Source organism: Cyprinodon tularosa, unplaced genomic scaffold (assembly GCF_016077235.1).
Source record: "Cyprinodon tularosa strain WSP-4 unplaced genomic scaffold, ASM1607723v1 ctg37, whole genome shotgun sequence".
Lineage (NCBI taxonomy): Eukaryota > Metazoa > Chordata > Actinopteri > Cyprinodontiformes > Cyprinodontidae > Cyprinodon > Cyprinodon tularosa.
The window spans coordinates 1259135-1325955 of NW_024039085.1; the positions used below are offsets into that span (position 1 = coordinate 1259135).

General features: G+C 38.9%; 5 protein-coding genes and 1 non-coding gene across 10 annotated transcripts in view; 4 read left to right on the forward strand and 2 right to left on the reverse strand.

Moving 5' to 3' along the window:
• The window catches only part of pprc1 (PPARG related coactivator 1), a 12121-nt gene extending 6554 nt beyond the window's left edge, over positions 1 to 5567 (forward strand). Inside the window, exons 6-14 of the mRNA XM_038296408.1 lie at positions 530 to 583; positions 1218 to 1275; positions 1459 to 1526; positions 1635 to 2340; positions 2426 to 2629; positions 2707 to 2785; positions 2880 to 3001; positions 3272 to 3423; positions 5121 to 5567. Of these exons, the coding sequence (XP_038152336.1) occupies positions 530 to 583; positions 1218 to 1275; positions 1459 to 1526; positions 1635 to 2340; positions 2426 to 2629; positions 2707 to 2785; positions 2880 to 3001; positions 3272 to 3423; positions 5121 to 5221 (1544 nt within the window). The 3' untranslated portion in view covers positions 5222 to 5567. The remainder of the gene's footprint in view (positions 1 to 529; positions 584 to 1217; positions 1276 to 1458; positions 1527 to 1634; positions 2341 to 2425; positions 2630 to 2706; positions 2786 to 2879; positions 3002 to 3271; positions 3424 to 5120) is intronic.
• On the forward strand, positions 3057 to 3196 carry LOC119790769. The gene has a single exon (XR_005281772.1). It is a non-coding gene; the product is annotated as a small nucleolar RNA SNORA50 (small nucleolar RNA).
• Positions 5568 to 9744: 4177 nt separating the features above from the next.
• Positions 9745 to 21806, forward strand: oga (O-GlcNAcase). 4 transcript variants are annotated; one of them, XM_038296418.1, is made up of 19 exons: positions 9745 to 10250; positions 10939 to 10990; positions 11080 to 11177; positions 11284 to 11414; positions 11534 to 11705; positions 11791 to 11889; positions 11972 to 12256; positions 13218 to 13376; positions 13467 to 13645; positions 13796 to 14050; positions 14117 to 14341; positions 14882 to 15056; positions 16508 to 16561; positions 17795 to 17880; positions 18888 to 18992; positions 19516 to 19607; positions 19687 to 19879; positions 19977 to 20136; positions 20273 to 21806. In XM_038296418.1, exons 1-19 carry the CDS (start codon positions 10085 to 10087, stop codon positions 20407 to 20409), a joined length of 2823 nt encoding a protein of 940 aa, XP_038152346.1. In that variant the 5' UTR covers positions 9745 to 10084; the 3' UTR covers positions 20410 to 21806. The 4 variants fall into 4 exon arrangements, with proteins under 4 accessions (XP_038152346.1, XP_038152349.1, XP_038152347.1 ...); XM_038296419.1 differs by having other exon boundaries at positions 10085 to 10250; positions 14138 to 14341; positions 20273 to 20415; XM_038296421.1 differs by lacking the exon at positions 16508 to 16561.
• A 1313-nt stretch (positions 21807 to 23119) lies between these two features.
• npm3 (nucleophosmin/nucleoplasmin, 3) lies at positions 23120 to 24919 on the forward strand. Its single transcript, XM_038296444.1, has 5 exons — positions 23120 to 23294; positions 23422 to 23516; positions 23655 to 23774; positions 23861 to 23954; positions 24405 to 24919. The coding sequence occupies exons 1-5, from the start codon at positions 23222 to 23224 to the stop codon at positions 24515 to 24517; spliced, it is 495 nt and encodes a 164-aa protein (XP_038152372.1). The 5' UTR covers positions 23120 to 23221; the 3' UTR covers positions 24518 to 24919.
• Positions 24920 to 33399: 8480 nt separating this feature from the next.
• Positions 33400 to 49055, reverse strand: LOC119790748 (E3 ubiquitin-protein ligase TRIM8-like). The gene is made up of 7 exons (XM_038296455.1): positions 48721 to 49055; positions 46497 to 47100; positions 38477 to 38572; positions 36572 to 36805; positions 36425 to 36456; positions 34652 to 34767; positions 33400 to 34535 (listed from the first exon to the last, which is right to left on the reverse strand). Exons 2-7 carry the CDS (start codon positions 47064 to 47066, stop codon positions 33910 to 33912), a joined length of 1674 nt encoding a protein of 557 aa, XP_038152383.1. The 5' UTR covers positions 47067 to 47100; positions 48721 to 49055; the 3' UTR covers positions 33400 to 33909.
• A 2161-nt stretch (positions 49056 to 51216) lies between these two features.
• Positions 51217 to 60253, reverse strand: sufu (suppressor of fused homolog (Drosophila)). Of its 2 annotated transcripts, none has more exons than XM_038296471.1 (12): positions 59900 to 60253; positions 59441 to 59575; positions 59139 to 59275; positions 58165 to 58307; positions 57362 to 57447; positions 55733 to 55805; positions 54175 to 54328; positions 53956 to 54058; positions 53477 to 53611; positions 52574 to 52712; positions 52417 to 52485; positions 51217 to 52331 (listed from the first exon to the last, which is right to left on the reverse strand). In XM_038296471.1, exons 1-12 carry the CDS (start codon positions 60046 to 60048, stop codon positions 52242 to 52244), a joined length of 1413 nt encoding a protein of 470 aa, XP_038152399.1. In that variant the 5' UTR covers positions 60049 to 60253; the 3' UTR covers positions 51217 to 52241. The 2 variants fall into 2 exon arrangements, with proteins under 2 accessions (XP_038152399.1, XP_038152398.1); XM_038296470.1 differs by having other exon boundaries at positions 54175 to 54331.
• Positions 60254 to 66821: the final 6568 nt, after the last annotated feature.

The window sequence follows — 66821 nt, forward strand, 5'->3', positions numbered from 1 at the left end:
TTAGTTTGCCATTTAATCTTTATTTTGCATTGCATTTAATATAATAGCTACAATATTATCAATAAATAAAATTGAGATAACGGCAAGCAAGTTTTTAATACCAGCAATCCAGTTTCAGATTAAATGGATTGGAAATAATTTATTCTAAATCTTGAGAATCCAAATCAGTTCTTGACCTTTCAATCAATGCTCAGCCATATTTATTACAGATGCACCGCTCAGCATTTAGTAGCCAGTCATTGATTAGCTCCTAATGCAGTAAACACAAAATCAAAAGTCATCGTGTCTTCCTTTGGGGGGGAGCCAAAAGATGGCCAATATTTCCCAATCCAGAAATCCCTCATAACTGTCCATAAAGGGAGTTTGCTAATATCTTGCTAAAATTCAGCCAGTTTTATTCTACAGCTAGTCTGTTGTGCATCTCTAGGCTTTATTGGACTTTAGATCACGGGTATAATTGCAAACCATGCATGTGTTAGAGCTCCCCATCAGAGTACACTGTGCTTATGCGTTTCTTTTGTTTTTAAAGGTATTGAGGCTGCTGACATGACCAGTTTACTAGAGCGGTTTGAGGAGACACAAGGTAATCACTGATTTACTGCTGCCTGCTGTTTATTTCAGATCTTAAAGTGCTTCCTAAACATCAAGTCAGCTGTTCGGTATCACAGTGGTTCTCATTGGTAAACCGTAGCACTGAGCTAAAAGTAGCTGAAGGGTCCATTTTTCATGGCTTTACAGAAGGATTTCTATAATTGAGAGGTGGGCTGGGTTCTGCAGGGGGCTCCTGTATTCTGTACTGCTGCAATTCTGCCTTGTCTGCAGATTCATTTAGCAACCCCCCCACCCCCCTCCAGCTGTGTTTGTATGGACATTCAGAGGGGGTGGCCGATTAGAGGCTGTCCAGGCAGAGCTTACAAATGGTAGTTTTAACATCATGGATAGGTGGCATCATATATGCTCATTTTTAACAACGTAGATAACACATTTCGGTTTCTTTCACTCGTAACTTTTAAAATCCTTACTATGCTTTGATTTCCACCAAAACATGTTTGTCAGCCTCTTTTAAATATTGATAAAATGATCCTAGGCTGTAAGAATAGTGTATCTAAACCAATGGATTGTTTTGAATGCATAATATGGCTCTCATATTAAAAATAATTTTTGTGTGTCTTCTGTTGGTTCCCGGTGCTAAGACATTTATTTCCCTATTCCTTTAGCAAAAGAAAAATGTGTGCCGGAGGTCTCTGGTAGAGCAGCAGCTGTAGGAAACTCGAGGTGAGTTACCCTACAGCCTTTGACGCTGCTCCAGATTACTGACTGACTTTTAGTGTGTGGAGGTGACCCAAATTCACCTTTTGCCAAGACCTACCGCAAAATCTGCCATGTTTATCAGTCCTCCTGTTTATCAGTCACATCACTTTGTACGATGCTAACTGAGGCGCTCGGTCTGCTTTGCAGAGCTGCAGTGGTTCCAGAGAAGGCTGTAATGAAGTGTGCAGGCACTAATGACCTCCCATGCAATGCCGGTAATTCAGTTCAAATGTTATAGATGAAGAAATATTAACTTTAGTTCTTTTCCTATGCTATTCCATGTAAAGGTCCTCATCCTTTACCTTTTAATTTCTTTTCCTCAGCTCTGGTTTCAAAGACTACACCCCCCAACCAGATGTGGAAACCTCTGGCCCCCTTGACTCAGTTGGGAAAATCTAAAACCTCTGAAGCATCAAAGCCCAGCCCCTCAAAGGTGATCCAGATAGAGGCACAGCCTCTACCCCTATTTAGGTTGCGTAGTAAAGCCACCCCTGCTGCTGCCCCAATTTCCCCAGATCTAGCATGCATGGATCACGACTATTGCCTCTCCAACAAAAGCGTTTCCCCAGGCGAGCCAAGCAAGTGCTGGAATGTTAAACAGCCATCTGCCTTCCCCATTAAACCGGTTAACCAGAACCCTTCAGGCCCAACACCCACGCCACCTCCTGTCTCCGCTGCATCAACCCAGTCTACCACAAATTCTGAGATTTTATCTATAACACAAAATTGTCCACAAGCCTCTGTGAATGAAAACATGGAAACCGAGGCAGGGGAGTGCTCTGGTACAGAGACTCCTAATGCTTCTCCATCCCAGCAGGAATGTGTCACAAGCCCCAGAAGAAGACCATCAGCAAGGTCCTACCGCCGGTATGTTGATTCTCCGACCCCTAGTCCCAGTTGCAGTCCCAAAGAAAGAACTCGAGGGCGGTCAAGAAAAAGATTTTACCGCTCCCCTAGCCCAGCGTCTAGCTGCTCAGACAGCTATTCCTCTAGATCTCGATCTAGGTCCAGATCTCCACAGAGGAAAAGGTTTGTCTTTCATTTTGCTGCTACATATTCATTTTTTGGGGTGTTTTTGTGTCCTCATCCCCATCGTTGCATTTTTCTGCTGTAGGTATCGACGTCGGAATTCAGACAGCAGTCGAAGCCCCTCCTCCCAATCCTCTTCCCACTCGTCTCCCTCTTGGTCTCGGTCCCCTCCCAGGAGGAGGAAATACTCCTACTCCTCCTCACGCTCTGGATCTTGGAGCCGTTCTAGGTCGCGGTCTCTGTCTCCTCAAAGACGAGTTCAGTGGAGTGGAAGCATGGGGTTGCACAGGTACATGCACCTTGCTTTTCTGCATGTCAGCCATTACATGGAGCATTGCTGTAACTTTTGATTAACTCTTCTTACAGCCCCTCATACAGACCAAGAGGCCTTCATGGAACAAAGACAAATATTGATGAGACAAAAAGACGCAAGGAGAAAGCTATTGTAAGTTCAGCAAGTAATGGAGGCTTTCTTTCCTTTTTTTCCCAAATATGTTTTATTACTAATCTGATCGGGTAATTTTTTTGTTTTTTCCTAGGAAGAGAGGCGGGTCGTTTATGTTGGCAAAATTCGGGGAAGCATGACCCAAAGAGAGCTCAGGGAGCGCTTTTCTTTATTCGGTGAAATTGAGGAATGTACCCTGCACTTTAGAGAACACGGGTGAGTACATCCCAGCACAAAGAAGTGTTTGCTTCCATGATCATGTTTTGATATACGGCACTGTCTTTGAACCTGGTGGGTCTTTTCTGTGACCTTCTTGGCCAAGCTACAGTGCCAGATCGAATGTAAGCTTGTTCATAACTGGGGCTTCCTGGTAACATCCCCAGGTTGCCTTTTTAAATGCAGGCTACATTCAATAAACGCTTTCAACTTAATCTAAGCGCTGTTAAAACGTGAAATAGATTGCTGACGCGCTGTCATTTCTCACAGGGATAACTATGGGTTTGTGACTTATTACAACACCAAGGATGCGTTTACAGCCATTGAAAATGGCAGCAAGCTGCGCAAACCTGACGAGCTTCCCTTTGATCTCTGTTTTGGTGGAAGGAGACAGTTCTGTCAGTCCAGCTATGCTGACTTAGGTAAGCATGCTGTGAGGTTCCTGCTGTTCCCAGCATGGTTGCAAAGTAGTTCTGCCTTTTTTTTTTTTCTTTTTTTTTCTCCAGAAAACCATTTTGTTTTGAGAGTAGGTGCTTGTGGGTGAATTAAAATATGATAAAAAGAAAAATTCAGTAATTAAACTCAACGCCAAAAACCTACAGTGCAAAGTGTTATTTGGGAGGTGTTTAGTGTTTTATTGTAAATGTGGATAATTAGGACTTGCAGCTAATTAAATCATAAACTTAGTTTTTCAGAGAATTGAAACATTGCACAAGTCAAATAAAACAAAAATCATAGTATAGAAATATGCAGAGTACAAACTCTAGGGCTGAAGTTAGTTTTCCAGCCTGTTGGTCAGGCCGTTGGCTGGGAATATTTCATAGGGTGTAAACTTTGGTGTACTAAAATTTCCGGCTTTGCGTGGCGGCGTGAGCTTCCTAAAGTTAAATGACAATTGTCCTTCCTGGTAGGGAACAATAGGCATGGTTTGGTGAGTTTGGGTTATAATCCCTGCTGCTCTTGGAAATGTTAACTGTCAGAGTTTAACTGTCTTTCAAGCATATAAACAATAGTATCTTGTACATGCTTAAAGAACAATAAGAAAGAAAATAAAAGTTATAAATTGATACTTTACTTTGAATTATTATTGCTGGAGATTCCCTGTAATTTCAGGTTAAAACCAGTGATTACTAATTCAGTGTTGTTAATCTTTAACACAAAATTTTATGCCAGTCACATATCTTGCGGAACGGGGTGTACGATGCACATACTATTCACTTATTAAAGCAGACATTTTGCAAGTAGAGCCTAGAGCATGAAACCTGCTAGAGTTGAACTGTTAATCAGTCGCCAAGCTTCAAATTTAGCAATTTTTCCTTTTGCAATATTTTCCGTAAATGCATTTTGGTTTAGCGCCGAGTAAACTGCTACATCTACATCAGAAAAGAACTTTAAAGTCTTGAGGCCAATTTATGCTTCTGACGCATAGCCTCTGCAACCGTCAAATCTTTCTTTGTGCGCAACCCCGCCCCCCCGCGCAGAGGTTCTGTATCTGATACCAGCTGACTACGCATCGTTGGCCGCAGACCTCGAGCGGAAGTGCTCAGACAAAAAGTAGCTGTGATTGGTCCTTGCTATGCCTTTCCGGTTGTCTGAGGTCATCCTTCTCGATTCGGTGCCAGGGCGTGCAATTTTTAAAAACGGGAACAAAAACAATGGACGATTACGACAAAAGGTTGATTGAAGAGGTTCAGAAGTACAATCCGTCGAAGTTCTCGCGAGTTTTCGAATATGCTCCCCCTTGCGCTTTGGCGGGAAATTGCTGTGCGTCCCTAGAAATTCCAGACTGACGGTGCAGAAGCATACCAGCAAATCTGGTTCGCGACATTTGATGTTTGCGGTTGCAGAAGTATAATCTTCCCTTTACCCTGGACAAACAGAATATTTAGATTGATTACAAGTTTGCAGTAGATCTGAGCTTTAATGCTCTAAATAGAAACCCCTTTTCCCTCAGCTAAGTTATTTTTTTGATTGCTCCTATAGATACAGTAGCTTAAAACTTTATTGCGTTGAACTTAATACTTGCTCAGAACATGGTTTGGATCTTTAACTATTGGGCTAACTGTCTGCTGTTAAGTCTTGCTGCTATTTAATTCATTTCCCATTTTCCTCTTTTTAGATTCAAATAGAGAGTATGACCCCTTGCCTACAAAAGGCAAGTATCACGCACTAGACTTCGACACCTTACTGAAGCAGGCTCAGCAGAGCCTGAAGAGGTAACATGAGGTCTACGATGGGAAGCTGCTGACGCATACCTCAGGCGACTGGTGTCTGCAACTGCAAAAAATGTTTTATTACATTTTGGTTGCTACACTGTGCTTATTTTGTTTCTCAAGGCTAACACCTTCTATTGAAGTGAGAATTTATAATGAAACTTAAAAATGAGTTTAAAAAAAAATTAACAGATGGAGAAAAGATTTTTTTTTTAAGTTTATTTAAATGTACAATTAAATTTCAATTGTATGAGGGAATGTTTAAAGTCGAAAAGGAGAGGAACTACCTTATTTTCAGAAGAGCATGTAATGCAATAAATGTACTACAAGCTTGAATAAAAAAGTAAAATGGTTTTGGTTGTATTATTTTGGTTTTCAATTACTTGGATTTCAGTGATTTATTTTAAGTACCATCTTGTAAGAATAGACTTGTGGTGTTTTTACTACACACATGTGGTAGATCATCCAAGCACATGGTAGAAGCTAGAACCATTCCACCATCTACATATGGGGTGGGGAAGGACTTTAGGTGCAGCTATTTATCTGGTTACAATGGTGTAAAACTAAGGAATGTCCACTAGGGGGCAGTTGTGTGGTCAACATTTGTCAGAAGAACCTGGATACTGATTTAAGGTTATAAAGACAATATTGGCGTATATACAGTAGTCCTGTTTAAAGAAAAAAAAACATTTTAGTAGAACTGCAGTCAGTCCCTGTACTTTAAGCAGGGGGCTGATTTTTACGATTTTTCTAAGGGCCCCTCAACTCAAGTTCTGCTTATATAAGCATTAGTAGTATATTAGTAGTCCAATTTGTAAAAACTATACTGAAAAAGCTGGAAGTAAAACAAATACTTTTTTTTTCAGGGTGCTACAACCTGTCAACATCTTCCTGGGGCATGTGTAGAGAACAGTTTCAATGCATTGTAAGTTTGCAATGAGTTTATCCAAATAAAATCTAACAATTGACTCAGGTCTGTCAGATTAAATTAAGAATGCAACATATTGCTGAAACCAAAGGTGAACACATTCATTTCTCAAACGTAACCCTTAATATTTTGCTTCCTAGCCTTTAAACCTCTGGGTTATTGTATGGCCAGAGAGGTGTTGAGTCAGGGGAATGATTCTGCCGCCATATTGCCGTAAAACAATACTGCATTCTGGATCCCTGTGAAGGCTCAAAGTTCTAACTTGTAACTAAAACATCTCACATTGACCATAATGATTTATGGACAAAATGGCTTGAATTTCCTTCTCTTCCAATCTATTCTCTGCCCTCCTTATCAGCACTACCAGGACCTGTAGATGGCTTTTTGAGATGTTAATAAGATGGTCCTAGTTGGAACATCCCAACTTGGTATGGTTGCAATAACAAATGTAGAAAAATGAAAAGCTATTGTAAAAGTTATTTCATCTGCACAGCATCCAACATCAGAGGTGAAACACATTGGAAAAAAAGTTTAATTTACTAACTGGAAGTGCCCTCTTTGTGAAAATGGAATGGGGATATGCTTTGGAAGTACAGTGGTTAGCACTCAGGGCCTTAGTCCTCCACGTGGCCGCCCTGGGTTAAAATCTGACCTGTGTTCCTTTGCAGCATGTCTCTCCCCCTCTCTGTACCCATTTCCTGTCAGCCCACCATACAAAAAAAACAAGCCACTAGTGCCGTAATAACCTCCAATAAAAGAAATCTGAATTGCAGAGATTCGCCAACCTGAAGCCGTCTTGAGCTGTGCATTTCTAGATTTACACAGGTGTATTCTAGAAACCTCCACAAATAAACATTTGTTTGGACATGAAATATAGAATAAACCTCTACTATCCTGGGTCCACTAGGATCCCCAGCATTCTATTTTCTAAACACCAGAAGGACTGATCCAATTGTTAACCATTTTTTTTTTTCATTTTGTTAAAGTCTAGAGGTTTACATACACTTTTTAACATTTATTACTCTTGCCTTTAAACTGCATGACTTGGTTTGAATGTCTTTAATTCATCCATAGTTTCTTTGGCTTTTTGATGGCCAATCCACAGCACTGACTCCGTCCTTAAGCAACTTATTAATCAGAAAAGCTTTATGCTTCATGTAATTGTTTATTTTGAAGCCCCATCTACACCAAAGCTCTCATGTATTCTTAGTTAAAATCTTTTTTTTTATGCCTTCCAATTTTCTGAAGAGCATCAGATACTCCTGTAGCAAAAAAAGCCCTCTAACATGATGCCTCCCTTGTATTTAATATTTTGGATGATGTTCTAAGACTTAAAAATTTCCCCATAATTATTCCAAATATATTAATAATTAAATTTCAGCTCACCTCTTGGATGATTATTGCAAATTGTATTCTGGGATTTAAAGGAATAGTACACCCAAAACATGATTAGCCTTCATTTTCTACTCACCCCCATGCTGAACAACACCCTGGAGTACTTTTTTGATATCTCAAATGCATCTGGAGATCTGGGAGGCTTCTTGCTGTCTGCTGACATTCAAATAATGGAGGTCTATGGTGCCCGAGGCAGAAAGGTCCATAAAAGTCCACAAAAAACGTGTCAATATTCCTCCATACTGCTCGTCCAATGTATTCCAAGTGTCCTGAGTGGGTAGCGTCCATAATTTACTCGAAACGAAATCATTTAGAATGTTTTTAGAGCATAAACAGTAGTGTATAGGATTTCCTAAAAGCGCGCGCCTGCGCGTTCACGACGCTACGGAAGCTGGCACACCAAACCAAATGAACGTGCGCATTCAGCGTCTGCTCTGCCGATAATGCAAGCGTAGAAGAAGAAATGTGCTGTTTACCTGTGCAAAGAAGGAAACAACGAAAGAAAAATGTCTGAGGACTTCAGTGTTGAGGAAGAGCATGAGTTCTTTGCCGAGCTGAATGCGCACTTTCATCTGGTTTGGTGTGCCGCAGTTTCCGTAGCGTCGTGAACTTGCAGGCGCGCGCTTTCAGGAAATCCTATACACTACTGTTTATGCTCTAAAAACATTCTAAATGACTTCGTTTCAAGTAAATTCTGGATGCTACCCACTCAGGACACTTGGAATACATTGGACGAGCAGTATGGAGGAATATTGACATGTTTTTTGTGGACTTTTATGGACCTTTCTGTCTCGGGCGCCATAGACCTCCATTATTTGAATGTCAGCAGACAGCAAGAAGCCTCCCAGATCTCCAGATGCATTTGAGATATCAAAAAAGTACTCCAGAGTGTTGTTCAGCATGGGGGTGAGTAGAAAATGAAGGCTAATCATGTTTTGGGTGTACTATTCCTTTAAGTGTTTCTTTTGGAGTAATGGCTTCATGGCACCAAGCATTTCAAAATCACACACAAGAATGAACCAGAAGGTATATAGACTATAGTGCTGATGAAGATTCTCAGTCATCCAGGTCATAGTTAATCCATAAAGTTTTACGGTACTTTTACGGAATAGACTATAGTCTGAGCACAAAATGCATTTATTCTTCATTTACACCTGTCAACTCTCACCAAGAAAACTGAGGCTATAATTAATTCAGGATAAACCCAACTTTGAATTTAGGTTGTCTTGGAATCTCATTTCAGCAGTGCAATTCTGATTGTAGCATCAGCATTTGATATGAACCTCTTGGGAAAAGGAATCATCTAGTCAAGTATCAGCAGTTTAGACTGCTGCTGGTGGTTTAATGGTATGGAGAACATTTTCATAGCTAACCCCTTGACTATCTTGTTGAGGATGTTATTCCTTTTTAACTAATGGCTACTTACAGTATGATAAAGCACTCTCAAAAACCTCAAATATTCAGGCAGCATTTGGATAAGTAATACTATCTTACTTTATGTCATGCTTTGTTATAATAATAATTCAACTTTATTGATCTAACCTATGAGAAATTTAACCCATCTGGTTGGGGAGCAGAGGGCTGCCATTGTGGGGTGCCCAGGGAGCAATCAGGGGTTAAGGGTCTTGCTCAAATGTTAGTTGCACTAGATCCAAATGCAAAACAGTAAATCTTCAGAACTCTTCATTCAAATGAACAGGAAACGATGTTTATAATAAACTCTAGTACCTAGGTTTGGTGGCATTTGTCTCAGAATAGTCATAAAGATTGTTCGTACGAAAGTATAAAAAAATAGGATTACATCTGTGAAAAGATTAGGCTTTTTTTGCAGAAGAGTATCAACCTGCAGTAATTCCATCCTCATATCATCATGTATAAAATATATATATATATACATATAAAAATGGGTAGCTAAACAAATGTGTAAAACTTTCAATTAGTGAAGATGGATAAAGTCTAGCATGTATTTCAATATTAATTTTATATATTTTATATATTTATTTTATTATAAATAAGACTGTTGCTTTATAAATATAGACAGTTAAATACAGATGTGTAAAAAGCAAAGTTAGTGTTGAGTAACAATGGCTTCTGCAGTAGTGATGATGTTATCCATCTCTTGCTTGCCTACAAGCTTTGCTGTTTTGTCATCCAGATCCGGTTCTGACCGGTTTGAGCCAGTCTCCTGAGCATGCGCACTCGGTGTAAACAGGAAGAAGCGAAGAAAAGTAGGTTAAATTTTTCATAAACCGAAGAGGATGGTCGAACCCAGACGGACGAGCACTTTTCTCGATTTATAAAATTTATTCACGACTACAGCGTCGTTTGCGGTCTGAATACAATTCTTAAGAAATATTTAGCAAAAGTAGGTTGTGATATTTTTTTTAAGGAGGAACGTATTTGCTCACATTGTGAGCTTTAACGACGGAGGGCGACGCGGATCATTTCCTTTGAGGGGACCCTGCTGGTCCTTTAAACGTAAAATCCGTGTTTTTTGTGTCAATTTTCGTTTTGATTTCTTGATTGAATCGTATAAGCATTTCTACGATGGTTCAGAAAGACAAGATTTTAGACACTCCTCCGTTAGATGTAGAGCCGAGCCCCAGCCCAGTCTCTGGAGAGGCTTGCGTGGAGGCCCCGGGCCCAGTGGCGGACCCCGGCATCGTAGTGGAAACGACGGGCCAGAGAAAATTCATTAGTGGGGTTGTCGAAGGTACTACTGTGGCTAACACTAAACATTTAATCTATATATTTAGTCTTTTATACCTGCGAAGATATCGAAAGTAAAATTGCTGCACTGGTTCCATATTCTTTGTTGTTTGAAGGCAGATTGATGGCATTTTAATTAGCATATTTTTAACGTTTTTGATTTATTACGGATCATATATTGGAATTATTTTGCATGCATGTGCTTTTGCATAATGTGGGCATTTGTTTGCACCAAATATGTGCCCACCATACTAGATTGCTGCGCAGAAACTATAATTTAGATTTCAAGAAGATAATGTCAGATGAATGTTTGTAGTCAGAGCTGTTCTTTGCATAATAATAAAATCTAAAATAAAATGACGGTTTTTGCAAAAAGAGGTGTTGCATAGCAGGTTTTTTTCTTTGATTTGCCAGCTCAATGTTCCACCCATGCTAAGACCATATTGATTGGGAATATTTTAACATCTTTTTGCCCACCACACTATCTTGGATCATCCTTTCCACTGAATCTTTTCATCAGATTATCTAAAAGTATTATTGATTACCAGATGCCAAAAATTTTTTTTTTACCTGATTATTTATTGCAAAAATAGCACTGATGTTTTTTCTGGTATAAACCTACTTCCAGGTATGTGTCATTTCAAATAGCTGCCATGTTGACTTGTTAAACTTGTATAATTTCTCTTCCTTAGGGTTCTATGGGCGCCCCTGGACTATGGAGCAGAGAAAAGAGCTGTTCAGAAGGTAATATTTAGTCTTGAGTCCATCAGACGGCAGCTGGGCTTTTTATTTCGTGGCACTTATTTCCCTATTTGATTTTGACTGAATTACAGGCAACAGAAATGGGGACTGAACACATATCTATATGCACCTAAAGATGACTACAAACACAGAATGTTCTGGAGAGAGATGTATTCAGTGGAAGAAGCTGGTGAATATTTTGTAATTGATTCTTACCATAAAATATGATTTAAGAAAGCCAAATCATACTGTTTAAATGTCTGTATACCATTTTTCCCCCCTATCATCTGTTACAGAACAACTTATGACTTTAGTTAGTGCTGCCAAGGAGCATGGAATAGAGTTTATATATGCCATCTCCCCTGGGTTAGACATAACCTTCTCCAATCAGAAAGAGGTCACTGCACTTAAAAGAAAACTTGATCAGGTATTTAATTGTTTAATTTTCCAAAAGATGATTACCTTAAACCAGGGTTGAACATCCCTAAGGTACCAGAAACTCAATCAATCCCCTTTTTAAAAATGTATCTTCTTTGTTTCCTGCAGGTTACACATTTTGGCTGCAAGTCCTTTGCCTTACTTTTTGATGATATTGACCACAACATGTGCCCTGCTGATAAAGAAGTGTTCAGCTCCTTTGCTCATGCTCAGGTTTCTTTAACAAATGAGATTTACCAGTACCTGGGAGAGCCCGAAACCTTCCTGTTTTGCCCCACAGGTACTACAGTTATATTCCATAAGTTGTTTTTTTGTTTTTGCAAAATTGATATAGTTCTGAACGCCTGTGTTATTTGTTTTTGTAGAGTACTGTGGGACGTTCTGCTACCCAAATGTCTCGCAATCTCCCTACCTCCACACGGTTGGAGAGAAATTGCTGCCTAGCATTGATGTGCTGTGGACAGGTGAGTGTATGAGTGTGATGAGCACCATCTCATTTGTTCGGACGTTTTCATCATTGGTTTGAATATTTTATTCTGTGTGTAGGTCCCAAAGTGGTTTCTAAAGAAATCCCAGTAGAGTCCATTGAGGAGGTGTCAAAGATCCTGAGAAGAGCCCCTGTGATCTGGGACAACATTCATGCCAATGATTATGACCAGAAGCGGCTTTTCTTAGGGCCGTACAAGGGTCGCTCAACGGAACTGATTCCCAGGTTGAAGGGGGTCCTCACCAATCCCAATTGCGAGTTTGAATCAAATTTTGTCGCAATTCACACTTTGGCCACCTGGTACAAGTCTAACATGAACGGGGTCCGCAAGGATGTGGTCATGAGTAAGTATTAGCTGATGAAGAAATCGTTTAATGACAAATCCTACTCAGCTTTGAAAGTTAAACATTTCTAACATTTAAAGATCTTAAGACTTCCTTCCTTGTAGGGTTGGGATTTATGGCTTAAACATTAAATTTCCTATATCATTGCTTTCTCCATTAGGTTTTGTTACAAAAAACAACAAATTGCATGACTTACTTCCAGAAAGTAGCTTTTATTTTAATCAGCCAGAAATTCAAGCTGCGCAACCTGCTTGTAAGACAACAAACAATTAAAATATAACACATTAAAGTGTTATCACAAAGAGAGCTGGTTTACCAGTTATGTGCATCTAAGAACAAAGGGGGGTGAACTGATGCTAATCTAAGCTCTGGAAGACCAATCAGTGAATTGAATGGAGAAAAAAATACAGATCTTCCAAAACTTTTATCTTTACTCAGACAATTTGATTAATCAATAAATTAATTAATGGCCCAACATCTCATCTTGTTCACCTTTTAAACATGTAAAACCTGAAATCAGTTTCAAATAAGTAAAATCTAAATTAAAATATGCTGCCAGTTTGGGGAGCAGTGTATAATCTGGTACTGTTTGTTCTTAATAAGGGTTCAGTTTGGATATCATACAGTATTTTGTAAACGTTCCATAAAAAGAAGATATTTGCAGATGACAGTCTTTGGTTTAAATTATCTGAATTAGGTTTAGGGTAACCCAAACAAGATGAGTCTTCCACCCACATTTATCTTTCAAACAATGCAATTTTTCTCAGTAACATATTTGAAAAGTTTTTACATCAGTTTCTTACACGTTACATTCTAATCTGAAAATCATTTGAAGTCCAATGGAAACACTAACCATAAGAACTCTGTTCTCCACACTGATACAAACCTGCACATTTGTCTTACACCGCATGTATAGCTATTACTTTTTAAACTAAATCTTATTTCTCTTTCTGTCGATCAGCTGATGGTGAGGACAGCACTGTGTCCATCCAGATCAAGCTGGAGAATGAAGGCAGTGATGAGGAGCTGGAGACAGACATGCTCTACAGTCCACAGCTTGCACTAAGGCTGGCTCTGACTGAATGGTTGACAGAATTTAGCGTGCCTCACCTATATAACAGTAAGACTGATCCCCAAAATGGTTTCAAACATTTCATTATTATTCTTTTTTAAATCAAACATACTTTGAATTAACCCTGAGCTCTTGTAGGCCGACAGGTGCCTCAGAGTGGTGCCAAAAGCACGGCCATCGACGTAACTTCCATGGCGGCCCCTTCCCTTTGCTCCTCCACGTCAGTCACAACCGTGTTCCAGCAGCCTATAATGTCTCCTGCGATGCCCCCTCTCCTTCTGGATCCCCTCCAGCATCCTTTGGCTAAATCTGAGGAGGTGAGTCTATATACTTAGTTTGTTCTAACAGCTGTTCTTCTTCTAAATACTGAATATTATCACATGGATTTCCTCCCATTCATCAGTCTTAGTTAAACTGCGCTCATCTTATCTCAGGAAGTAAAATGTTCCCTTTCTTGGCGTACGCAGGTGGACACAGAAAAGAAAGATTCAGATGAGGAGCCGATGGAGATGGTGGTGGAGAAGGTGGATGAGCCAGAAGCAGAGGTGGATCCGGAAGAAAAAGATGTCGCTCCCATCTTGGCTGACAAAATGGCAGAGGACCTAAAACCTATGGATACAGACAAGGAGAGTCTGACGGAGTCCAAGTCCTCTGAAGAGTTAATCCAGGAGGACTCTGCGAGTGATATTGCTCCGATGCAGACAGACGATCAGCTTAAACAGGTACTATGATTGTTTATATTTGTGTTTTAGGTTAAAATCCTCATAGAATGAACCTCTTATGTCCAGATGTGGTCTCTGTGCCACCAGGATCTGTATGTGCCGGGCCCCAATGAGAAGCCTCTATTCACGCCAGAGGCTCCCACACTGGAGGACCTGTGTCTGCTTGCTGAACTCTTTTATCTGCCATACGAACATGGACCCAAGGCCACGCAGATGTTAAAGGAGTTCAACTGGTTAAGAGCCAACAGCAGCGTCGTTAGCGTCAACTGTAAAAGGAAGGAAAATGAAAAGGTGCGTTGCTTCTCTGAATTGGGCTTTTTTTCTGAACAGAGGGATATCTGTGAGAAAGCCCCAGTCCATTATTGGCTAAACCTGCTGGTAATGGAGCTGAAAACAAAATGGTGGATGTACACTACCCTCAGTGTCCATCGGGGGGCGTATGTATGATTATAAATTGCCTGTTGTAACAGTGTGGAGTCATGCTTATTTGTTTATACAACAGCTCCCTTATATTGCATCATCTGTAATTTGTTTTCTTCTGTAATGGCATCTTGGCAGACTACAGTGGAAAAGAACAGGAGTAAACAGGAGAACGGTGTCACATAAAACCTTTAAAAGATTTACAGCGTTTAACCCAGAACTACATCATTACTGTGTGCAAATCAAACAAGACATCTTTATGGTTTAAACACTGATTTTTATTTAGATTAAATTTCAGTCCGGCCAAGTTAGTTTGTATAAAGATAAAGTAACATCACTAGAAAAGCAGGTCTGATTCCCTGATCAGATCAGATCCATTTACTAAGATCTCTCTGCATCTCTTGCACTCAGGTTGAAGAATGGCGGCTTCGGGCGGAGAAGTTTCAAGACATGTGCTGCTCCGTCATCCACATGTTCACACGGCTGTCTAACACAGCCAACCGCACCATCCTGTTTGACCTCTACCCTTACATCTGGGACATCAAGAGCATCATGTCTATGGTCAAGTCTTTTGTTCTTTGGCTCGGTATGTATTGAGGAACTTTGGGGCCTCTTTGCCTTGGTGAAAAATACCAAAAAAATACCAAAAAAACTTTAGCTGACACTGAAATTAGTGATCGATCAGGTGCAGAGATTTAATAACTTAAAGATTATTCCGTTATTTTTCAAATTTAACATAATTAGAAGATATTTTTATCTATTTATAATTAAATATAGTTTTTTCTTTCTTTTCTGCAAATTAGACCTTGAATCTGTAGTTTTCCTACCAATAATAAATAAGCTAGTATAGATCAGTTTTGAACAAATGAAGCAGAATAAAAAAAAAAAATCTACTTTTTAACACATGCAAATTGTTTTCTGTAATTATTTATATATTTGCGTCAGACTGAATGCCGCTTGCACTGCTAACATCCTCTCTGTTTATCCAACAATAAGTTCCAGAGTTATGATGTCCAGTACAGACAATGCCACTCCGGGGTTACTGCTGCTTGCTGTGTGTCCTACGTTATTCCCATCAGTTTCCTCCATTTCTGTCTGTGGGGACGGGTGTGGGGAAAGTCTCCTATCCCCCGTCCTCCATGCCCTAACGCGCACGCGAATGTGGAGAGCAAGTTGACTGACTGATTAATGAAGGCCATTCTGGTGCATAGAAACTATAATAATACAAAAAAAAAAGAAAACTCAAACATGTCAAAAGTGTTTTGGCTGAAACTCCCCAGTGTATTGTTAATTTACCTCTATGAAAGTAGTTGGATGATCATTTCCAAGAATGTATAACATCACTTTTTATTATTTACATGTATAAATAAAAGCTAAAATTACTCTTTATCTTTATGGTTAACGTTGTTTTTGACACATTTGCTGCTCTTTGGTGCATTAAACTACAGAAAATATAGAATGCTAGAATTAGTAGAGCAGTACTTAATTATACGAACATTGTTGACAAGTTGATGCACCGTTAGCTGGAGCATTACTGACCCATACTACTTGTCAAAAAGGAGGGTTTTTGGGGGTTTTACTCACATTTGTGAGGTTAAACACTTGATATAGTTTGAGTTGAATTCATTGCTGGATGATGTCTCATTGTTTTGGAGGTTTGCATTGATTATCCTGAAGCAGCAGCATGGCCTGCAGGTTACTCCCTGTAACCCAGTTTCATTTCCAGGTTTCTACCCTGTTCTTCTACAGCATAAAGCTGAGATCTCAGCCAACAGTTGAACACAGCAGGCAGCAAAACCTGCGCAGGAAAAAGGCTCATTTCACCTTTAAACATTGAAGAAAGAATTCTATGAGTAAATCATTTATATATATTGCGCAGCTTTTTATTTTTTATTTTTATTATTGTCTCATTGGTTGATATGAATTCTCCTGATTGAAGCTTTGCAGCCGGCACTTAGTCACAAACTCCCTACTTGTTGTACTAAGAACACCTACTAATAACCATTTTCTACTGTTTTCTCCCTCCACTACGTACAGATGGAAGAATCCACAGTACAAGTTTCTACTGCTATTGGATGGACAGTGGCCGATGTATGCACAATGCAGGCGTTGTCTCTTTCCTTTGTTCATCTTTGAATTTGATCTGAGTAATTTTTTATTTTTTTTTTCTCAAACCAAATTTGTATAAAAAGATTGAATTGGAGGAAAGGAAACAACCCTCCGGATGAAGTCACATCTTGCGCAGCGATGTTTAAACTTGAATTCCAGTTAACTCCAAAAATTTCTCTCTTTAGCGGCATCTTCCTAACTTGTCTTTTTGTTTCTGTCAGTAGGCCTAAAAAATACCAAAGCTGTTCAGACTAGCCTGATGCACCTGCTCAGAGGAACCTGTGTTTTATTTGGTTTTAAAAAATGAAAAGCATCAAATGAATTTCTCCTTTCTAATTGGAGAAAGGAAGCTCAAATAAACGGATAAAAAGAAGAAACATGATTCTTGTGGAGGTAAATCCACACAGATGCTGTTTTTGAAGTAATCCATTCATGCTGAGTTCAAGGTTCCTTCATGTGGATGCATCTGCATGCTGTGCTGTCAGCTCTTCTCAGGAGGTTGTTTTGATGTGCAAGGCAGGGTTAGGCGTCCTGCACGCATGCGCGCTGCATTTGGCTGGTCACATGACAGGGCTTCTTGTCATCCAGGTTCAGACAGCCGTTGCCGTTATGTTCAGGCAGTTTAGATACATTCTTTTTTTTTTCTGTTTTGACTGAGAGGCCCTTTAACTCTGGGACTGTGCCGACTTCCTCTCGTTCGATCTTCCTGGTTTTTTTTATGACTCATGCTTCCCCGTCATGTGACAAGACAGATAAAATGAGAATGTGACTTCACACGGGGTGCTAAGATCAGTGGGGCGATGGCAGCTAAAACTTTCTGTTGTGATCTGTAGAGAGGAGGAAGTCTCCCCGTCACTCAGTGTTTTACCATCAGCGGAGGAGTAGGACCGTTTTCTTATCTTTCTGCAGAAAATAAGTAGCTCATCTGCAGGTTGTGTTTTAAAGCTGTCCTCATTTTGTTGTTTAATAGCTGATGTAGCCAGAACGAAAGCCCTGCATTTGAGTAGCACACCATTCCACAAACATGAGATTTAGATGCCTGAACCCCATCACGTCCTTTTAAGTACTTTTAAGTCGAAGCAATTTACTTCAGTTAATGTTTTTAATGATTAGAAATCATTTACATTTCTATTGCCCCTTCATACCCCGCTCCCTTCATCTGTATCAGAGCCCCATCCTGTGGTAACAATGTCCGCTTGGCTCTGCTCCTAACAGGGTGTCGTAGTCAGTCCTCAGCACAATTCCCTAAAGGAGAACAAGAGTCCTGGGCCTTTAGGGGAGGTCTAGCTGGAGAGTTCCAGGTATCTAATGCACCGAAATAATGGCAATTAAATGGAAACGAAAAAGTGCTGTGGAAGGCTATGGTAAATGTGTTCAGGTATGATGAGGTTTGGTCTGTCGAAGGTGAGCTGATGGGAATGATCCAAATTCATAACATCCAGGGTAACTTTAGAGTACTGTCATACTCTATAGGTGGAATTTCAATCGCCCCTTTGAAAGAAGAGCCTATGCCGGATTTTGGCGCGGCATTTCTTGTATTGTTTTGATGTCTTCTATATTCTTGCAGCAGCTGCCAAAGGAGATGCTGTTTTTTCCCTGGCGCAAGCGGCGCAAGCGAGCACGGCTTAGGTTTTATTTTTCATGACATCTCGTTTCTTTGCAGGGAAGCACTGCGCAAAAAAAGAGCAAAATAAACTAGAAAAAAAAAAGAACCCAGGCAAAGAGTTTTGGGAGCGCACGCGCAAGCATCGCAGCGCAAGCGAGAACGCAAGCGTTTGTGCAAAGGTAGAACTCCAAGATTAAACGAACCAGTCTCCTCCCTAAAACACTGCGTCCACCTGGTTGGTGCGCTGCTGAGCATTTGGGTTTCGATTCTATCTCCCCTCCGCTGGTGGTTTTTTTCCTGGAGTTCTCCATATTTCTGCGCTAGCATCATTATTTTTCTCAACAGGAGGGTCCTGCGCATGCGTAATATTGCGATGCCTGACCAAAGGGAAAGGAGCATCTCCTGTCAGTAAAGCCTTAGTCAGACCAAAAATAAACCCTCATTGCATTCTGTTTGCAAAGACTTGTTGTTCTCTGCTCCAAGGCAGAAATTAGAAGGATGTGGTGTTTGCTCTGGTTGTCCACTGTCAGGCCAACATTGAACTCCCGTTAATTGATTAATCCTGACTCTCAAGGCACTTGATTTGTCTTTTTATGGTTCATGCTGGGTTGACTGTGGAACATCTTAGCAAATGTAGTCAGGCAAAGCCTCCGCCTGCCTGTTCTCTGTAAGACTGAACCTCTTTGTTTTTAAAACCCACAGAGATTGTTGCCAATAGATGGGGCAAACGATCTTTTCTACCAGCCTCCACCTTCTTTGCCAACTTCCAAAATCTATACCATACGGCCGTACTACCCCAAAGATGAGGTAATGTCACTTTGTGTGAAGAAAGCTCCACATTTCTATAAATCCTGCTGAAATCTGAATATTTATGAGTTTCTACTCTGCCTGGTTTTAGTTCTTTACAAACGAGAATTGTAAAAAGTGTTCAGATTTCATCCCCTATTCTTTATGCCATTGTCAAAATTATATTATCCTCTTGTCCTTCCTACTCTTCCCTACTCACCCCCCCCCTCCTTCTATCTTTATGTCCGTGTTTTCCTGCTTCCTCCTATCTTTGCGTCCTTCCCTCCCTTTTTATAGTCTTAACTACCTTCCTTCCTTTACACCTCCTATCTATCCATCCAATGTAGACATTTATGGTGAAAGTTGAGTCCCAAAAGTGAGCAATGTTTCTATGTATTTGGATGTGAGCTGTGAATGCTGATGTATATTCATCATCTGACAGTTTGATTTTATCCCATTGTTAAATATGTTGCTATCACTCCACTGAAGCTCAGGTTGTCTCGCTGCTTACTTTTAATTTTGTGAACATCTCCTTTGGTTGCAGGCTGCAGTTTATAAAATCTGTAAGGAAATGTACTGTGAAGGAATGGAAGATGAGCCGTTTGCCGAGGAGGAACCCGACCTGATAGGGGACAGGTACAGCCTGCGTGAATTTATAGTCAACTGGATTTGATTAAAACTGAATATTTAATGCTGACCTGATCCCTGATTACAGGTTAGTCGGAGGGCTCCTGACGGTGAGTTCAGATTACGGTTTCGTGCTGGAGGATGATGAGGGGATCTGCGGTTATGCTCTTGGCACTGTAGACGTGAAGCCCTTCATCAAGAAATGCAAGTTGAGCTGGATTCCCTTCATGCAAGAGAAATACCACAAACCTGACTGTGAGAAGGATCTCTCCGAGGCTGAGGTATGAACATCTACAGACATACAGCGTCTGTATAAACATGAAGGCTTCTTTCTCCTGTTGGTGACTTCAATCCATGATCTGCTGTTCATTTCTGCAGAAGATGATCCTGAGTTTTCATGAGGAGGAGGAGGGTCTACCAGAATCTTTCCTGTCCAACTTTCCATCCCTCATTAAGGTAGACATTCACGCCAAAGTCACTGACCCCAGTGTGGCCAAAAGCATGATGGGATGTCTGTTATCTTCTCTTAAGGCTAATGGTGAGTAGAACTCTGCAGCTGTCACATAAATTATTCAGTTATTCTCAATGTTCTCAAAGTATACATTTCTATAAATATTTAGGAATGTATGTTGTCTCATGATTACAGTTTATCGCTTTTTTTTTTTCACTTTCAGGTTCTCATGGTGCTTTTTGTAAAGTTCGTCAGACTGATAAACGAATGATGGAATTCTACAGTAAGCTGGGATGTTTTGAAGTGGCCAAAATGGACGGCTTCCCCAAAGACATCATCATTATGGGACGCAGCCTTTGAAGAAGCGCGCTGTCACGGCGACGGGCAGAGCGAGAGCCAGTCGACACACCTTAAGCATTTTTTGGTACCTCATCGTGTGGAGATCCTTCTTTGTTTTCTTCTTTTTGTTTTTTTTTTACCTCCATTAAAATTGGGCTCAGCCCAGGCCGTTCTGTTTTTTGGAGGGAGGGGGGGATTTTTCTAAATGAGCACAGGAAAATCATGCCATCATTATAGGGTGTGGCTCAGTTGGATTTAACAGATAAAAGTTAAACATCAAGCGTGGCCCCCCAGCATTGATTTTTAGGACTCCATGACTTGTTACTACATCCATTCATTCATCCTACTGAAAAAGGGAGGAGGAATCTGAAACGGTAGCAACAATGAAAAGAAGGTGGCTCCTAAATTTGGCTTTCCTCTTTTCATTTTAGTTTCTGGACATCTAATAAAAAGGAAAGAGGTGCTAATAGAAGGTTGGAGTGCTTCGCAGCACACTGGGGGAGGAAAGGCCTGAATGTCAAAGAAAGTGTTGATAAAAGTTAGCCGAAGGTTCCTCTTGATTTCCGTTAAAGTAGCTGCAAACATTTGCTTAGCAATAGAAAAGCATCTACATGTTAACAGTTTGCTTCTTTCTTTTAATCTTTATTCATTTCTGTGCTTCATTCCCATCCAGCTGTTGCCTTTTTGATCTTTACAACTGATTGTTAATTTTACAGCATCTGCTGGGTCTGTTTTGGTTTTATGTTCCGTTGGTTTTCACATTTACAAAATGATATGCATCAGTCCTCGTTTTATTTTCTCTGGTTAAATTGAAATGTTGACTTTATGCCCTCTTTATTAAAGAAAGCTCAAATTAATCATTGGGACCAGAAACAATGTTTTTTCATCAGGAACACTGGTAGTCAAACCTTTTTTTCTGTATTTATAGTTCTTCGATCAGTACTTAAATTAAATCATCAGTTTTAAATCCTTTCATTCTAATGAATGTAGTATCAGGTGAGCCTCTTCTTTGAATCATGATCATGGTTCTATGTTCAGTTACAGCTTTAAAGCTCTTGAGCTAGATCATTGTTTTTTTTTTTTTTTTCCAAGTTAAATGTTTGCTTTTCGGACTCATTTCCATTTGTTCCTGGAAAAACAAAAGTTTTCTTTTTAGTTTAAGCACTTTTGCTACAGCAGCTGCTCTCCAGTAGCTTCCTGTTTCCAAACTGTACTGATGTTTCCAAACTGTACATTCATGATGTGCATGAGGTGTGTTGGATTTGCTGTGGCTGACATTGGTAAAAGTCTCCTCTGTTTCATATAGGATGAAGCATGCCACTTTGAAAAACAAGCATAAAAGTGTTGTGCTCAGATTGTTTGTATATATTGTCATTCATGAAGTATTAAATTGTTTTGTATGTTATTTTTGAAAATGACTTAAGATTCTGTTTTTAGCTGAAGGAAAACAATGTTAATCCCTTGTTGGACAGATCCGTCCCACTTGCTAACAAGGAAGGAAACTCCAATGGACCTGCTCTTCAGCAAATGAAGTTGGTGTTTTAGTGACTTACCTCTTCCAACAGGAGGTTTTACTGTTTGATGCTTGTAATTTTTTTTTGTTGCTTTTTGTCGACTACATTTGACTTAATTACTCGGAGAAATCCCCTAGACTGTACAGTTTATCTTCGGGGATTGGGGGGGGCGGGGGTCATTAATGTGGCAGTTTATTTCTGTAATATTTCTATGTAAGATAAGTAACATTAAAGTAATAAATCGTCTAAAATAACGACTCTGTCTTGTTCACTATATTTAATTTTTTTTTTTATTTGCCTCTCCTCTAGATATCCTAGCTGTAATCACAGATACTTGGTTTTATGTTCCTAGATATTTTTAGTAATATTTGTCATATTTATGTGTGGTTCAGTTAGTCTATACTTAAATACCAATTTGTTAATGTTTAAGAGTATTAGCGACTTCAGATATTTAATTTTTGTTAATATGATTTTAACTTTCAAAGATATCACTGTTTTCTTCTCAAAGCTTAGACTGGTGATTGAAAGTTTTTTTTTTTTATTAAGAATAGTATACTTTTTTGATTTATTATAAATTGTGATTAAAGCCTTTCAACCAATTCTTTTAAATTAATTACTTTAAGAACTTTATTGGGTTATCTCTTCATTATGACAATTATATATATATATATAAAACATAATTTTTATGGTGCTGTTTATCTCAAGTTTAGACTACTTTTGTTTGAACAGATGAAAGTTAAGGGTTGTATTTTTATTAATTTGTGTCATTCATTTTTGGGGGCTAATTTTTTTCTGAATTGTAATAAAAAATATATTTTTGGCACCAGTTTCCTTAAATTATTTAATAACTTGTACAAAAATAAGACTACTTCATTCCAATTAATTAAAAAGTACCCATTACCCGATAGTTGCCTGTAATTGTTAATATATCCTCGAGATTTTTCTTAGTAGTTTTTAAAATAGCGTTTGGCCATTAACAGCTGTTTCTAACCCAGCAATCATTCGCAGAAAACGATTTTAAAATAAAATCTTTTTTTTTCTTTATATTGTGACAAAAGGATATGTTCAGTTGCGATTGTTTTATACAAGAAAACATTATACAAACAAAATAAAGAACCACATTTTACTAAGATTTAAGTCGCAGGATACATATAATTTTTTTTTTTCCCTCGACGGTGATTCGCCAAGAGCACCAAAATAAAGGTCGCCTAAATATGACGTCGGTCTTTCGTCACTACTCCGCGCCGCTCTCCATCCTGCTGAGCGCTAGTTCGTTCCAAAAACCTCAGAGTCTAGACAACTTTTAACGTTTCTACAAAATGTCTTTCGTTGAGGGTGAATCTTCGGAGGGCTCCCGTACCGGAGAGTCAAAGTTGGAAAGCTTCTTGTTCAGTAAGAATAGCTCAATCAGATTCTAAAGCTGCTCTGAAAACGCGCACGTGGGTCTCTGGGACCTATGATAGTAATTTTCATTCTTGTGTTTCCCCTCATTAATATAATGGTTTTATTCTTTTCGCAGGCTGCGAGCTGTCCTCTAAAGTACCTTTCTACACTTTTCAAGGAGATGAGGATGAGGAGGACGAGGACATGGAGCACTTCCTAGAGCTTAGAACTGTACATTCAGGTTTTTTTTTTTTTTTGGCATTTTACCCACATGTTTGTCCAACTGTGCGGTTTCGATTTTTCAACTTTACTAACCGGCAACTTATTTTATGTGGATCAGCGCTGACCTTAATTACTCTTATTTCTAAGGTTTGCCTTGGTGAGGGAGCCAAGGAGGAGAGCAACGTGGTGGAGGTAACCGCCATGAACCACCTGGGAAAAACAGTCTCAGTCCCCATAGCCAACCTCCACCTCAAGTGTCTGCCTATGGTGTGTAAACCTCACAGTGAATGGCTTCCTAAAGACATGGAGACAAAGTTGACCTAAAGTTTAAAACTTTTTGATTATTTCTTTAGGTGAACCTGGGAGAGTTTGAGCTGAAAGCCCCAGTTACTCTACGCCTTAAAGCTGGAACGGGACCAGTTTCTGTTAGTGGCCTCCACCTTATTGGTATGTTCATGCTTTTCACGCTTACAGCTGCTTTTTATCTCTGCTTCTGTCTCCTTCAACCCCAGTCGGCCTCTGCAGATGGCCGCTCACACTGAGGATGGTTCTGCTGGAGGTTTCTTCCTGTTAAAAGGGAGTTTTTCCTCTCCACTGTCGCTACAAGCATGTTTAGTGTGAGGGATTGCATTGGAGTCAACGAGTCGATGCAATCAACTGGTTTTCCTTAGATAGAAAACTTTGAATCAATCTGACTGTATGATCTGGTGAACTATAAAGTGCCTTGAGATGACATGTGTTGTGAATTGGCTCTATATAATAAACTGAATTTTCATTTTATTTGTAAAAGATAAAAAAAACGTCTACTTTAAAATTATGCTTAATTTTGGGCATATCTCGCACAAAACTTCATATAAGACACAGGTTAGCATGTTATTAACTTTGCTCCTCTCTCAGCCTCACAGTATTTTGAAATGTCTGAGGAGGAGGAAGAAGAAGAAGATGATGAGGTGGAAGATGAGGAAGAAGAGCTGCCAGCTGTCAAACCAGCAAAGAAGAAGAAGAATTAGTAGACTGTGAGGACCCCCTGACAAAAGTTTTTTTCTACCGATGGAAATCTTGTCCACCTCTTTCACACTGCTATATGAATGCGGCAGATCAAAACACGCCACCAAAGAAGCCGCTCCCCAACCCTCTCTTTTCACCTCATCACAATGGAGAAGACAATTATTTGTATAAGTGTTTTTGATATGAACATATTTCCACATTTTTTACTGTATATATTAACATTTCCACTGTAAGGATTTTACTGCGGCGTCACTGGTGACAAAAACACGTCTACCACCAGTAGACGCTAAATCTAAGAGTTTAGAAGATTGTCTTTGTCCTGTTCATGGAGGAAAACGCGTTCTGATTCAACCTGAATAAAACAGTTGGTTTGTATGCAGTTTAATAAATGCTTGTTGACTATCTCCAGTTTGTAGCTTGATTTTTGTTGAACATGTTGCTCAGCAGACCCCAATTGGGACAAGCGTGTAAGATAATGGATGGATGGATGGATGTTGCTCAGCAGTGTTAATGTTTCTTTGAAAAGCTTAAATACACGTTGGTTCTGAAAGTATCAATTCTGTTATTAGGGCGTCTATAGAACGGGTCCTGGCCTCTATACTGAAATCATATTAATAAATATATGCGCTGTGAAAGAAACCATAGCTGATTGGCCACTTGGATCTATTTTTTTTCTTTTATTTTTACTAAGATTTTAAAATCAAGGTGTTGCTTTTTTTAGCTTCAGTGTCATTGAGATGAGATCAGTTTTAGGGTTCCACCAATTAACATTGCCAAGTCGCCTCCAAGTTTTTACAGTGATATTTTATAACGCTAATATCAAAACACCTGAAATGTTTCAATCTAATTTTATTGAAAAAACAATTGTGGGGCAGTTAAAAAATCACTAACTGTACCGGTACTGGTGATTCAGGATATAAATGAAAAGTTTAGAGCACCGACATCTGGGGGGTTACGTTCAGTTTTACATCTAAATATTAACCGACCACAAAAATGAAATTGTGACCAATAAACTTAACTTTTTATCTATTATATCTGGGGACTTCAGATTTGCAAGTGGCTCTTTGTGTCCGAGTTAAAATATCAATATGGAACTATTGCCTTGTTGGTCTAGAACTGCCACTGCATCCAAGTTCTTATTTGGCCAATATTTAACCAGTTGTGCTAAATAAGCAACTTTAAGCTAAAACAGTATAATTGGGGGTTCTTTGAAGATGGTTAAGAATATCAGGCAACCTTTTCTATAGAATTTAGACAAGGCAACAATCCGTATTCAGACAGTATTTACATTTTCTTTGCTTTGTTAAGTTTATCTTTTCATTTAATTCCTCCTTTTAGGCCAAGAAGGCATTAAAAAGACATCAAGAACATTGAGGAGAAAAAGAGGGTTTGCAGTAGGATGAACTTCTGACCAGGTATAGAGGGTTAGTTTATTTAAGGGAAAGCAAATGACTGCATGTCAGGAAAACCCAACCAACGCTGGTCAGGTTCAGCAGACTCCCCCACACAGGCAAACACCCCTCACCAACTAGTTTTTTTCTCTTTTTATTTTTTAAATAATGTACTACCACTAATATTAAATTTCCTTCACTTTGTTTTATGCAAAATTTTACATTGCATAGGAAACACCACAAACCAACCTTTAAGCAGGGCTTTTTATGATTTGCTATATCATTAAATTGTTTTATCTTGTCCTTGTAGCTGATTCTATTGAAGATTAATGTGAATTTCCCTTTTTTAAACACATACCTATGTACCTTTTTGGCCCATCCAACAAGAAGATAACTGTGTGCTTTCACATATGTAGAAACAAACTTTAATTCAATCCCTGAAAAGTAACCAAAATATAGCGGAGAGACAAAGCAAACTAAACACGGGAACATACTCTAAATTACGCTGACTGTAAACCACCGACAACAATAAGTAGCTCTGAAGCAACATCTGTTAAAGCTTTATGAAGGCAGATGCGGTTATATCCAACTAGAGCGAAACATCGACACACACTCTTCTCAGTGGCAGAAAACAACCTAGACATGGCCTGTTGGAAGCTAATCTGTGCTCAACTGCAGATATAAGCTGCAGCTGTTCTGGTTAGTTTGGAAGGTCTTCATAGAAATACTGAGAACCGTCTCTTTTTTTACACATCCAGTTTTTTTATATACTCCTTAACACATGATTTGTAATAATCAGTTACTGAATGATGCATTTTGACTTGAGAGTTGCCCTGCAGACTGTGACCCCCACCATAAGGAGGATAAGCCACAAGAAGTTTTACCAGAGCAGCTTCAGAGGATACTAGCAAAGCATATTAATGAAAGGTTGAGTGGCAGAAACATGTGCTTCATAGAGGTGCACAGAAAACAGGAATTGCTGCAGCAGTAGGAGGTTGATGGAGCAAACTGGACTTTTTTCGTGATACTTTCAAGGAGCTTAAACAAGCATAGTTTAACTGAAGGTATTGAGGACCAGAATACAACAGTGTGAATATCTATGGGCAGTTCTAGACCGGGGCCAGTGTCCCTGTAGAAGTGGTCCAAGTCCCTGTGATTATATGCACTGTTGCAGTTTTAGATTCAGGCATATTGAGATATAATCACAGTTTTCATTTACTTTATCTGAGGTTTCTAGGGCAACACATTGCTATTTGGTTCCCTTAATACTTTAAAGGATGAAATAGACAGAAGAAAAAAAAAACCCTAAAAATTAGTAGACGTTTCATAAAATAAGTGTATTACCTATAATTTAAGGACATAAATAAGGTGATCTGGCAATGGAATTAGTATTTTTAACCCTTATAATAATTAGATATTACGCACTTCAAATAAGATACTGCAGTTTTTTTTTTTTTTTTGAATGTAAGCGTTCTTATTTAATTGGAAAAGTATCTCACTTACCTGCTTAATTCAAGTATAAATCCAGGTATTTAAAGAAACTCACTTAGAGTTCAATATTTTGCAGTTTATTGGCTAGTTTTTTCTCTCATCCCCATAATTAACCACGCTCCCCCGCCTCCCCCTGGTAAATTTGGTCTAGAACTGCCAATGTCCATCCTGACAGTCATGGAGGGTGATGCCTTTAATGACATCCCTCTGCTAACAATCCTTTGAGCCAATCACAGGACACCAAGGTCATGTGACAGGCAGGATATCAGTGTATTACAGTCTTCTAGTTAATGTCACCTTCACCCAGAGCAGGTGCTGCTGCACCTTATTTTCTGACTCATAAACCACATCCGGTCGGTTCACAGCAGGCTGAGGGAGCGTTTTGGGAGCATTCGCTCCAATTTTATTGGGTATAAGGATTTTATGGTCCAATGCTGTGTCCTCAGCTTGATGTGGAGGTTAGATTTCTTTCTTTGCAGTGCTTTGGTTCTGTGACACAGATAATGAATAAAACAGCAGGAAAAGATCCTTCTCTGCTGCTTAATCTGGCAAACTGTGGTGGGAAATCTATTGCAAATGAGCCAAAGAAGGTAATATCATCCATGATGATGAGGATATCTTTTTTAAAAATAACACTTTTGCTTTAAAAGATACAAAAAAACGAATATGATTCTCAATAAAACTTTTCCAACAAAAATTACTTTGCATTTTCAGTGCACTAAGCAGGGGGTTGCTTGGTTGATAGAGATGATCAGGGAAGGCATTCTGGATCCTCAATATTTTTAATTCTTTCTGTTAACCATTGAGGTCTGCATCTCTGAAGACTTAAAGGTCCTGCAAGGCTCATCAGTGATAACACAGAAATGAAAAAATCACTTCAGGAGTTTCTTTTTAATTTCCTAAATGAAATATGGCTCGCCTTTTTCTTGTTTTTAAACTAATCACCATATAACCGGAATGAATATTGAAGGTTTTTTTTTTCTAATACAAGGTTAAGATACTGAGACAAAAAGTCCATCCTGATGTACAGAGAGCAGAGTTTCCATATCCGTAAAAAATATTTAAACTCTCTGGCTGTTTTGTGCATTTGTTTGTTTGTTCTTACATTTTTAGTTTTAACATTCTGTAAGTTTCTTACTTTACCCCTAAAATCTCCCCACCATGCAAATGCTATTTATGAACAACAAACAAAGAGGAAATCATATGCACAACTGCAACTGGTGAAAATAAGTACTTTTAAGCTTCTGCTTTCAACACTTCAGTGTGTCACTGCAGTGCATCCTAAAGCTACCATGGTAACAGCTAACAGTTTGGAGCTCTAGTTTAAAAAGATGTGCAGCTGTGGTTTGCAGGAGTCTGACGCGTCTTCTTTCTTCATCATCTTGGAATCCATTGAAACCATGATTAATCTGTGTGCAAGGCCTGAAAATTGAAGACAGTTTTCATCCATTCTGACTAAGCACAGTTCCAAACAAAGACACTGCACACTCTTAAGATGTTAAAAGTTTTTTTTGCATTGTTTTTTAATCTATGTATCTTTTTTCTTCATGTCATAACTGCCATCTACTCTAGCTTTTAAGACCCTTTAAAATACAGTGAACCTTTTTGTTGTAATATAAATGGTGCTTTCTCTTTTTTGTATGTATTGACAGTTGAGAATGGGGTTTACACATGACAGCGAAGGCAGCACAGCTGTGTACATAATGCTGCACAGTCCGCCGTACCTTTCAGCTTTTAGAGCAAAGCGAGGAGAAAGTAGAACATGTCTGAAGCTTTAAAGGATCCTAGATTAAAAAGGGACATAAGAACTGAAACTGTAGGACTCTTCCAAGGACTGACCATTCATCCGTCCATCCATCCATCCATCCATCCATCCATCCATCCATCCATCCATCCATCCATCCATCCATCCATCCATCCATAACTGTTTGTCTCATTATCTGAACCTCTCAGCCCCCCCTCTCTTACTCATCATTCTCCTTTCCCTCCTTTAACTCATCCTCCTACCCCTCTTTATTCTTCTCACTAACAATCCATCCTCCCTATCTTTTTGTTTTTCTGCTATTAATCACAAAGGTTTCCCAAAAGCGCCAAATCAGGAGGCCTTCATATTTATCTACACTCCCCCTTTCCTTCATTCTTCACCACGCCTCATTAGATGAGTAAACTGCCACAATGTGCTCCTTGCTACAGAGCCCTGCTTGTTTGAAGACAATATAAAGAAATTGGCTACTTGGAACCAACAATTTTCTCATTTTTTTTCGGTCCTGACTGCCTCATTTAACAAATTACTGTATTTAAGTTTCTATATAAACTTAAACTTCTCTTCCTATCATTGTTGAGATGTTGACAAATTTCCTGGCTGAACTAAATATGTGTAAAAGGCCTAATAATAAAATCATCTTTTTGTAGTGGGCTGATCTTAGAAAAATCCCAACTTTAATCGAATTGCATTTATGTACTTTATATATTGGATTAGAAGTAAATAACCAACCAGTTTGTGACACATTTTCTGTAGGACACAATGTTGGAGCATAGAGAGAAAGGGATCTTGGGTGTTTCAAATCGAACCAAATCACACAGAGCTAGCTTAAGGTCCTCTGTTCTAACCTCCTGCCTTTGGAGAAGTCAGTTTGAAGCATTCAAACTAAGAACCAATGGGGGAAGGGCTCACAGATCTGACAAGCCTGTCCATAAAAAAAAAAAAAGAACATAGATGATGCATCAGCACTGGTCTTAGAGAGGAGACAGCTGCCGTCTATCATCTGCAAACAAAAATGAGGCCATTTCCAAACACTGAATCCATGATTCTACGGTGAGAAGATCATTTACAGGCCAGTCGGATACAGGTCTTTAGAGCAGGGGGGGCAGGACAATGAAAGAAAATCCAAATGAAAGGAGAATACGGTTATTATGGGTTATATGGACCTTCAAGAATTGGTTATAAATCCAGTTCGTTTCATTTATAGCTGTATCTACAGCTATGCTTATAATATGAGGCGCTTTAATCCCATTCAGTTTATTTATATTACGCATATGCCACCACATGTCGTCTAAAGGCACTTTACAGAAACAATACTATCATATTGGTTAACCTTTCTGTCAAGGAAAACCAGTTACTTGCCTCCAGGCATTGATTTGCTCCTCCAGTAGGAGCTTGCAGTGACAATTTTTGCTGAATTTTGTTGTCGACTCTTCAGCAATCCCTCACACCACACATGCATGTAGTGACAGTGGAGAGGAAAACTCCCTTTTAACAGGAAGAGACCTCCAGCAGAACCAGAACCAGGCTCACTGTGAGCGGCCTTCTGCAGAGGCTGACTGGGGTTCAAGGAAAACTTTTTTCTTTTAACGAAAGAGTGTGCAAACATTAATTACAAGATATGTAAACACAATGTGAAGAGATATAGGGCATTTCTCTTTCCAATACTCTCTTTATGTTCAAGCTTGGTCTATACAGATACAGAGACAGCTATTGGTCAAAGGATTTATTTCTAAAATCAGAACTTTAAAGGTAAAAGTCACCCTATTTCCATTTACCAAATATTATTACTACAAATTTGGAGATTTCAACTTCTGAGTGAATAAAAAAATTAGATCCTTAGGCCAATTAAGAAGGGCCCATGGACGAGTAATGGGCCGTCAAAGCTCCGCTGAGGTACTGGCTACATGCTTTTAAAAGAGCATGTGGCGAAGAAATATCACATCCAGACCAACTGACAGAAAGCATAAAGAACAGCTGCACAGACCTCCGCACAGAGCCACCGGCGGCTGGCGTCCTGCTGCAGGCCGGGGCGTCCTGCTACAGGCCAGGGCGTGTCGTACTCCTGCATAGAGAACAGCTCAAACACACCTGCAGCAAATGAGTGCAGCTGGCGGTGCTTGGCCTATTTACCCTTAATACAGAATAAACATTGTGACCATGTTCTTACACCTGAACACACACCTGACTGTAAACATAACTGTAAAAAACTGCCAAGTTGAGGTTAGCACTAATGGAAGGTATTGTCTGTAGTCCATCTTGGCTCAAACATGGTCACATTTATAGGACATCAGCTCTTTAGATCATATTTATGGATATAAAACCGCCTTCTTTAGACCAGCAGCTCAACAGCGACACACAGATAAAGAGGATCAGTTAATAAAGGCATTACTATTTGGGCTCCAAACACAGATCGGACTCTAGTTCTGTTGATAAATCCCCTCCTTTCTTTGTTGCTTTAGCAGATGGAAAAAATATAGAAAAACATTTAACAAAAAACTAGAAAACAATCAGATTGAGCTAATAAAAGCTGAAATGGGGAACATATTACAGCCAATAAATAAGTGATAAGCTTCACTCACAAGCCTGCCCTTTCTCTTCCTTTCCCTCTCAGTCTCAGTCCTGACTCTGCCCCCCCCCCCCCACACCCCCCACACCCCCCGCGCTCTTATTATCTCCCTGTGGGGGAGGTGCACGGTAAAATATGAGTGACAGATAAATAGAAGATGATGATATTCTATCCAAGACCTCATTAAAACCCAGACCCTCCTTCTCTTCATCCACTATCCAGCCCCTGCAAATCATACCCCGGCAGAGGAGCGGAGGAGGAGGTGCTGCTCATCAGTTATTCCTGTTCTCTGACCTAACCTGACAAGCAGCTCTGGTAATAAGACAAAGAAGGATGATAGAGATTTTGCCAGAGACCAGGATGTTGACGAGGAAGTGAACTGTCCTAAATTGGCAGATAATGGGCCTGCTGAGGGTCACACTGTAACAAATCATTGTTCAAACCTCCTCCCCCGTGTTCTCCATACGCAGGACTGGAACACAGCTCTGGCTCTTTGTTTCTTCTAAAGGAAAGTCTTCCATTTTAATCTAAGAAAATCTAAGAAAAACTGTAAATCTAAGAAAAACTGTAACATGCTTTATAGAAGAGCCTCTCTCCCACTTCAACACATCTCTTTCATGAAACATTCCTCTCTGCACAGACATGATTTTAACCCAGACAAGCTTCATCTGCTGAAGGTTCTGTGGGAGTCTTCTATGAACTCTAAGCTTCAGTTCTTTCCATAGATTTCCAGTCAGTTATTCTTGCAGGTTATCGTTCTTTATTTAAAACCAGTTCAAATATTTCTCGTGTGTCAGTTCAGGATCAGTATCCGGCTGAAAGATTTGCCCTCGTTTCACTTCAGATTGGAATCAGAACATTTCCATGCATTTCTACAATCATCCCGAGGTCTGCAAGAAGCACATGCTGAAAAACACCCCAACACCATGATGCTCTAACCTTCAAAACCAAACACTGTTCATGGGAACATTCATTCTACTTTATTACACATTATTTAAGGGTCTGTTGGAGTTGGCTCCTTTTAATGTGTGGATTACCTCAGTTACATTTATCTGATGTGAATTTCTTGTCATTAGAAACATTGTGAAATTCACTGATGTTTTCAAATGCTGTGGTACATTTACACCACGTTTAATTTCCACTTTTTATCTTGTCATTCCACAGAAATCCATCCATCCATTTTACGCCATGCTTGTCCCATGCGGGGTCACGAGGGGTTGCTGGTGCCTATCTCCAGCTGTCTATGGGTGAGAGGCGGGGTACATGCTGGACAGGTTGCCAGGTCCACAGAAATATTTTTTCCAAAAAGTTTGGGGATAAATGTGTTTAATGTGAGTTGACTAGCAAAATATTTAGCCTCTAATGGATTCCAGTTCCAGAGTCATGGTAAGAGAGGCCTGTGATATTTTATGGGGTTTTTTTAAACTCGAAAGTCGAAACTTGGAAAGTTTCTCTTTTTTTTGTAAATCAAGGAATGATATTATACTTTCAATTTCAGTTTCTCTTTGACTGAATGTAAATTTATTTAATTTCTATTTTAACATTTAGGGCTGACAATAAAAAAAGTGATCCTTTCAAATCTGCATTTTCCCCCACTGTTAACTATAACAGGATGCAATGTTAAAATAGCAAAAAAAATAATGAAAAAAACAAACAGAATACACCTTTTCAAGGTTTTCAATCTGCGTATTTATTCGACATCTTTCACATACTTTGGTTTATTCATATTCTGCTATAAAAAATACATGAAAAACTGACAAGCCTTTGGAGTCCAGTGTTTGGATTTTTTTTTTTTTCTCAAGTGACACTAAATTCCATCTGCATGGAGAGGTTTACCTGCTCGCTTCCAGCCACAAATGGGAAACAGTCAAGAGCTCAGGAGTTGCAAACAGAGTAAGAATGGTGTTAACATTCTCTTTAGGCACTGGATTTCCACAGCAGAACGTGTGATAAAAGATGTGTCACTTCCTCATTTGCTGCTTGGAGGGATTTTAAGACTAAAATATTCACATCAGCACTTCCAGTGGAGCTGGAAATGAAACAAAATGCAAACGGATTTAGGAGTTACTTATGTTACTGTGTTAAACGGGCTATAACGGCTGCCAGAAGCGTTGACGAATAAATATTATAATCCCATCCTAAAGGCCTAGATGCAGTAACAGAACAAACACTGATCCTAGTTCATTTGGTCCCATAATGCTTAGTTGAAGACTGGCCATACAAGCCGTAGAAATCCGGGTGTCTGGACGTCTGCGATGCATCCATCAGGCCTCTGACGGGATAATGCTGCAGGGGCTGACTGGCAGGAAGCAGGGCATGCGACGAGAAGTCCTGAGAAGGGAAGGTGTCTAAGGGCGGGTACGGAGGCTGGGCGCGAGCAGCCGGGGCTCTGGAGCAGCAGCAGTTATTCAGGGTGCACATCAAAACCTTCCTGCTCTCATACATGGGTTGCTGCGAGGCTCCTCCACTGGGGAAGTGGGAGGAGGGGAAAAGGTTTCCTGAGTGGCGGCTAGAGCTAGACCCCAGACCCACCATGTGATGGGCAGCAGGGTCAAGGAACCCGGAGGTATGGGGAGTCTGAGGGAGGACCTCTGAGGAAAAAACAGACGAGGAGCGGTGGCCCTGCTCGGTCAGAAAGGCCTTTTTGCTGCTATAGATTAAATGCGTGTTATCCTGAGATGAGGAGTTTTCTGAGTTACTGTCCAGGAAAGCCATGCTGTATTTCCTCTTCTGCAGCCCTGAACTCATTCCCAGCTGGTTGCTTTGAGACTGGACAATCTCAAGAATGGACGTCTCATTGAATGGTTCTGAAAATATGATGGTGGGTGGGAGAAAGCATAAGGAACAAACCACTTCATACCAAATTAACCAACAGCAGCTTACGAAATATCTTCCTTAATTACTTGAAGTTTCTCTTTCCTACCTTCTAGCATTTTTCGCAGGTTCTTCTCCCTGGTTGAGAGGTCGGATAGGAAATGATGAGAGTTGAGCTGGCCGACTCTGAGTGGAGGGATGGCCCCACTGAGATGGGAGTTTAACCTTTAAAAAAAAGAACAAAAGACCTAAATAAAAACCACTACGTAAACACATTTTATTAAAGCTGTAGAAATTCCTAGTTGGGACACAGCATGTATTATCATCATGCAACACCTCCATTATAAGGATTAAAAAAGTCAATGGTTAACTTTGTAGGAATAAACGTTATGTCATTTATTAACACCCTGCACCTTTACCCCTACAGACCAGCATCAGCAGTACCAAGTAGACAACACAGTGATGATCATTAACCTGATTTAATGTAGCAAATGTCAGGCCAATAATAAAGTGTTCATCCAGGGTCTGGGCTCATTACATACCCAAGATGGTTCAGATCATGCCAGAACCAAACCCTGTAACCAAGCTTAATAAAAATAGCTAAAGGAAACAGAAAAGAAACACCCCAAAGCTGAGGGACAAGGATATATAATAACAATATAGTTTAACAGACTGAACTTTACGTTTCATCATTAGGGAAACGTTTATTGCTTTGCTTAGGGTTCACTGCAAATATAGAACCCTAAATAGAAAGTAGCGGGTTCTCTCCAGCATCTTTCAGCTTAGTGGGACGCTACAGTCATAGTTGTCCCCACTAGGCTGAAATCCAGCCCACTATGCTCCTTTATGGGCCTATCAACCCTTTAACTGAAATCTGGCTCTCTCCTCCATGACTCTGTCCAGCACATTTCAACACAAATGCTGAATATACTGAAACTTGTCAAAATGACAATGAAATTAGGACGACCTCCTGACTTTTAAGGAGCGGAACGGCTGCAGAAACTTTGGTTTTAAATGCATTTAGCTTATTTGCACATATAAATAAGTAAATCGCTGTGAAAACTTGAACTGTGCGCATTTCAGACTCTGTCAGACTTGCTCTGAGTGCTTGAAGGCAGGTGAACACATGCACTTTCGCCTCACCAGCAGACAGAGAACCCACTTTGAGAGCAGGGGAGAAATTAGCAGTTTCCCAAACGGCAGGTCTAAGCTGAACCGACCGATGGTCAGAGCGTTTTCTTTACATAAATACCTTCTTCACTCCTGAATAATTTTCTGCTGCTTTGACAGAGCATAACCTCATAATGATTCTGTATTTTGGGTATTTATTGCAGATCAAACGGTTCTAAACTCACCTTGTAAACTGTAAAAGTGCGGAAAGCCGGATTTCCTTTAATTAAAAACTAAAAACACATTTGTTTAGGATTGCCTTCAACTTTTTTAGTTAAACAGTTCAACTGAAACATCATTAGTTCAACTTTTTTATTTTCTTTAGTCTAACTGTTTTTAATGTTTTGTTTCTACATTTTTTATTTTATTTTTTTTCTATTTGCTTTGGTTCCGTTTTATTTTCCTATATTTTAATCATGTGAAGCACTTTGCATTGTCTTTGTTCTGAATTGTGCTATACAAATAAATTTGCCTTGCCTTGCCTTGTATCCAGTGATATTCTAATAACTATAAAATTATAATAAGCAGTGCAGCCCTACTTTACAGGCTGTATCATTCCTTTGAGAAATAGTGCTTTCTTCTAATTAAAATAAAGACATTTACATGCATTGTTAAAAACCTTCCCCAAGATTATAATATGGAAATCCTCTAATTTTAATTTTAAAGTGGTAAAAAAAAAAAAAAAAAAAAGGTTTCCTATGAACACACTTACTTATCCATTAGCAGCTGATAAGGTTTGGTTTTCTGAAAAATAGAAAACAAGCATAAAGAAAAGAGAATAAGATTCACTTGTTATTAAAAGTGTGAAACACATCCCATAATATCTCCAATCTCCAAGGTGAAGCTTTGATGTTTGTACCTTCATGAAGTTTAAACTCTCTGCTCTTTGGAAGAACGACTGCGCCGAGCTCAGCAGCTTCTCTGACTCCTGCCGCTTCTCATTGAGCTGCAAGACCTGCTGGGAGTTTTTGCGCGTGTACATGGTGTAAGTGCTCTCCAGCATCTGCACGGCCTCCGCTTGGTTCGCCTCCAGCAGCGCGTGCATCCTCTGGTACTGAGCTCGGACACGCTCCTTCAGCTCGCACACGGCCTCCTGTGGGGAAGGGAATACGTTAGCTAGCAAAGCACAGCGCCGACTTACTGGAGGAGTATTTTACCAAACAAACACACGTCGACTGAAGATGGTCTTTTCAAGAAATGCTAAAAAAAAAAAAAAAGATGATTTAAATGCCCTAAAAAAACTACTTTCCTTAATGCAGAAGCAGTGGTAAGTTGCATATATTTGTAGAATACTCAATTTTATAAGTCAAATACTTTTTGCTCCACTGCAACTTTAACTGATCAGCTTGTTTTCTTTACTTAGACATAATAAACTCTTAATGTTTGATCAAAAAAGTCTGAGGAACTGGTTTTGCTGCCAAAAGTGTAAAGAAAAGAATAAGACCTTTGTTAAAGACGCTTTTTATAGAAGAGTGTCATTATGGACTATGAGATCAGTCCTGTGCTGTGCCTTGCAACAAGGCCACTCAGCAAGGAAGAAGCCATTACTCTTAAAGCAACATTAAAACCAGTTATAAGTTTTGAAAATCTCCTTAAGTACTTTGGATACTTGGTGTATAGTGAAATAAAGAAAAAAAGCAAACAAGTCTTACCCAGAAATGCACAAAGGAACATGTCTGTTCACATGTCCTGTGTTCTAAATAAGTTACAATCTAAACCATTGTTTCATACTGTGGGTTTGTTTACTGCCACTCACAGAAAGGAAGTTAAAACCTGGGCACCAGTAGCCCTTTTAGATGGACAATGATCTTAGCAAACTGCTTGATTAGTGGCAAAGTGTTTTAACCTAGGGCTGAAACAACTAATCGGATTAAATGTGATGAATCGATTAGTGAAATCATCGTCAACTCATTTTGTAATCGATTCATTGATAAATGGATTATAGAGCCTTTAAAAAATATTTTAGCTCGTAAAAGATTCTAAAAAATATGTAAACATTTTGCATTTAAGATAAAAATAATGTTTTCGTCTGTCAGTATACTTTATCCAGAACTTCTGAAGTGGAAACGTTTCAGTTTCACCTGGTTTATTCTGTAAAATAAAATCTTCTTTAAGGAACCTTTGGCTATCCAATTATTGATTGATGAATCAAAAAAAAAATCAATAGATTAATCGATTTGCAAAATAATCGTTGCAGCCCTAGTTTAACTGCATAAGATTTTTTTATATTTTTGATAAAAATCCATTAGCAGAACTGACATTTCTCAGAAATCTATGCTTTTAACAGCGGCTCCTAAAGGTGTATCAAAATGTTCTTCCTCTTGTCATCTTAGAGCCAAAAAGGCTCTTCAGTGTTTTAGCTTATCAAGCATTTTGATGAACTATTCCTTTACTGGTATGAAAATAGCATGATTTCCATTGTATTGTGTATTGTATTTAATTGAAGTTTTGTCAATGTTATATAGCAAACAGTTGATGAGCAGCATTAGCTTTGCATTTAATTTAACAATCTTTAATAATTAAATATTTCTATAAATGTTAATTTCTCAAAGTAAAAGGAAATCCATTTCTCTTTACGAATGCAATTGTTAACTTGGTGGTAAGGTGTGACTCATCTGACTGTATTACCAACCCAAATGGGTGGAGTTATGGTCATTTAAAGTAAGTTACTGACTTGATTTTGGAATAAAGGAAAGAAAAAGGTAAAGCTGCTTCTATACAGCAAGCAATGTTTCAGCCAAAAGCCACTGATGCTTCTCTTCACCTTCAGAAGGGTCTTATCTGACTCCAGCTTGCTGAGCTGCTCATCGATGTTCTGAACACGACAATCCAGTCTGTCTTGCTGCCTCATTAGCATGGCCTGTGAAGAGAAGACAAAGATCAGAGAGCCGAAGCACAAAAGGATGCACTAAAAACACAAAGACAATGATGTATAGAGACTCAGCTGCTCCGACCTCAGCAAACCTCAGATAACCACGACTTCCTCTACAACCCTGATTAGTCAGGGGAAACAGCTGCCAGTGGCGACCATGTGCAATTACCCGTTAGGAGGGAAGCAGCAAAGGCAAACAAAACTGCACAAATGGATTTCTGATTGCTCCAAGGTCTGTGAGAGACCGTATAGCGATAAGTGTGGTCTGTTGTCGGGAAAAGTCAACCTGCTTTCTTCACAGGCGATCAAAAGAGCTACAAGAGCCAAAGGCCAGTGATGGAGCTAGTAAACATAGTCCTCCTCTATTTACAGCAGGAGATAGAAATCAATCTGCAGGCTCAAACTGACAGCCGAATATGAGCAGAGGAGGGCAGGTATGCTTCTTAATGAACTGTTTCTGCACAAGAGAGGCACCATGAAACCCTCGCTGTCAAGGCAACAAAGCCTTGCCTCTATATTAATATGGCAGACATACCTTGTGTATAAGGGAACAAAAGAAGCACCACCTCGTTTCTTATAATGCTATGATGTACTCCTCACAGTTCCCACTGTGTTTGCATGACAGAGCTCACATAGGACAGGCAGCAAAAGTGCATATGCAAATTGACAATCACAAAAAAGATGAGAAAGCTAAGTGTATGAGAATAGAGTGAGCAAAAAAAAAAAGGGTGAGAATGAGGACATTCCTTTGACCTCTTGAGGGAGTTTCATGGTTGTTGCATGAAGGTATCTGAGCAACAGGACTCTTCAGCTGCCGACAACACTCACACTGAAAGCAGCAGTTGATATCTGAACACCACACAGAGCCGACAGTCCCGACTAGCTTTTAAACAGACATTAACAGAAGACATGTTTCAATGCAGGAGTTTAACTAAAGTTCATAGAGAAGCTATTTTCAAATGACGTTGATAAACTAAAGAAGAAACGCTTATATCAAGAAAACAGTCTAATTGAAATTCAGCTCCTCTCCAGATTTTAACTATTATAGCCTGTTTGCAGCTCAATGTCTTTTGCTGTTGTCAAATTGAATATAAAAGGTCATTTGGAAAGTTTGCTGCTCTGTAGAGTTAATAATTTTATTATTTCAGCGTAAAATGTTGTTTTTTTTAATATACATTTTTAAAAAGACCATTTTTTGCAATTGCCTAGGGCAGCAACACGATTGCAAAAATGATAACCCAGTTAAATAGATGTGCTTAACTTGCATTCATGCCTAGGGATGCACCGATCCACTCTGATAGCGATCTGATACTACTGTCGAATGAATGAACCGTATTCCTTAGCAACAGATATTGTGCCCGATGTTTGCTTAACACAAGCTGCTCTGCTTTGCACGTAACATAGAACTGAAGTGACTAGATCGCTGTCACTGTGCATCTCTGTTTCATATTAATAAGAAAATAAATTAATGGATTAAAAAATGCATCATTCATTCTAATCCGATCGAGCTAATTAGACAATATGGGAGCTGATATCTGATTCGGGTATCGGATCAGTGCGTCTCTATTCGCGCATCTTCCCTCTGCTGACTTGTTCATATCGGTGGAGGTCATTTCTAGCTATCTAAAAGTTTTCTTTTAACTGCTCCTCATTTTAAGACAGAGAAAATATCAGATACTTCCCTTTTCTGACAGAAAAAAAAAGAAATCTCCTATATGCAGGAACAGAATTTTCAACTGCACATCAGCTGAGCTGACCTAAGAGATGCTCAACATCTATATTTAATTTAAAAAAAACTTGATTCTCTTGTATCAAGCTTTGCTGCAGCAAATATTTGCACTTTTTTAGCTACTTTTAGCTAATATTTATCAACATAGTTTGGTTTCCAAAAATGTTTTATATGTAGCAATTAATGCGGTTTTGAAGATATTTGTAAACTGACAGCAAAGAAGAAATAGGACATAATTCTACAGGAATCATTAAAAGGGAAAAAAATAAAATACAAATATTATAAATCGATCTTTGATCAGTTGATCAGAATTTATTGTTGGCGATGCACCAATATTTGCACTAAAGAATTAGGAATATGAAAAAATGCTGAAATTAGACAACTTTCCTTTGAAGTTGGACTTAAATACTAAAAAAGTGGGTTTTAAATCAGTTTATACAATTAGAATGGCAAACTACTTCCATTTGCACTGTAGTGAACTAAATGCTCTTTATGAAACTTGTTTTGTCAGATAAAAGCTGGGGTCATATACAGGTGCTGGTCATAAAATTAGAATATCATGAAAAAGTAGATTGATTTCAGTAATTCCATTTAAAAAGTGAAACTTGTATATTATATTCATACATTACATACAAACTCATATATTTCAGATGTTTATTTTGTTTAATTTTGATGATTACAAATGACAACAAATGAAAATCTCAAATTCATCATATCAGAAAATTAGAATATTGTGAAAAGGTTCAAAATTGATGGCCCCTGGTGCCACACTCTAATCAGCTAATTAACTCAAACCACCTGCAAAAGCCTTTAAATGGTCTTTCAGTCTAGTTCTATAGGCTACACAATCATGGGGAAGACTGCTGACTTGACAGTTGTCCAAAAGACGACCATCGACACCTTGCACAAGGAGGGCAAGACACAAAAGGTCATCGCTGAAGAGGCTGGCTGTTCACAGAGCTCAGTGTCCAAGCACATTAATAGAGAGGCGAAGGGAAGGAAAAGATGTGGTCGAAAAAAGTGTACAAGCAAGAGAGATAACCGCACCCTGGAGAGGATTGTGAAACAAAACCCGTTCAAAAATGTGGGGGAGATTCACAAAGAGTGGACTGCAGCTGGAGTGAGTGCTTCAAGAACCACCACACACAGACGTATGAAAGACATGGGTTTCTGCTGTCGCATTCCTTGTGTCAAGCCACTCTTGAACCACAGACAGCGTCAGAAGCGTCAGAAGCGTCTTGCCTGGGCTAAAGAGAAACAGGACTGGACTGCTGGTGAGTGGTCCAAAGTCATGTTCTCTGATGAAAGTAAATTTTGCATTACCTTTGGAAATCAAGGTCCCAGAGTCTGGAGGAAAAGAAGAGAGGCACTTCATCCACGTTGCTTGAAGTCCAGTGTAAAGTTTCCACAGTCAGTGATGGTTTGGGGTGCCATGTCATCTGCTGGTGTTGGTCCATTGTGTTTTCTGAGGTCCAGGGTCAACGCAGCCACATACCAGGAAGTTTTAGAGCACTTCATGCTTCCTGCAGCTGACCAACTTTTTGGAGATGCAGATTTCATTTTCCAACAGGACTTGGCACCTGCACACAGTGCCAAAGCTACCAGTACCTGGTTGAAGGACCATGGTATCCCTGTTCTTAATTGGCCAGCAAACTCTCCTGACCTTAACCCCATAGAAAATCTATGGGGTATTGTGAAGAAGAAGATGCAATACACCAGACCCAACAATTCAGAAGAGCTAAAAGCCACTATTAGAGCAACCTGGGCTATCATAACACCTGAGCAGTGCCACAGACTGATCGACTCCATGCCACGCCGCATTGCTGCAGTAATACAGGCCAAAGGAGGCCCAACTAAATACTGAGTGCTGTACATGCTCATACTTTTCATGTTCATACTTTTCAGTTGGCCAACATTTCTATAAATCCTTTGTTTTTATTGGTCTTCAGTAATATTCTAATTTTCTGATATGATGAATTTGAGATTTTCATTTGTTGTCATTTGTAATCATCAAAATTAAACAAAATAAACATCTGAAATATATGAGTTTGTATGTAATGTATGAATATAATATACAAGTTTCACTTTTTAAATGGAATTACTGAAATCAATCTACTTTTTCATGATATTCTAATTTTATGACCAGCACCTGTAGTATCTCACATAACTGAGTAAACCACTAACATTCTTGTAAATATTTAATCATATATTTCCATGGGGCGGCCCTGAAGATATGATACTTTTGACACAATGTAGGCAGTGAACAGGCTGTGTTAGTGGGAAAGTTTGCTGTCCCTTCAAAATAACTCAACACAGCCATTCATGCATGAACTGCTTGTAAGAAATAAGTCCTCCCTTAGTTGAAAATACCCAAGATTGTGCAAAATAAGCCATTCTCCCTCCCCAGTGTCATGTGTCACTGAATGGATAGCAGGTGTGTTAAATCTGGTCTCACATACTGGTCATTGAAAGGTCAACATGTCAGCTTGTGGTAAAGAACTCTGAGGATCTGAGAAAATTGGTTTGCTGATCTACATAAAGAAGAAGAAAAACAGCATGAAGTGGAGCTGCAGCATGGTGGCTCACAGCATACAGCAATTTAAAATGATAGATGGGAGATCTGGGGACAGATCAGTGAGGAATGCTAATAAACAATGTGACACACTTAAACAAACTAGGCTGAACACACCTTGAAGAGGACACCGCCTTGCTGAAGGAAGAGTGACGATGGTGTCCTGGCCGAGCGCGTCCCCCATGCCTACGACCTATTGACCTTCATCAATCTGAAGGTGGAGCTGCTCAAGGTCCCGAGAATGGCAAAGGGTTCCAGTGGCAAGCTATGAAACTCTAGTGATTGTGCCGGTGAGCATTAAGGCAGAGCTGAACAACAATGGTAGCTTAAAACAACTGAAGTCCTTTTATCTATATTTTATCTATACCTAAAGACAGTTACATCAGCTATCCTTGATTTTGAGATGACATTAGTGTTGCTTTTTTCCCTGTATTGGTATCTGCAGATACATGCATGTGTTTGCAGATTCATTAAAGCATTTGTGCAGCCCTGGATGAGGTTAGGTAAAAAGCATGCATTGCCTCTCCCTCCATTTGCTAACTATTGCTAATATTTTGATTTGCTAATACATCTTTCTTTTTGTTGTGTTTAATAGACATTAGTTATCATGTAAACGTGGAACCTTGTGCTGGTATCAGCAATCCTCTTTGGTATAGTTTGTTTGAGCAGCAGCTAAATGGTTTGATAAGCTTATACGGAGGGACAGCTCTGTAGAGGAATGTGCAGATGGTGGAAGAAAGAGGGACAGTCGCAATAATAACACGACTAATGGACGATGCCTCTGACCCCACGCATGAAACTGTTGCAGAGCAGGAGAGATCCTGCAGCGACAGACAGACGCCAAGCGCACTTGGGAGCATTATCACAGATCCTTCCTCACAGCAGCCGATAGACTTGGTAACCATCATTGCTCCCCATAAAATTAATACATATTTATTTATTTTTGTTGGTTTCTATTTTTTTATAAACAGTCTGTTTAAACGTCAGTTTTCTAGTAACTAGATTTTCTTCTGATGAAAACATTTCTCTTGCATGCTGCTGAAGCAACTGAATTTCTCATCTGTGAGATAATAAATCATTACTCTGTTCTACTTTACCTGGAATAGTTAATATGTTCAGATTATTTTAACAACATTAGGAGTTGATGTTTCTTTTCTGATTTAAATAAAATGAATGCAGATATATCCCAGTTTTAGGTGTGTTACCATGAAACCAAAGTTTTTTAATCTAGTTGATTTTGACCTAAACTAGGTCAAACTTGACTAAACCATTAAAAAAAAAATCACATGGTACGTTGTGTTTAAGTCACTCCTTCTATAAAGGATGAGTAGCTCAGTGTACATGTATAGAAAAAAAAAGTAGGGACAGGCTGTCACTTACAGCACTTTACATCACGATGACAGCCACTGCTCCTTTTGGCCCCTCAGTCATATTTTCCAAGCTTTGTCAGCTTCCTTGGATTCCCATTTTAGTTTCCAATGTTAGAAATGCAACATGGAAGCTGGGGCTCGCAGCAGCATGAAAGCCTACCTTTATCGGCCTTAAATCTGCCAATGATCACTTTCCACGCTGTCCTATTTAGGCATCCTGACACCAGTGGGTTGCCAGGAAGCTCATGTTTAAAGGAGGAGCCTCGGGCTCAATGAACAGAGAGCCTCTTTCACAATCAACAGACAAATATTCACCCCCTTCTGATGTCAGTGAACTGCCCTCGGCATTCTGGGAAACTGACTCACTATAGCCAAGATAGAAGAAAATGCAAACAGCAGAGCTGGGTGAGCGATGGTTTCCTGCTGAGGTGCCTGAGAGAAACCAAGGTGAGGTTGAGCTGAGAGGGTCCTCCTCTGCTCGCCTGGCGGACGACATTGGGATTATGTTACTCTTCCTTTCACATCCCACAAATGACCAGCCAGCATAGAGAAACGTTACCGCTTACAAAAAGAAAACTTTCTTAGGGAACCAAAGATAATGAAAGATATGAAAATACTGTTGCTACTTTGGTTTTTCCCTCTTCTGTTTGTCCCAAAAGCAACAAGAGGGCTGCCAGGGGAATTTAAAGTGCTTTCACCAAAATAGACCACAGCTCCGTCAAGGAGAAAGAAAGACGTCTCAGTAAATACTGATGAGGAGCTGCTCTGAGCTTCAAATTACTTTAACAAATGACGCAGAGTGGGAGACGCCGAATGGGTTTGGCTACTAAGGAAATCGATGTTCTGGGTGTGAAGGTCCATGGATGATGACGACGATCTAAGAGAAACCAGGGTGTCTATTTCTCCCTGGGAATATTCAGTTTTAAAGGGACAAAAAAAAAGAGAAAAAAAAGATGGGTGGGTGTGCAAGTGTGCAGAGAAAGAGTCAGAGAGAAAGAGCAGCTGTGGAAAGGGCTGAACAGGCAGCTTTTGTCCCAATAATAGCTCTGAAACAGAGAAACAGTTTGCACCAGGGAAGAAGTTGGGAGTTTTTGATTTACTTTGGAGAAGAGAAAAAAATCCTTGTAATGTTCTCCTTTGGAAAGGTTACAGTAACTAAAAGTGTCAATAAGAAACAACAGAACGGATGTGAAAACCCATGTTCCTCCTGCTGAATGTCCTTCACCGATGGGCAGGATCAGGCTCAAAACGTGGACATGGAAGGTTGTTTTTCACACTTTTCAACTAACATCTGACTTGTGAAAGCAGAGGAAGCTGATATAAGACAGTATTGCTTTCACTCCTTGTACATTGTCCTATATCTTAACAGGATTTCATGAGGTAGAACATCACAAATGATGATCTGTCCCTTATTTGGGCTGAAGCCAGCTGCAAGTTTTTTTTTTCCCTGCCACTCTTCTGTAACCTAATAAGATTCAATCACACACAGGGCGTCCTGAATAGATAGCTAGTTGGAGTATTTAGATTTTATTTGAGGGTGTCAACGTAAATGTGTCTGAATCCATATGCACGCAGCATTTTTTGGATTTTATTAAGTAAAAAGTGCTAACAACCTTTCCTCCTTTTACTTCTATTTCCCAATTTAGCACCACTTTGTATCACTCTGCCATACAGCATCAAAGTTTGTATTCCTAACATTTAAAAAAGTGGAAATACTCAAGAGGGTGTGAATACTTTTACAACCCACTGTAACCCAGCCACGACAGGCTGCTTGATAGGAGATTACATTCCTCCACGCGCCTCCCATCCCGAGGTCAGCGCAGCCAAGACGAATCATAACTCATTTGTTCACAGTTTGTTGCCAGATGAAGGCTTTCTGCAGCATCTGGTTCCCACCTCTCTCTGCTCCTCACGTTAAAACGCCCTGAATGCGCTTACGGCTCATAAGAGCAGATGAAATGCAAAATTATATGAAACACGATTCACAGTAAAAGCACTTTAATCAGGGCAGCTTGTATGAAGCCAACATGAGTGGCTCTGCCCCCGCTGCACTTGCATGAGGGCAGAGAGCTGCTAATGCAAAGGCGTGGACCTCCTTGGTGGGCGGTGTGACCAAGGTTAAAAGCTGTGTGTTTGCATGTGAGCACTTTAAAAAGAAAAAAGAAGTGCAGCTACATCTTCTGCATTAAAATAAATATTTCTATTTCTCAAACTGAGCTGCTGAGTGGGTGTGATTTATACCTGCATCTGAACGCGTTGCGTGTCCACATCACACACTGTGTGTCTTTGGTTTGTGCAGTGGGAGATGCAGCAGAAGGGGCACAGAGCCACCTGCTCTTCCTCACAGTGGAGCAGCCTGTATTCCTCATGAGTGGGACAGGTCCAGGCACTCAGCTCCTCAATGTCTACTAACAGGTGTCCCGGCGGCGCGCACGTCTGCTGGAGGTGCGTTTGGATGTGAGTCTGGCAGCAAGGCTCTTTGCAACGGAGGCACACTTTCCTCACGGGCAGCGGGGGGCCCCGTCTGCAGAGGACGCAGTGCAGCACAGTGGGAGCCTTCTCTGCGTTCAGAGCGTTAAACCGCTTAACGATGCTGGCGAGCTTAAAGTTCTTCTCCAGCGCTGGTTTCTGGTCGTAGTCATGGTTACACTCAGGACAGCGGACCGCCGCGCTTTCCTTGGCCCAAGCCTCCGAGATGCAACCTTTGCAGAAGTTGTGCTTGCAAGGCAACTGGATTGGCTCCTCAAAAACATTCAGGCAAATAGGGCAGAGAAGCTCCTCCTCAAAGCAGTTTTTCCAGCTTGCATCCATAACTTGGCTGGAGATCCAAACCGATGGTGTACAGCTGAAAAAAAAAAGAAGATCAAAAGTGTTTAATTTCCAAAGAATCACACAAAAAAAAATAAGACAAATTTTGTTTACTTCTTTTTTTTTAAGTTAATGTCTTATTGGATTTGCAATAATTAACAGTGGGAACACCAAAGAGCATGAATGGAGATGGCCACTCTTAGAAATTTACTTATCATTATAGAAATTTAAAATAAGAGAGCCTGATTTAGCCATATTTTTATTGTTTTATTTTTGAATAATACACACCTCCTATTTGATGCACCACTTTAAATCATTCTAACTTATTTCCAGTACAGCTTTTTCCAAGCAGTTATGGAAAAGGTTTAGTGGAACAAAAAGGTTAGTAAATGGAGTCAACCTGAATGAGGTTTTAACTGAAATTTGAAGAAGATCCTTTTTCTAAAGTTTGGGGAAACGTCACACGTACGGGATGCACAGGCATCTACGGGGAAATTCTCCGGCATATCACGCTTTCATCTGACGAAAAGCCTTTTTGTTTTTTTGTAGTTGCCACCTATACTGCCGAATTACAAACATTTGGTCAACTAACCTGAATTGAGTTTTGGGTGAACATCTTTCCCATTGTCATTACTTACCTACTTTTATCAGTATTCATTCTGCATAAAATTGATATTTACAAGCAGTAATATCTACATAAATTTATTATTTAATACGTTTTTATGAAGATATTTATCTATAATTTCACTGAAGATTCCTAGATGACTTGCAGAGACACGTCATTTTCTCTTTACCCAATAAAACACAAAATCTATTTCTGCTTGAATTCTGTACTTATCATTTTTAATGTTAGTATATTGATGTGCATAATTAACCACAGTGTTTTTGTTGTCAAGTAATTGTTAATATATGAAAACTGAAAATGTTTTGAATATTCCACATGAGATTATTACTGTTGCCACCATCTGTATTAGAGGGAAATAAATGGTAGGGGTGGCAAATGATTGACTAAGGGTGGCGATGGCCACCTCTAGCCCCCCATCTAGCTGAGAAACACAAAGGTCTATGTACCATCATAGCTGAAAGCAGCCATCAAACCAACAGGCATTTCCCCAGTAGAGCCCCAGGCTGACTGACTCCATGCCACGCTGCACTGATGCACTAAAAAAGGGAAATAAACCCATTATGGTGTGCAGACATTTTACCGTAGTTTTCCCCATAGTTCAAACTTATCTGGATTAAAGAAAAAAAAGTCTAATTTTCTGAGAATCTATTCATTTCCATCTGTTTTGTTGAATATTTATCTATATTAGCAGCAATATATATCTAAAAATGACCACTTCGTTGGTTTTATTTCTTTCACATAATAAACTACAAGGATTTAGAATGTTGTGTTTTACCGTAATATTTTTTTTAATGCCCCCCCCCCCGTCATCCGGCCACCCCTATTAAAACTTTGTGAAAGCGCCCCTGGACGCAGAAACAGGTCCAGGTTTGAAGCTGCTGACAAAAAGTGAAAAGTGATTTAAAAGTGAACTTAATAAATCTTGAATTAGTGAGTGGTCCGCAGGGCCAGACGCGTCTGAAAGCGCCTGACATTAAAGCTGCGCTGACATTTTAATGAAGCTGTAATTGGGCAGCTTTAAAGCAAACGTACCGACTCTACGGAGGAGAGCGACGTTACCAACTATTTATTGTCCATTTGGTCGGCAGACTCCGGTGCTCCTAGAATAAAGCCGAGCAGCCTGTCATCCAGCCCCGCGATGAACCCCCAGCTCCTCCGCTTGGATCGCAGCCGTCGCTCCGACGCTCGGCCCGGGCTGCGCTTTTTATTCCCCCGCCGCTTCTGTCGACTGTTTCGGTTTCCCGTCAGCTCTGTGAGCGAAGGTTTTACTGGAAGCAGAGGTAGACGGTGACGGTGCTTTCACACCGACTCCAACCCCCAGCTCCAACACACCGTGACCCGTCACAGAGTTGACACACAGACTGGGAGGAGCCGAGAGGAGGAAGGGAAGCGGCGGAGAGCAGCAAACTCTACCGGACACACTGCAGAAGACCGGCTGAGGCCCCCAGGGGCCCATGTCAGGGTCTATAAACAGAAAAGAAAACATCTCCTTTTTTCCACTCAATGTGTTTCAGATACATTTTAAAATACAGTTATGGATCTGAAAAAAATAAATAAAAAAATGCTCTGAGGGGCCCATCTCTCTACCACATCACCCATAACTCTAGCTTTGGTCCCTGTACTGAGAAAAAACACACAAAGAAATTATAAGTAGAAGTACTTTTATTGAAGTTGGTGTGTTTTCCCTTAAGTTGCAGCTGGAATAAAGTGATTTTTGTTAAAAATAAGAAAAATATAACATTGTCTTACTTCAACTGCATAATATCTAATCATCTTTTTTAAGAGCAGAAATACTCATTGCTTTGGTAGATGATCTTATCTTGATGCTAAAATTAAGGGAAAATGTACTTATTTTAAGAACAATTTTATTTTTCTAGATTGGTTTTGCAGTGTAACTCTAAATCAATTTCTTATGATAATACCCATTGACAGAGGAGAAGTTACTGATTCTGTTACTGGACAGTCTCCTTTAACAATTATTTTGAAATTACAGTCAGCTTTAAACATCAGCCATACTAACATAGGGTTACAGTTTTGTCTCTTAGATCAGAAGTGTTCAACCTTTATGTATTGATTCACTCATTATACTAAACATAGCACTCTTACCCTATTTTTATTTGTTATTCTTTTGTTCTGTAACCCCATGAATAAACACAGGCCCCACCATGACCCTCCTGGTACATTTCTTTCAGAATCCACACTTGTCAGGGGTAGATTTGGTGGTCAACTATAGGTTTCACAATAAAAGGTTTTTCTGTCATGATAGCCTAGTGTGCACAACAAATACTGAGTTGTGGCCATAAAGTGCACACACCTGGCTACTTTATATTATGTTTCAGTATTTGCACTCCTGATGTCCAAAGTGAGCACTTTATTCTAATATTAACCATATATTATTAACCACATGTACTACATCTATGTAATTACCTAGTAGGTAATTAATTAGACAGATGTTGAACTCTGTTAGTTTGTCTTATCCAAACTGTCAGAGGGGTTAACATTTTGCATGCAAAAATAGGTTATTTGCAGCCAACAATTAGCAGTTCACAGGAACTAATTAGTATTTTTGTGTGCACACCATCTTTTTTTTTCGTCTTTTCCTCCCCCAGTTTTTGGGCACTGTACCTTTTGAAAGGAAATATGAACTTTTTTAGTTGCTTACTCTGAGTCACAATTTAAGTGTAGAAGAGAATCTGCAGAGGAAGTTAAAGGTTAGTGATAATTTCAAGATGTGGAGCAAACTGTGAAAAATTAAATACAATGCAGAAAATCTTACGCCATTTTTTCTTAAGTTTGGTGCATTTGTTCTTGAACCGAGGAGGTAAGTGAGACACTTTGCTAATGGAACAAGACAATTTACATTTAAATTAAAAATCAAGTGCATATCATCTAATTATCTTATTTTAATAGAAAAAATACTCATACCACTAGCATGATCTTATTTACCTACTTAATTCAAGAGCAAATGCACTTAAATGTTTTAAAATTATTTCTAGATCGTTTTTTGCTGTGCACATCCTCAAAAAATGGAAACATGCTAAAAGCTCATCAGCAGTTTCATGCTAATACGATTTTCATACTAATACAATGCAAATATTAAAACTCTATTAAAAAATCCTGTCAATTGTGCACTAATTGTATTTTCATCTCATAAAATCCAATTAATCCATATGAGGTCAAAAGTTGCAGGGTACTGTAGTTGATAGTCTAAGTTTTCTTTTAAACTGAAACAAATAACATAAATAAAACCAATTTAACTTGAACACATTCAAACTATTTACATAAACAAGGATCTAGTTATACTTTGGCATTCTACAGGGCTCAGCCTGGACCTGAGGATCAGACAAATGGAATAAAAAACAACTTTCCTCCAGCACTGAACCTGTACAATTAACTTTCTACCAACACACATTAGCCACTCTTTTCATTTTCTTATATATTTAGGATTGTTTTAAACTGTGTAAAGCAATGACCCACTGTACCTTCTATTTAATTCACAACTCTGGACACCAAACAAGGTCCTCCACATTGCAATCACTTATCCTGGTTTATTTGTGTAACAACTACACAATTTAATGCACTTCGGATTACAGCCACAGTTCACTGATAAAAAAAAAAAATAAAAAGCTCAACATCTAAACATTTCTTTCATTCTGAATAAAAAAGAAAAACATAAATACACCATCAAGAGCAGTTATAGTACGATGACTCCAACATGTAGATTTTACATTTTAGTGTTGACAGGAAATGCAACGTGATGAACCAGGGCGTTTCATTGAAAGAGATGTGTTTTTTTAAACTATCAGGTGCTGTATGCAGAACGGAAAATAGCTTAAAGCTCAAGGCACTAAGAGGATCTCATTTCATGTGATGGGTATCTCTTACATTTCTTCCAATTTATAAAACACGCCTGGTTGAACGAGGAGGAGAAATACTCAGATGTGATGTAAAGTGGGGTTTAGGTTCTTGGCACAGGGGAACCAGCAGCATCTGTAACCATGGCTTGTGGCTTTATCAAACAGACAGAACTGACAGTCAAACACTTTGGCATAAACATACAAAAAAGAAAAATGTCCAGCATTTGTAAAAACTATACAAAAAGAAGAGAAATAAGGTGTAGTTGAAAACACTGAAAATCTGTTTTGCTATTTTAGTCCCTTTGTTTAAGGCCACTGGAATAAATAGTGTTTTATTACTGTAACAGCTATTGCTTCAGACACTGTATCTGTAGAGCAGGGTGCCTGCTCTGATCCATTACTAATGTATGTTTTAGGTTTTTTTTTTTTTTTGGAACATTCCGTTTGCCTCAAAGCAAAATTTTCATAAAACCACCCACTGAATGAGCTGGTGTGATAATCAAAGGTATTTGAGCCTCAGGGAGGAGACGCTAACTAGTCTTAGAACACAGCAACAGTCAGTAATGTGGAGTTGATCCCCGGGGTTGTCCTCTGGAAGGACGCAGGCCTCTAACAGCATATGGACTCTCAGCATGGAGATCTGCTCTTCATGACGGCGCTCTTTAAAAAGAACGCTTTCAATGAATCCCCTTTGTTTCACTGCAGCAGATTATCAAACACAGAGTCTGGAAGGATGGAAATCTTCAGCTTCTTCTCTGGCCAGCTGTATTCCTTGGGTAATTTTGTCTGAACAGAAGGAAAAGGATAATGGAGGTTAGAAGCAGGTAAGCAAACTGAAACTAAAAGCTAAAGTGCAGGGGATTTTGTTTACCTCGTCGCGAGAGCCGAGCTCGTGTAAATCCCCCAGCATCTGCTCTACAAACTCCTCAGTCAGCAATATCTATGAGGGTAGAGGAAGGGACAAACATCTAATGGATGCTTTCGGTACAAACATGACACAGAGCAGCTCCACCCATCTATGTCCATACCTGGAGCCAGGGGCCATGGGCTGCGTAGGGATGCTCCTCAGTGGCAAAGGCTCCTTCCACTCCCGTAGACACAAACGTGATGGCCGTGTCTCCGTTAATGCTTTTATAGGTGAAGTGTCTCCCATGGAGTAACCTGCCCCTGCAAGCAATAAAACACAGCATGAATGTTTCAGTGTCTGATGAAATTTCTTCACCTCACCCAAACAATAAACAGGTTTATGCAACTTTACATTTACGATATACAGGAATAACAAAAAAGAATACACAAACTTTTGACTTTATTTTCTCTGATCCAGACATGCAATACTTTAACATGCAGGTTAATAAACTATAATCCTTATCCTGCCAAGTGTGATAATCGCTGATGTATTTAAGGCTTCTTCAGGCCTTTCAGTGAGATTTGTTACCTAATTAAATCAATTATTCTCTAAAACCTACAGAGTGTAGTAAGTTTTCAGTGTCAAGAGCTGAAAAAAAGCTTTTATTTGAGTTAAGTTTGAGCCTGAATGTAGAGAAGGAAACACTGAAGAAATTGCTGGAAGGATACAAAAAGATGATGCAGTAAATGAATAGTTTGTTTACCAGCTGCATTTCAGAGGAGCTCCTATTTGTGTTTTCAGAATCTTTTTTTTTTTTTTAAACATTGCTAAAACCTCATGTCATCTCTTACATATTCTTTGCTGCACAGATATTTGAAGCAGTCTTGTGACTTTTGAAAACTGCTTCCTGAATTAGTCTTAACAACGCTGGTTCTTCTTTCTAAAACTAGAAACAAAAAGAGAGTAATCTACTTCTTTTAATGCATTTTAACACACTTTTTGGACATGTATCTGCAGAGGAGAAACTCAGCATTGATTTGGGTAAAGTTGGGAAGACTTTAATAGACGCATTCTAAAAACGTACCGCAGGCAGAGGGGTAGCAGTGTGCCGGACTCCTGGTTGAATTTAAGATGGACGCTCTCCAGCTGGCGAGTTCGGACCAGTTCATGAGGAACAATGGCTGCTGAGCTCTCGCTGTCCAAACTGTCCTTTCGACTTCTAAATAAATAAAAAATTAGAAATTAATGAATAATAGACTAAATGTAACTAACAATCTTTAAAGTGAAAGATCTCTTGATTGGGTTGTGGGGGGTGAGGGAAATGACGGGGCTTAGTCAACACAGGGGAATGTAGATAGTGTGCTTCACGGCTCCCGTCCCGCCTCTGCAGGATGAAGCTCATTCTAGAGAAAAGTGGAAACGAACAGCGAGCAGCCAACACGATATGCTGGTATCTTGGAAACAATGCTGCAATGAGCTCCGATGTCAGTGGGGCTCTGAGTCACGGTACATGAGGGAGGTACCTCTCTGGAACGGTTGAATGTGTGTAGGAGGAAGACTCACTGAGCTCTGTCGTGGTTCTGTTTCTGGCTGCTGATGGGCGGTAAGGCGCTCTTGGTGTTAAACTCTAGTCCTTTTCTCAGGGTCTCTCTGATTTGTTCTGTGTCTGTTGAGAGACGATCAAACCAGAGAAGAGGAGCTCTTAAACAATGGAAGCAAACAGATCAGCTTGCCAGTAAAACGTTCTCGCTTTACTCTTCTAGTTTTCAGGAGCTGGTGTACCTTTGTTGGAGAGCCTGCGAGGCTGTGATCCGATGCAGATGGATCGGCTGTCCTCCTCATCCTCTGGGGGCCGGCTCAGGTCGTCCCACACACACTTGGCGCTCACCCCACTCAGGTTGGAGCCCTCGGTTTCAATACCCTGATCAACTCTCTCCTGCTTGGATGTGCAGCAGACATTAACACTAGCTCAACTCTAACAGGGCTAACATATTAATGGTGTGTCTTCATGAATAAAACACCAGCCAGAAGTTCGATTTATTTCAATAAATTCAGTGAAACTTATTAAACGGGTTCATAGCCCACAGATTGGTATGTTTCAGGCTCCCTTTTCAGTTTTCTCTGATGATTGTGGCTTACAGCTAATAAAGACCCAACATATTAAGAAATGTTAACCTCCTGAATAGTAATGAATGTCCAAACACTGTAGGATACATCGACTCAATACCTCACCTTCTGCTGAAGTGAAGAGGGTCAGGGCTGCTTTAATAAAAAGCCTCAACTCCTATAAATTGTTGTTTTTTGTTTTTTTACACCAGCTGTCTTGATTTAGACAGGAAATAGGCTTTGAAAAGAGAGGAGAAAGACATGCAGCAAATGTCTGAGTCAAAATCTCCTACTGGACTTCATATAACATTGAAGATGCGACTCTCCTGTCATCTTCCAGAGATTATTACTACAAAGTTTTATCTGGGAAGGGAATTTAGACCACTGAGAAGCGGTCCATGTTTAAGGAATCTCTTCCAAACTCCAGGACAGGTTTTGGCTATGTCCAAATGTCCACCTTCACCACTATATAGGGTATAAAGGTTACACCATTTTAGATGAGTGACTATATCTGGTCACTAGATGAGCAGATATATCCCATAATGCTTTGCGAGGAGAGCTCTCTTCACAAAGCATTATGGGATTTGTTGTCAAAGCAACAACAAATAAAGATGGTGCAGGCACTGTAAGGGGGAGGCGGAGTCACATGACCAACGGGGAGCGAAAAGTACTGATCATCTGTCCAAACGGTAAGTTAGCAGACTTTGAAATAAAGTCAACTATATAGTCCACAATCTATATAGTGATTGAGGGATTTTGGGCGGACGTGCGGACACAGCCTTTGTCTCACAATCCTTTCAAGATTGTTTTTACATATTTCTTTTACCACTTTATTTCCCAACAAAATGCCAATATGGAGCGGCTGTGTAGCTAGTCAGCAGCCTTCCCCACGATTGCAAAGGGGGTAAGTGTTCTGAATTTTAATTATTTTTGTTATATGCTAGCCTTCTAAAAATGTTGCTTTTAATCAGTTATAAGCTACAATCCTAATATTAATTGCAATGAAAAAAACTTGATGGTAACTAAGTTAATCCGGTTATATGTAACAAATGTTTAACTTTCAGTTTTTGAACTAACTGATGGATATAGGTTTACTTTTTGGTTAATTTTAATGTATAAGGATGCACAGGTATAAATTCAAACAACCAATCGACTCAGTAATTCAGCTTCACCTTCTACTAATAGAACAAATGTTGCAGGAACTACCTGCATGCAGATTTTAAAGAAACCTTACTTGTAGGTGAGGATCAATTTCAAAAATGGTCTCCCCTCTCCTCATGTCCGTGATGAGCCAGGGGCCGCCAGCTCTGTGGACCAAACAATCAACATCAACGTCTTCAAAAAACTAACAAAACACTAAAAGCCAACAATAGCCAAACGTTTTATAAAAGATAGTTAAACAATGTTGATCGGTCTTGAAGCTGATGCAGTTTTTCTTTAAAGAGCTGATCTGAGGGGGTTAAACAGCTGCATCCAAACATCTCCAGCAAGCAGGTAAAGCCTTTTCTATCCTTTTTAATCAATCAAAACGCATAACACAATAAAATACTACATTACTCAGAACAGTAACCTTTTCACGCCTTCTTAGTAATATTTTTGGAAAGCCAGATTTTTTCTATCCGGATTTCATCACATTGGTTTTCGTTAGCTTCGAGGTGTTTAGCAATAATGTGCTCCGCTTTGACTAATCGATGCCCACAACACTGGAAGACAGTCTTTCAACTTTAGCCTTCTCAGTTATGACTCAGAGCATTAAATAGAAGCTTTAAGCATTGTTTAACTTCTTTGTGACACTTTAAGATATTTCTCTAGGTTACTACACTGAAATAATCTGACCACATGATGCATCAGATTCCTGTGAAACCAATTCCCACCCAATCTGTGGATCCCTTCATCCTTGGCTTCACAAAAGCAGTTTAGTCTTCTCCATGTAAATGTCAGTTTTAGATCAATTAAAAAGGTTCAAAGTATTATGCTTGGCGTCCAAAACTGTACCTCCTGCATCCAAAGCACATGTCCAGCAGTCATTTTTATATTTTTTAATAGGGCAATAGTGGTCGGAGGGCCTGGTGGAGCTTCAATCAGTGTGTGAATGTCATATAACGAGTTTTGGAGTCCCCTGATTTAAAAAGGAACTATACAATTACAAGACATTTACCATTGAAATATAAAAAATGTAGCAACAGTTCATTAGCCTGAATGCAGGACCACTGAATAAATGCTTCTGCAGGATAACATCTGAATCCCATGTTTTAATATTCATTTAATAGCCTCCAGTGGAGACATTTTTTTGCAGACCAGTCAACCCAAAACGCTTAGGAAAGACGGCATCGCAAAGGGCTTGAGATGACTATTGTATCATGACTGTATGCAGACTCTCCAGATATTTCATTCTAATGAGGTTGCATGTAATCTGCAGGAAGCAGGTCGGGTCCTGGAACACCCCACCCAACAATCCACAGGGACTCAAGTATCTACTGCTCCATATCCTGTACCAGTTACTTTAGCCCCCACTTTTCATCAGGCAGCAACTCCAACGCAAACATCCTAAGCACTGGCTGATTTGGAGGGGGGGGTTCGTCACTGGATTTTAAAATATAATATTTTAAAACACTTTAAACTGTTTAATAAAACTGTAATTTTTAGCCCTGAAGAAATAACTTCAAAAGTTAAAACCTTTCTGTGTCAGACTTTAGCTTCAAAATGTAGATTTTTATTTATTTTTAGGGATAAATGCTGTCAGTCAGTAAAAATCGGATACGTTATAAGAACTTAAAGTTTGTAATAATCTGTTCTAACTTATAAATAATAAATAAAACTCTGAAATAACTCCTGACAAATGCTGTCACAAAACTTTACTCACATTCTGATTCCACGCATCAGCTCCAGGATGCCCTGTCCGTTCCACTGCTGGGACGCCTGCAGCTCTTCTGCACACACGCCCACAATCTATAGAGGATACAGAGCTTCAGATGGTGATGCACTGCTTTAATCATTACTGATGTTTTGTTTCTATTTATTAAAATTTGAAACACCTAATTTAAATTTAAACATTAAGGTGCTGATATTGACCTACTGATAACTGTATAAATCAGGGGTGTCAAACTGGTTCCAGAAAGGGCCGTGTGGCTGCAGGTTTTCTTTCCAACCAAGCAATAGCACACCAGACTCCATTCATCTCATCAAGTTATCATGTTAAGATTAGACTCACTTGATGAGATGAGTGGAGTCTGGTGTGCTATTGCTTGGTTGGAAAGAAAACCTGCAGCCACACGGCCCTTTCTGGAACCAATTTGACACCCCTGAAATAAATACATTGACCCGCATTCAAATCTCTTCAAAACATACATGTTTTGTTTTTTTTATATTTATATTTTTTTGTGTTACTATAAGTTACCAAGGATTAATTTGACGAAACCAATGACTATGACCTGGATGACTGAGAATCTTCACCAGCAATCTGACAAAACCCAACTTTTTGTGCATTCAGTGACCTTCTCAAACTAAGTTCTGTGTTTTCCTTTATTGGATAAAAGGAATGAAAGCCAATGTTCGATGCCAATGCAGTAAACTATTTTACCCAATTCCTATTCTACAGTCTCTCCTTAAAAATAAACACTGCATGCATATCTAATTAATTTATTCATCTGACGCTTTAAAGCTCACCTGAAGAAAGCTCACAGTTCCAAACGGGGTCTGGATTGGGTGCATCTGTGGGTCTTCAGTTAGCAACATGTGCTGGATGCGAGACTCGCTGTTGTCCAGCGGACTGTGCCATGACACATGGTCACCACTGCAAAATGTGTTTTCTGCAGGAAAATGGACAGAGGAAAAAAAAAAAAAAAAAGATGAGCTAATCTTTGTGCCCGACTACATGAAACCACTGAAAAGGAGCAACAGCAGCACAAAAGGGAGAGATGAAGTAGCAGGAAAGTAAAAACAGAAGAGAAACTGGATTCCAGATGTGTAATGAAATGCACAAAAAATGTATTTCAATCTGACTAACTCTGTCTACTTGGGAGGTAATAAACGCCCTCACTACAGTGAAATCAAAACCAAGATGGCCAAGAATCAGTATTCATTTAAACTAAGGAGCCCAAGCACAAGCAAATTAACCCCAGCTGGAAAGCAAAGCAAGAGCCTTTATTGAATATCTGTCCTCTCTTTCTGTAATGCTTTATGTCAGACCTCTCCCTTATTAACCAAATTGTAGGCTTTGACAAAATACGAAATTTTAAGGCACACAATAATACAAAAAACATTTTAACATTGCACTAAAATACCAAAGGACGGGGACAAAGGAAAAAAGACTTTCTAGAAATGCGAGGTCCTCAATCACACAATATGTCCTGAACCAAAACTGAAGGCCAAAGCAGACTCTTCTGTCCAGTCATAATAAAATATGTTCATCTAATAACCTACAATAAAAAAGACAAAAATAACTGAAAAGAATCAATGTTTCACAAATGACTAGACTGAGCCTTGACTTGATTTAAACAAAAAACTCATAAAGATGGACTTACAACTCATAATATTCAATTGAAATGTTTTGAAGTGTATTAAATATCATCACTTATCCTAAAAGTGCAAGGCAAAACTTTTTAATTTTAAAGAAACCTATAACTGCTTCATAATCTTACCTGACTGGAAGACATAGCGAGCCAAGCCTTGCATGAGTTCTGCTGGCCACGTTGGAGGTGCTGTCTCTCCCACCTCTCTCTTCAGTCTGAAGGTTAGCTCAAACCCAAACCCGCTAGGTCCATCTGCTCCTGTAAATCTGGAAAAGTTGGAAAGGAGAGCCAACAATAACTGCATGTTTGTTTAATCTTAGCTGCTCAGGGATTAGCAAAATCAACACACTGCAATAACTGTGATGGGTCATTAAGAGGTCTTTGAATCTGTAGATTTATTTACTTTGTTATGCACAGTTAAATTCACTTACTCATGAACCCGATTATCTCCATACAGATCACTGAGTCCAAAGCTGACATAGTGCCAGTGTTCCTGGACGTCCTGAGCTGGACAGCCGGTGTTTCTGTACATGCTGATGTAGTCTAATGGGTCTGGTCCACCAAGCCTGGAAAAGGAAAACCACTGACCATCACTGGACTAAGCTCGCTCTGCAGCAGTTTCAGTTTTATTTCTCCACATAAAAGCAACACTAAGAAACTATAACTATGCTTAAATAACACTGACCGCTTTCATATTTAGTTTTTGAAATAAGTTATGAGGTTTTGTATTTGTCTAAGTATATTCCAGGATCGTTCATGTTAGCATTTTGAGCTAAGCTAACATCAGGCTATTTCTTAGCCTTTGACAAACATTTATCCAGCAATCTATTAGCTAGAGTGAGTATGTATTAATATAAACTAGCCCAACTGATAAGCGGCGTGTTACCTACCAATATTTAACAATGGCAGTAACTTGCAGCGGGTTAGCCTGGTCGGGGTAAAGTCGCCGACATTCCCCATATATAGCCTGCAGTCCGGGAGGAAACAGTGGTACCAGCCCGTGGGCTTGCGCACCACTGTTAGGCCGTATTTCATCCATACTACGGCCTCAAACAAACCGGGTTGTTAGATAAAAACCCAGATTGTACAGAGTTGTTTTATCGGTTCCCCCCGATGAACAAAGGTAGACAAAACTACACAATAAATGGCCCACAAACAATAGGATCCATAAGTCTTTGGTCAGACCACTTTGCTAAACTCTTGTTGCTCCTGCTACGGGGAAAAACCGTTAGCGATTGGTGGGTGGAGGATGTTACGTCTTCTTCTTCTTCTTCTTCTCATGTTTTATGGCGGTTGGCAACAAACTGTTAGTAGCATTACCGCCACTTACTGGTATGGAGTGTGGTTCGTGATGGTTTAAATATTTATCCTGATATATTCTACCCTAACTTCTTCTAAACATACATTCACACATTCACACTTAAAAATATAAACAAATTTGTGCACAGCTTTGTATATCATTCCTTCACTCACAAACACACTTACTATAATTAAATTCTATGGAATAATTTCGTTTTCTTTAGAAAACGAATAATTATTTGTATGTGTTTACTCCCTAAATTTTTCCTCAGTATATCTAATAAATTAACCTTCTCCTTAATGTCTTCAAACTCTCTTCTCATATATCTTCTCTCTCTTTCATATTTATGACAGTCTAATATAACATGTTCTATGGTTTCATATTTATCACAGAAATCACATTTGCCCGTTTTATGTTTTTGTATTTTAAAAAGTGTATAATTAAGTCCTGTATGACCAAATCTTAACCTTGTTATCACTCTTTCCTCCTTTCTATTTCTTCTTCCATTTCTTCTTTCTCCTACCATCTTCTGAATTTTATAAAACCATCTTCCTGTTTTATCTTCATCCCACCTTTTTTGCCAAATTTCCATAAGTTTCTCTTTAATAATACTCTTTCCTTCTGATTTACTTATTTTAACTATAAAACTAATAGAATGTTTAATTGCCCTTTTTGCCATTTTATCTGCCCACTCGTTTCCTTCTACCCCAATATGTGCTGGAACCCACACAAATGTAACTATCAGCCCCATGTTTCGTATTCTGAACAGTGTATGATTTATTTCGAATAAAATGTCCATCCTACTATCTGTTTGGTTATTTTTTAAACTTAACAATGCGGAGCTTGAATCTGAACAAATGACTGATTTTAACGGTTTTATATCTTCTACCCATTGTAATGCTAATAATATTGCCAACATTTCTCCTGTGTATACTGATAATCCATCTGTAATCCGTTTTCCTATTTTTATATTGAATTCTGGTACTACAAATGCTATTCCTAATTTCTCAGTCATTTTTGATGCATCGGTATAAATTTGAATATATTGATAATAACTGTCTAAATATAACTGTACTAAATTGATATCTACCGTGTACGATTTATCTTGTTTCTTTTCCATTAGTGACATATCTACTGTTGCTTCTGGTAGAATCCAGGGAGGTATAATTGATATTGGTGTTGTTTGACTCATTTCTAAACTATTCATTTTAAATTTTTTAATTTTATTTTCAATTGTCCATCCAAAACTCCTCATTTCTTTCTTTTCTTTTTCCCAGCATGGATTTAAAATGTCCAAAGTTGGGTGATCCCCTTTATTTCCTTGTAAATTTAACCAGTAATTGATTTCTAATTTTGTTCTTCTTAAATCTAATGGCATTTCTCCCATTTCTATTTCTAATGCTGCTGTTGGTGTGGTTTTAAATGCTCCAGTACATAATCTTAGTGCCTGATGTTGGATAATGTCTAATTTGGTTAGATGTGTTTTAGCTGCTGAACCGTAAACTAAACAACCAAAGTCTATGTTGGATCTTATCATACTTGTGTAAATCTGTTTTAGTGATTTCCTATCTGCTCCCCAGTCACTGCCAGCCAAACATCTCAAAATATTCAAGATTTTCTTACATTTATCAACAACTTTTTGTATATGTATATGCCATTTTAATTTTTCATCAAACCATAATCCTAAAAATTTTATACACTTTACCTGCTCTAACTCTTGTTTATATAATTTTAATTTTATTTCCTTGTTTATTTTTTTCTGAGTAAATAACATTACTTTTGTTTTATCAACTGAGAATTTAAATCCCCATTGCAACGCCCATTTCTCTATTTCAATAATAACCTTTTGTAATTTTTTAACAATAAAATCAACATTTTTCCCTCGTTTCCAAACAGCTCCATCATCTGCAAATAGTGAACACCCCATGTCTTTTTCAATATCTTTAAATACATCGTTTATCATAATTGAGAACAAAAGTGGACTTATAATACTCCCCTGTGGAGTTCCATTTTCTACTTTATATTTTCCTGAGGTAGTTTCTCCTATTCTAACTTGTATTTTCCTACCTGTTAAAAAGTCTTTAATCCATTTAAATATTCTCCCTTTAATACCAATCTTGTATAATTTAATTAATAATCCATCCACCCACATCATGTCATATGCCTTTTCTATATCAAAGAATATAGCCACTACACTTTCTTTATTTACTTGTGCTCTTCTAATTTCGTGCTCTAAACAGAGCGTTGGATCGTTAGTGCTCCTCCCTTTTCGAAAACCACTTTGATATTTTGATATATATCCTTTACTATTTAGATAATATACTAGTCTATTATTAATCATTTTTTCCATTATTTTACATAAATTAGATGTTAAGGCTATTGGTCTGTAGTTTTCTGGGTTTGAATGATCTTTCCCTGGTTTGGCTATTGGTATAATAATTGATTCCTTCCAGCTCAACGGTAATTTTCCCTCCTCCCAAATTTTATTATATAGGTGTAATATTATATCTTTAGATTTTTCACTAAGTTGCCCTATCATTCTATACCAGATTTGGTCTTTACCTGGTGCTGTGTTTTTTGTCTTTTTAAGTGCATTGTTCAATTCCGTTTTTGTAAACTCAACATTTAACAAATTATTTGTTTCTTCACCGCTCTGTATAAAATCTTTATATTTAATTTTTGTATTTTCTCTACCTTTTCTTCCATTTTCACTAATATTATTTGAACTATGAATTTTACTGAATGTTCTTGCCAATATTTCAACTTTATCTTCATCTCTTATTACGTTTGTATCATCTATTTTTAGAACAGGATAGTCAAACTCTCTTTTAATACCATTCATTATTTTGATTACTTTCCAAATTTTCTCTATTTTTGTTTCTTTCCCTATCGTATTACAGAATTTTTTCCAATATTCTCTTTTTGCATTCTTTATAGTTCTCCTTACTATTGCTTGTTTTCTTTTATAATCAATTAAATTTTTATAAATTGGATTATGTTTGAGTGTCTTAAATGCTTTATTTCTTAACTTTATTGCTTCTTTACACTCATTTGTCCACCATGGAACCATTTTCTTATCGTTCTTACTCCCTGATTTCTTTATAGAATTATCTGCTGCTTCCATTATTATTTTACCAATTATTAAATTTAAATCATTTATATCCATACTCATGTCTACTTTTTCTAAGTTTATTTGACTCAAATATCTAAATTTAGTCCAGTCAGCCTTATTAAAATTATACTTTTTCCCAATTTTAATATTCCTATTATTTAAATTTAGCCCTACTCTTACTATTATGGGGTAATGATCGCTACCTATTGTAGATTTTTTATCAATAAACCAATCACAAATACCAGCTAAAACATTTGAGACAATTGTTAAATCAATAACTGATTCCATCCCTGTTCTTATATTGATTCTTGTTCCCTTTCCATCATTAATACATACTAGATTTTTCATTTCCATTATTTCTTCTATAACTTGTCCGTTTTTATCATTACATTTACTCCACACTGTACTATTTGCATTAAAATCTCCACACCAAATTACCTTCCCTTCCAAATATTCAGTTAACTCCTCCATTATTTCAATCGATAATGTTTTACATGGATTATAAAAATTTATTATTTTTAATTTACCTTCTTTTTCCCATATCTCAATTACTACATATTCTAGTTCTTTCCCTTTCCCCAATATCTGATATTGTATTCCTTTTTTGATAAATATTGCACATCCTCCTCCACTTCCCTCTGCTCGATCTCTTCTTACACTATCATATCCTTTAATCACAAAATCTAATGATGTTTTTAACCATGTTTCCTGAACACAAATAATTTCCGGTTTTTCTTCCAGCTCATCAATATAACCTTTAAGTTCCTGTCCATTAGCGATTAAACTTCTAGCGTTCAAATGTAGTATTAACATGAACCGTTTTCACCCGAAGGTCCTGGTCTCCCATCTTCCTCCAACTTTTTATTTATGTTCTCCCATGATCCCTCTTTAAATCCCAAAAACTTTTCAGCTCCTCTCACTATTATTTTAATCTTCTCAGTTTTGTGTTTGGCTTGGTCAGTGCAGTTGATAACATAAGCTATGAATAATATTAGTTTTTCCACTGGAATTGTGGCTTTTTCTTCTGTCTGTACTTTGCTTTGTTGTGTAGTTTGTCTCACTGTTTGTTTAATCTCTCTTGTTTCCTGTTCCTTCACATTCTTAACTGCTTCTGCATAGCTTATGTTTTTAGTTGTTTTAATCTGTACGATTTCTTTTGCCCTTTTCCTTACTTCACATCCTCCAAACGTGACTCTATGGCTCCCTCCACAGTTACAACATTTTTCTTGTTCTTCTTTACACTCTTCTAATTTGTGATCTTCTCCACATTTTGGGCATCTTTGCCTCCCTTTGCAGACTGCTGCTATGTGTCCATATCTTTGGCATTTGAAACACCGAAGTGGTGGAGGTACATATGGTCTGACCTGAAAATTGAGGTATCCTATTTTGATGTTTTTTGGCAGCTCTTCATCTTCAAATTCAATAAGGATTGACAAGCTTCCTACTCTTTCTCCATTCACTGTTTTTGATAATCTTTTCAAGTTGTTCACCTTTGCACCCACAACACTTCTCTTGATTTTATCAAGATCTTCATCAAGAGGGATCCCATAAATCACTCCTCTAATTTTTTTATTTTCTCCCATGATTTTTTTCTCCAGAACAGTTCTTTTGCAGATACTCTCCACATTTAAAGCCTTATTCTTTTGTTCTATATCTTTACATATCACCAATAGGTTTCCGTCTCTCAAAATCTTTACCATTTCAACATCTCCAATTTTCTTTTTTATTTCTCTTGATACCACAATGGGACTGATTTTATCCTTTTCTTCCTCATTTTTAAGTTTTAATATTACTTTAAATTCCTCCCTCACAACTTTCCTCCTGACCACCCTTTCTTCTTCTGAGCTACTTCCTTCCAATTCCCGTTTATTACCTTGACTGTCACCTTTTCCCCTTCCTTCATCAGTTTTATTTCTTCCACGACCTCTCCCTCTCCCTCTTCCCGCAGGCGTCCACCCTTCAAAATCCTCGTCTTCCTCATTTCCTATCTCCATTTCCATCCGAACCATTCACATACCAGTTTATGCCAAATCCGCCTTCTCTCAAGTGATGTTTCTGCTTTGAATTTTTCCGCGTCCAACACAAACGTTCGCCACACGTGCTCAACCGCTCCAAGCAATGACGTCTGAGGATGTTACGTCTTCTTCTTCTTCTTATGGGATTTTATGGCGGTTGGCAGACTTGTGAATTGTGCATTACCGCCACCAACTGATATGGAGTAAAGCAAGATAACAGGAAACGATTCACCCCCCCCCCAAAAAAAAAAAAAAAAAAAAAAAAAAAAAAAAAAAAAAAACCTGTGTAACTTAAACCAACATAATACTAAATCACATTTGCCCATATAATTTTAATTTACTCTAGGTCATCTTAACTCTGCCAGTTTCTGATGGTCCCATCGGTCCTCCCATCATACTTCCAACCATCTCCCAGTTCAAATCTTTAATGTCCAGATATTTTTCTGCAGCCTTCACTATTATTTTGATTTTTTCCGTTTTTTTTGTTGTCTGTGCAGTACAATTAATTACTTCTACCATGAAAAGAACAAAATTTGTCTTTTTAACAATAAGTGAGTCTTCATTAATTTTTGGAGATTTCTCTAGAGGTTTGGAATTTGCTGTGTGTTGAACTGTAGGTTTGGGTTTTTCTGACTGAGATGGGATCCTTTTTGCAGCTTCAGCGTAGGTTATTCCGAGCTCAAATTTCATTTTTTTAATTTCCTCAGACCTTTTGCTTGCTTCACAGCCGCGATAGGCAGCAGTATGTTCTCCACCACAATTACAGCATTTTATTTTAGCTTCTTTTCCACATTTTCCGTACTCATGTTCTCCTGCACACCTTCCACACCTCTGTTTCCCTTTACAAACTGCTGCAACGTGACCGAATTTTTGGCATTTGAAACATCTCAATGGTGGAGGATTGTAGATTTTGACATTATAGCTTATGTAACCGATGAATACTTTGCTTGGTAATTGCTCTTCTTCGAATTTAATTAGCACAGATAAACTGTCAGATCTTTCTCCGTTTCTTGTTGTTTTTAACCGTTTTACTTCTTTTACTTTTGCACCGCTTATGTTTTCCAGAATCTCTTTTTCAGAAATTTTTAGAGGAACTCCTCCAATGACTCCCCTGCTGATCTTTTTGTTCTCCATTAGGCTGCACTGAACTCTTATCCCGTCAATTTTGTTGATACGTATTGCTTTGCCTTGCTGGGCGCTGTCTCTGCAGTTAATTAGCAGGTCTCCACTGTACAGAATTCTGGCACCTTTGACTTCTCCGACAAGTTTATTGATGGTTTTTGTTAAGTGAACCGGATTCCAATTTGTAAAAGAGTCTGCCTGATTAACGACTTTGAATATGACTTTGAATTCATTTTGTTGTGCTGTGGAATGTATGGAATGAT

Bases quoted from the DNA above. Each gene is read 5' to 3' on its own strand.
- sufu (XM_038296470.1), bottom strand. From the start codon at position 60,048: ATGGATGAAATACGGCCTAACAGTGGTGCGCAAGCCCACGGGCTGGTA. The intron at 57,448-58,164 runs GTGAGCTTTAAA...TATCCTCTATAG, and splicing joins GAACTGTGAGCTTTCTTCAG to ATTGTGGGCGTGTGTGCAGA. The intron at 54,332-55,732 runs GTAAGGTTTCTT...TGCACATCCAAG, and splicing joins AAATTGATCCTCACCTACAA to CAGGAGAGAGTTGATCAGGG.
- LOC119790748 (XM_038296455.1), bottom strand. From the start codon at position 47,066: ATGGATGCAAGCTGGAAAAACTGCTTTGAGGAGGAGCTTCTCTGCCCT. The intron at 36,806-38,476 runs GTGAAGAGAAGC...CCTTCCCCACAG, and splicing joins CAGATAAGACCCTTCTGAAG to GAGGCCGTGTGCGAGCTGAA. The intron at 34,768-36,424 runs GTAAGTGTGTTC...TTTTTTTTAAAG, and splicing joins TATCAGCTGCTAATGGATAA to GTTAAACTCCCATCTCAGTG.
- npm3 (XM_038296444.1), top strand. From the start codon at position 23,222: ATGTCTTTCGTTGAGGGTGAATCTTCGGAGGGCTCCCGTACCGGAGAG. The intron at 23,517-23,654 runs GTACATTCAGGT...CTTATTTCTAAG, and splicing joins ACTTCCTAGAGCTTAGAACT to GTTTGCCTTGGTGAGGGAGC. The intron at 23,775-23,860 runs GTGTGTAAACCT...TTATTTCTTTAG, and splicing joins ACCTCAAGTGTCTGCCTATG to GTGAACCTGGGAGAGTTTGA.
- oga (XM_038296418.1), top strand. From the start codon at position 10,085: ATGGTTCAGAAAGACAAGATTTTAGACACTCCTCCGTTAGATGTAGAG. The intron at 11,706-11,790 runs GTACTACAGTTA...TTGTTTTTGTAG, and splicing joins CTTCCTGTTTTGCCCCACAG to AGTACTGTGGGACGTTCTGC. The intron at 11,890-11,971 runs GTGAGTGTATGA...TTCTGTGTGTAG, and splicing joins CATTGATGTGCTGTGGACAG to GTCCCAAAGTGGTTTCTAAA.